The 71,874-nt window shown below is 44.2% G+C and overlaps 3 protein-coding genes across 10 annotated transcripts; 1 reads left to right on the top strand and 2 right to left on the bottom strand.

The window, feature by feature from the left end:
• Positions 1-793: 793 nt before the first annotated feature.
• Positions 794-5,813, bottom strand: LOC120679182 (inositol 2-dehydrogenase 2-like). 5 transcript variants are annotated; one of them, XM_039960688.1, is made up of 7 exons: positions 5,453-5,813; positions 5,085-5,245; positions 4,659-4,823; positions 4,417-4,581; positions 3,988-4,122; positions 1,500-1,641; positions 794-1,288 (listed from the first exon to the last, which is right to left on the bottom strand). In XM_039960688.1, the coding sequence occupies exons 1-7, from the start codon at positions 5,796-5,798 to the stop codon at positions 1,227-1,229; spliced, it is 1,176 nt and encodes a 391-aa protein (XP_039816622.1). In that variant the 5' UTR covers positions 5,799-5,813; the 3' UTR covers positions 794-1,226. The 5 variants fall into 5 exon arrangements, with proteins under 5 accessions (XP_039816622.1, XP_039816623.1, XP_039816621.1 ...); XM_039960689.1 differs by having other exon boundaries at positions 1,544-1,641; positions 5,085-5,255; positions 5,453-5,764; XM_039960687.1 differs by having other exon boundaries at positions 1,544-1,641; positions 5,453-5,756.
• Positions 5,814-15,086: 9,273 nt separating this feature from the next.
• On the top strand, positions 15,087-23,259 carry LOC120679573 (leucine-rich repeat receptor-like protein kinase TDR). The gene is made up of 3 exons (XM_039961186.1): positions 15,087-18,112; positions 18,212-18,612; positions 23,176-23,259. Exons 1-2 carry the CDS (start codon positions 15,424-15,426, stop codon positions 18,592-18,594), a joined length of 3,072 nt encoding a protein of 1,023 aa, XP_039817120.1. The 5' UTR covers positions 15,087-15,423; the 3' UTR covers positions 18,595-18,612; positions 23,176-23,259.
• LOC120679574 lies at positions 18,916-23,159 on the bottom strand. Of its 4 annotated transcripts, none has more exons than XM_039961189.1 (4): positions 21,607-23,159; positions 21,278-21,534; positions 19,253-21,198; positions 18,916-19,168 (listed from the first exon to the last, which is right to left on the bottom strand). In XM_039961189.1, exons 1-3 carry the CDS (start codon positions 22,286-22,288, stop codon positions 19,261-19,263), a joined length of 2,877 nt encoding a protein of 958 aa, XP_039817123.1. In that variant the 5' UTR covers positions 22,289-23,159; the 3' UTR covers positions 18,916-19,168; positions 19,253-19,260. The 4 variants fall into 4 exon arrangements, with proteins under 4 accessions (XP_039817123.1, XP_039817122.1, XP_039817124.1 ...); XM_039961188.1 differs by having other exon boundaries at positions 19,245-21,198; positions 21,607-23,032; XM_039961190.1 differs by having other exon boundaries at positions 19,249-21,198; positions 21,607-23,032.
• Positions 23,260-71,874: the final 48,615 nt, after the last annotated feature.

The following is a 71,874-nucleotide window of genomic DNA, read 5'->3' as shown; positions in this document are numbered from 1 at the left end:
ACATTATAGATCAAGTATTGTTTTGATATTATATATCAGTATTATTCAACAGTAGAAAGGATAAAGTAAGTAGCAGACAAGAGGCCCTGAAGTAAGCTAGTAGATGCTTTTGTGCTAAAAAAACAAAGGTAAAATTGGGTGCTCTGAAAAGGCCAGTGGTAGAGCTCGCCAAAGCTAAAGCTCCTGGTCATGCGGAGATTCCATTGGAAAGCCCAAAACCGACGACATGACTCAGCCCATGCTTTCCTTTCACCCTGTGCCTTATCATTTCAAGACCCTTTTCGAGCATTCAAGCAGAGCATCAATCAATGTTTTGCCTTGAACTTAACTTCCTGGTGTCTCCCATGTCCATAGCTTCATTCCTCTCAATATCAACCAATGTGCATAACTCATTAGTGGGCAGCTTTCTTTGTGGCTTTGAAGCTTTGAGATGCCAAATATGTGTACATACAACCTATGGAGAGGTAGGTGCGTATGTAACTTGATTGCATTGTACTCACAAACTGAGGTAGTCCAGGTGATGTGACAAATAAAGCAAGCTTTTAGGGTATTTAATTTGATCCCTTGGATTTATCTGGAAATTGGAAGTCCTCAATGTAAGTAGGTTTTATCAAGATTAATCTGATCAAAGTTGTGGAGCCATCATATGCCAGACCAAACCGTGTACTTTCAAAAATAAATATACCACCACACCAAAATACAGACAAGGATTTAAATGCACTCACGTCCACTTTGATAGATGAATTGATGTGGAAACAATTTCTCCTCCATGAATAATCGGCATACAATAGGCAATCCATGCTTACTAGATGCTTCATTGGAGAATGCAAGCGCATAACGTATTGAACTTCAAAAATTTGGAGGTAAACTAAGAGATACAGTGCAGATTAAAAAAACATCTCCGTATGTTCCGTTTATCGCATTGAATGGGTTGAAGAGACCTCTTTCCATGAAGAATTCAAATGCCCATTATTATAACATTGCGAAAGCTCAGGAGTTGGGAGCATTCCGAAGTCTGTGTACTGTACCTAATCTACATAGGAAGGTTTTACAATACATTGGCATGTCCACCTGTGTCTCACCTGAATTATCAGCCTAGGAACCTAAGACCTCTTCCATGGTCACAAACCGGCCTTGCTCAATTGATAATTGACCAGCCATGCCAATGGCAACAGATAGTAGACCGTCGCTTAAGTTGACGGAAGGTCCATAGGCACCTTGAGCCCTTATAGCAGATAAGAAGTTGAGGTGCTCCAAATAGCTGGATCCATGATGAAGACCTTGATACCTATTAAAAAAAAAGTTTGCTAAGATACAACCAAAACTTCCCAACTGCTAAGCTGTGCATTCTGCATCTTAACTTCAATAAACCAAACTTAAATCAATTTTCTCATTTATCAGTTCAGTTTGCCATGATCATGTAGTCACAGAGCAACAAAATAATATTACTTCAGAAACTGCCATTTAAAGTGTGTAAGTTTTCCTTAAATTGTAAGTACCCAGGAAAGCAGAATGGTGATATGGTACAGCAAAATAGATATACTTGATTCGGTCATCTTCGGCCATTATTGTTACAACTCCATCTCTGCCTTCCGTTCTCTTTCCAAACCTGACAATGCTCTCAGGAACAAAAGCTTCACCCTGTTTGAAAAGAAATATTGTATTACTCACCCTAGAATTGCACATTCAACAGAGACAGGGTAGCATACAATTGAAATTCAGGTAATCAGATTCAAGTTATAAACAAAGGAGAAGAATACGCCAATATCTTTCACATAAAAGAAAACTCAAGTGGTGCTAGTTGACGAGAGTAGGGTAGGGGTTAATAGGAAGTTAGAACTGTGGAGACGCACGTTAGAGTCGAAAGGGTTCAGACTTAGTAGGACTAAAACCGAGTACATGATGTGTGATTTCAGCGCGACTAGACATGAGGGGGGAGACGTTAGTCTAAATGGGCAAGTGGTGGTCCAGAAGGATACTTTTCGGTATTTAGGATCGGTGCTACAAAAGGATGGCGACATTTATGAAGATATTAGGCATAGAATTTCAGCTGGCTGGTTGAAATGGCGGCAAGCTTCTGGCATCCTTTGTGACAAGATGGTGCCACAAAAGCTAAAAGGCAAATTCTATAGGACAGCAATTCGTCCGGCGATGTTATACGGTGCTGAATGTTGGCCTACAAAAAGGCGACATGTCCAGCAACTGAGTGTAGCAGAGATGCGGATGTTACGGTGGTTTTGCGGGCACACAAGGAGGGATAGAGTCCGGAACGAAGTTATTCGGGATAGGGTCGGGGTAGCACCAATTGAGGAGAAACTTACCCAGCATCGGCTGAGATGGTTTGGACATGTCCAACGAAGGCCTCCTGAGGCGCCGGTGCGTAATGGGGTTCTTGAGCGGGTCGATAATGTAAAGAGGGGTAGAGGTAGACCTAAACTGATGTGGGATGAGTCGGTTAAGAGAGACCTTAAGGATTGGAATATTTCTAAAGAGATAGCTTTGGATAGGAGCGCTTGGAGACTAGCTATCAATGTGCCTGAACCTTGAACTTATTTCTTTCGGGTTTCATCTCTAGCCTACCCCAACTTGCTTGGGAAAAAAGGCTATGTTGTTGTTGTTGTAAAAGAAAACTCAAGTAGAGGGAAAGAACTAGCGCACTGTGAGCTACCAGTGATCATATGGAACAAAACAAATGATCGTAAATCTCAAAGGAGGGGGGTTTGTAGATGCTCCCTCACAGCTCACGTTTCAAATGAAAATCTAGCTCTCCCTCTCCCTCAAAACCAGAAAAGGTAACTGATAAAGAATATCATAAAAAGGACTAAATCCATTATGCCTCTTCTAGAGATAATAGATCTGCAGACTTAAACGGAAATTCAAAACAATGCAGTCCAGATACTTCCATTTCCCAATTGATTCAACTATGTATCTAGCTATACGAGAACCTACAGTATTGATCTTCATCCTGAACAATGTTTTCAATTTTCATACAACAAAATGCATGTGCATGCCTTTTATCACCAAGCCTTTCATGTACTGATACAATCATCAATGATTCACCAAGCCTTTTGTGAACTGACAGAGTCATCAATGATTCACCATCCAAATTCAGCCTTTGGAATACCTGACAGGTGGCATTTGATCATGATATCTCACCTACACTCTACAGGAGGCTTGTGGTACCACAAGGAGGTGATTATCCCAGCACTACTCATTGTAGTTGGTACAGAAACCACAGCCATTTGTCTGATTTACGAGTCACAATTTGTATGGCTAGTATGAGCCTACACAATTTATGCTTATGTTATTTATTACAGGTTTATGCATATCTACACACTATAGAACAATGCATAGTTACTGTACCTTCTAATCTTGCATAGTTATGTTCCAAAAGCTAAGTCTAGAGCCCAGTGTAGCTTTAGGTTTACGCACTTCAACAACCTACTATGTATCTCAAGATTTACCTCCAATAACAAGGACATAAAAGTAAAGAAAGGTGTCAGCAATAGTGATAATAGTAAAAGGAGAAGTATAGCTCAGGTCGTGATCCAGACACATATATTGATGATTCCCACACGCTCCTATCTAAGGATAATTTTTTTGGGTATATACATATTCCATTCTTTGATATGAGCAAAGCATCTCAACTGATGTTGGACAAGCTTTCCTTCGATTGGGGAACAAAATATTTTTGTAAACACTATTTCGAAGAAGAAAAAATGTCAGTCAGGGGAACATGTGCTTCTATAAAATGGTGATTTTTTTTCCTAGATGTTTTAGGCCTTTCTTCTGATGATAGCGTACTTGCAATCTGTAACCACACAATACTAAAACAGAGTAGAACAGACACCAAAACTGAAACTGAGTCAACCAAGTATAACTGAAGTGCCCTAGATGGCTAGATTCATATCAACGAAAGGTGACAGTTCGTCACAGCACTACATGGAAAATATAAAATCCAAAAGAATCATGTAGCTGTATTTGTACCTTCCCAGTGTCACCAACCACAGAAATTTCTTGCTCGTTTCTACTTCCTTCAGCAAACATGCAGAGATCAAGCATCCCACGAGAGCCATTATCAAATTCTACAATCACATATGCGTTATCAATTATATCCGGGACCTGCAAGGATATAATCAACTTTTAGTCACTACTAGGAAAGTTTAAAGGCTGCCTTCAGATTGTTGTTTGTTTATTGTTACAGATTAGAAGGTCCAGCTGCAACATTGCACAAATGCTAGAGAAGGGAATATGATAAGAACTCAGGGTTTTACTGTACTATAGAACGCATGTTCTTGAGTAGGAAGACAAACAGAACATTATTATTCAAAATGGCATGGACATGAGCACCATGCCACACATGAGTAAACTATGCATACAATGAAATATTTGGATTAAACAGTAAGACATCCTGACCTTTCCCTCATACATCTCATCCTTATGGTTAACATCGATGGCTCCAGAAGCCATCACACGAACTGGGTTTGCAGCTGCAAACAATCTCATCAAATCAAAGAAGTGGCAGCACTTTTCTACCAGAGTCCCCCCACTGTTGCAATTGAACCTGTTCCAGTTATTTACCTGCAGGAGTTGTAGCAGTTAGAAACAGTGAGAAATGAATCTGTAACGTATTACAAGCAATGACACCTTTTATGTACCTTAACAAGGAAAGGAAAACGGTGTTCACGTACGGCCACCATTCTGACTTGCCCTAGCGTACCGCTCTTAACGATATCTACCAGCTTTGCCACTGGTGGCATGTACCTGTACTCCAATCCAACTTGCACAATTATGTCTGGTCTCTGTTGTGCCGCTTCAATTACCTGTACGGATAGCCAATACAAACGCCATTACAGTCTGAGCTAAGCTACCAAAGACAATGCAGTACTTTTGCATACATATTGTACTATCAGAGAGTATATATGGCTGCTGATCCCTCCAGGAAGACAAAATGTCAGAGCTTATGCAAGAGGCAAACTACATCAAGGCGATACCAACGAACAAAACAGAGTAGCAGACACTAGTATGTAGCAGCGCATAAGAAGATCACGTCAGACAAAGAGACCAGACCATGGCCTCATCACCTTCTTGCAGTGCTGCACCGTGGTGCACAGGGGCTTCTCGACGAGGATGTGGTGCGGTTGGTGGTGGCTGATGATGTCCATGAGTATCTCGTAGTGGGTCATGTTCGGCGACGACACGATGACGGCGTCACAGAGCCCGCTGTCCAGCAGCTCGCGGTGGCCTGAAAAGGTCTTGCATCGAAACCTTCTGGTTGTTAAGGATTCAGCAGCTTCTCAGTATTTGCAGTTGCACTCTATGGAGAGATTTGGGTACAATTTCCATAAGCAACCTAGTGTTGTTAAGTGTAATAGCTAGCAATGCGATGGATCAAATTAATGGAGGGCAATAAGACAGGTTCATCAAGAGCATCAGACGCTAGAGGTTTTACCTGTGGAGCGGGGAGACCGAGCTCGTCGGCGAGCTGGAGGCCGAGGCGGAGGGACTCCTGGTGGGGGTCGGCGAGGCCGGTGACCCGCACCTTGACGGACTGCTCCCGCCCGACCTCGGCGGCGAGGTGGGCGAGGTTGTGGAGGTGCTCCCGCCCCATCATCCCGACCCCGACTATCCCGTACCTCACCTCCGCCGCCGCCGCCGCCATCTCCCTCTTCGCCGCCGGCCGCCGGGTCGTTCGTCGAATCCGGATGGGTTTGGACTGGAGTGGTGACTGGTGGTTGCTGCGTCGCCACACGCGAATCAGAGCGAATCGGGCTCGGCTGGTTATCCTCCCGTGTCATGGGTGTTGGGCCGTCTCTTCAAGATGGGCCTGATCTTTAAATGGGCTGACGTAAAAAATTGTGGGCTTAGAAACTTCTGAATTTTTTTGAAAAAAAAGTTTTTTTTTTTGCCTACCTCAACTTTGGTTCGAATCTGATTTTCCTTCCTAGACAACAAAACCGTCCATCCAGCCTCCTCAGACTCACAAAACCGTTCACGTAACCTCCCTGAGCGGTTTGAGGGTGACGTGGCAGCGGTTTTTTTCTTTTTCTTTTATTTTTTATTTTGACTAAATCTTTAAAAAAATCACAAAAAAAAACATAAAAGAGAAAATCCAATTTTGTTGAACTCTAAGCAGATCTACGCAATGAATATATTATATAGTATAATTTAGTATAAATGTTTTGCTGTAGATTTAGATATATATTTTTCTGTAATTAATTTATAGTTATAGTCTCCATCATTCAATTATGATGAAACTTTTATGGTGGTCTAATCATTATATGATTGAGATGTAGTAAAATTTTTATGATTATCAGATCATGTATGACTGAGTTATTGATTTACCTAGATTTTTCTATAGATTGGTCTAGATTTATCTAGATTTATATAGATAAATCTATAACTTAGTCAAAAATGATCCAATAATTATAAATTTGTATTATAGCTCAATTATATAAGGATTGTCTCACCATAAAAAATCCACCATAATTGGACAACAGAAATTGTAGATTTAATTTAATTACAGAAAATGATATATCTAAAACTACAAAAAAAATTATATTAAAGTATGTCATATAATATGTTCAATGCGTAGATCTACTTACGTGGAGTTCAAAAAAATTGGATTTTTCCCTTTTATGATTTTTTTGTGATTTACTGTGATTTTTTAAAGATTTTGTCAAAATAAAAAATAAAAGAAAATAAGAAAACCGCTGCCACCTCACCCTTAAACCGCTCAGAGAGGTTATGTGGACGGTTTTGTGAGTCTAAAGAGACTGGACGCACAGTTTTGTTGTCCAGAGAGGAAAAACAGATTTGGCCCAAAGTTGAGGGAGACAAAAAGGACTTTTTCCGATTTTTTTACATGAAAACTGCAACAACATGAATGGTTTTCAACCCTCCCAGACCTTTCTTCGTGTACTTTTCATCTGACTACTACTACGGTACACTTGCGGCACACACATATCTATAACATATACTAACGGGTCAAGATTTCGAGCACTCCCGTGAGCCGTGGCCCCACGTGCGACCCATGTACTATTCATGCAGGATCCACGTACTCTTAAGCTGGGGCCCATGTATTTTTTAGGTGGGACCCATGCCGTGACCACGTACTCTTCTAGTAGGACCCACATACTATATTCTGATGGAATCCGTGTGGGACCCACGTACTCCTATATACATGCCCGCAATATTAATTCGCTCTCAATCTACCTGCAGGGTCGCCCTTCTCCAACGCAACTAGGCCGCCATCGTCACACGATCAGCTTCCATTGCCCGAAAGATCATCAACTACCCGACTGCTTGCCACCACTAGTGGCGGTGCAAGCCCTAGCATTTAGAGGGGCTCATTCCTCTCCCTCATTTCCCTTCTCTCCTCCTCCGTTCTCTTTGCCTCCAATAGAGTTTTTAGGGGTAGGGGGGCTTGAGCCCCCCTGCCCCCACGCTGGCTCCGCCCTTGGCCACCACCCCGGGCAGTAAGCATTGCATTTGAATTTGTATTGACTCAATATACTTTTTCAATATTTTGTCGTCTTGCCATTGCCAAAACATGAGTAAGAGGTGTTAGGTTCTGAACAACATGAAGTAACCAATCCCTAGTTTTTTAAAATTTATTAAACACATCTTTATATCTACAATCGCTATCATGTTTACCTCGAATCCATATGTATTTGCAAGAGCATCTCTCCAACATCACGAGATTAGCAGCACGAACCATATATTTTACACGCAGGATGCTTGGAACAGATCAAGGAATTAGAGCTACAAGTAAAGGATAATTGCTATAAGAAAGAATGGATGAATAATCTCTCTGAGTCTATGGGTGTGTTTAGTTGAGCTGTAGTTTTTGAGAAAAGTAGTTGTGGGTTGTGGGCTATAGAAAAGTTGTTGTGAGGTATGGGTTGTGAGAAAGTCAGGAAGCTATTTGATTGAGCAGTTGTGGCTTTTGAGAAAACCACGTTTCATCCACAGCCCTCTCCACTTAACTTTCTCACTCTCTCACTGACGAGCAGACCCCACTGAGCAACCCCTTCTTCCTTTCACTAGCAAGGACACAAAGGAGCAACGGCGGCCGGGGCTCGCCTGCCTGGGCATGGCGGCGAAGGCTATGAGCCGGCACTGCCATCCACCTGTCCTTCTCCTTCTCCATATCCACCGTCGCCTCCCCTAGCCCTGGCCGCCAATGCCGAAGTGGCCGCCTTGCCTAGAGGGTAAGAGGGCCACACAAGGAGAGTGCCGACGGCGCTGGGGATGTCAGCTCCGCAGCGGGGGAGAGGCAGAGGAGCTCGCGTGGCGGCGGCTGTGGCGGCGGTGGGGACCTCGCGCAATGGCGGCGGAGGAGATCATGGCGGTGGTAGAGTGGGCGTGCGGCTGAGGATGACAGGAGCGGGGGAGCGGACACAAAAGGAGAGAAATTAATATGCTTCATAATTGACGGTAGGCGGGTAATTCTCGTCAAACTTCCCTCCAGCAGCCGGTGTAAAGCACCCTCCAATCTGCTTTTAAAGCCAAACTAAATATATTCTAAAAACTCTTGGTAACCATTGGTTGTACATATCCACGATGTGGGTATGAAAAGAGCGGATTTTATCCTTAGTATAAAGGGAAAATTCGATTCATGCCACCACAACTCCGTGAAATTGGATGTCACGTTCAAAATCATGCCACTCAATGGCATGATTTTCAACATGAGATCCAATTTCAAGAAATTGGAGTGGCATGGATCCAACTGACCCTAGTATAAAATGAGCCGCACCCACGCTCGAGGGTCTGAATGAACTGAGCTCGAAGACGACGAAAAGAAGCTTCTCTTTCGCCCGCTTTCCGCCTAAATTTCCGAGCAAACTAAAGCACACATCAGCACCGAGAGCGGCCGGCCTGGCCGGCATCGATGGATCGCCTGCCAAAAGCACCCACCCACCAGCGCTGCCGCCGGCCGGCAACCCCAACCCAATCCCGCGCGTGTCTCATGCAGGTGCGGCGCAGGAGCACCATCGATCAGCTCGACGCACGCGCCCATCCTCCACCGTCTTCCTCCTCCTCCCCGGCCGGCCGCTTTAGCCACGCCGGCGGGCTCCCTACTCGATTCGTCGGGCTCCCACCGCGCGCGTCGTCCAAAGGCTGCCAAAGTCTCATCATTCCATGCCCGGCCCTCCTCTGAAGATCGGCAGGCAGGCAGGCAGGCCCCGTTGAAAAGTTGCGGCGCCTATCATCCAGATGCAGCGGCCTTGCAGTAGTCTTGCATTGCAGCTGCAGTTAGGCTCTGAAACACACGCGAGCAAGAGGAACATGAACAGTCCGGCACTAGTGATCGAGATTCAGGAATCAGGAATAGCATGCATCGACGCTCGACGGATCGCCTAGCCCCAGTAATGGCACGCTCTCGATTACTCCCAGATCTCCATCGCCTGCCTCAGCCGCCCGCCCGCCCCTACCATGTTGGCATGTTGCATTACATCATGCTTACTCACTGATGATGGCCGATCTTTCGATGAACAGATGATGATGATGGACGATCTTTGCACGCCTTGGGAATGAGAACTACTACTACTCTTACTGATGCGCATTTAGCACCGCCTTTTCGATTTGTTTACTCTTGACGCTCACGGAAAGGGGTCGGCAAAAAGGCTGGTGCTGCATGACCTGCTAATCATCACGCTGTCTTAATTAGGATTTAGGAGCTAGGCCTCCCTTGTTCCAGCAATTTTAATAATCCATTCTTCAGAATTCTTCAGAGAAAACTACTACTTTACTTCTGCAAAGAGGCACATGATTGCACAACTACTTCTATTGCCCTAATGCAGTGCACATGCAGTGCAGCAAAAAGGCAAAAAGAGTTGCAACAAAGGTCAAGGGAATAAGAAAATAGGTTCACGGTGGTGCATCCCAAAGAAAGGAGAAGGCGGCCGGGCAGCCGGGCAGGGGGACCGATGATTCTGAACCCTGAAGAAAAATCCTGTGCACCATACATGTGCTTTGAAGCTCCTCTGTCTTTGATCCACGGTGCCAGTGGTTCAGTGAAAGCTTTGGTCTCTGAAATCCATGTGCGTCCGCATGCTCCATGTCATCTATGATGCTTACAGTACAGGTGTTGCTATGAGAATGATGAGACTTGAGGTAGAGCTAGTATCAAGTACTGCTTGCTTCAAGCGGATTCTATCTAATACATCTCTGCCTTCAGTGAAGAATGGTGTGGTCCATCAAAACTGAAGTTCTCAGTTCATTGTTAATACAAATCTGTACGTACTAGCAGTCATTGTCATCGACACAGATAAGACAAACTGGATTGAAATATCATCTTGATTATGAGCACCACTGACTAATTATTTTAAGTTCAATCATTGCATAATTCATCATATACGTTCGATCCAAAACATCCAAATAAAAAAAAATCTACTCTGCTTTGACCTACTACTATTCAGTTCAAAGGGTGCGCAAGGGCAACTCTTCTAGGTGCTAGCTGTTGTGCTTTCAGATCACCAAAGCTTTGGCTTGCCGTGTCATGTCGCCATGAAGACTTTCTTCTTCCTTTGGTGCTCTCTGAGAGACTGCCTCACTCGGCTTTGTTGTCTCTGCTGCTCCTGCCGCATCCATTTTGCCGGGCATCTTGCAGACATCTGGTAAGCTCAAAACCTGCAGTTGGCAATGCTTAGTTTACGCAGTACAAGATGAGTGTTCGTACACGATGTGCTTGGGCCATGTTTAGTTCTAAAAAATTTTCAAGATTCCCCGTCACATCGATTTTTTGGACACATGCATAAAGCATTAAATATAATTTTAAAAAATAACCAATTACACAGTTTAGCTGTAAATGATGAGATGAATCTTTTGAGTCTAATTAGTCCATGATTGGACAATGATTACCAAATAAAAACGAAAGTGCTACAATAGCCGAACCAAAAAAATTTCGCGAACTAAACACACCCTTGGTTTTTCCTTGGATCATCACCTAAGCAGTGGCCCATAGATCTATTTCAAGACATGATTTGCCTTGATTTCTTCACCCAGACTCCTTCGAGAGCCAAGGACAGTTGACAGTTAGTAGATATGATCGTTCTCATGCACGTCAAACTTCATTCATGCAAAACAAACATGGATGAAGATGAGTTGTGACAGCTCCCTCAAGTAATGCAATGATGCTATGTTAACCAAAAGTGCAGCAGAAAAAGAAGGCAATAACACTTCAGGTTCTCAGTGTGAAATTTGATCCCTTTACTAGGGAGATGAGCTTAGCAATTCATTGTTTTTACCAAGTAACCACTAAGGCCAGTCGCAGTGCACAGTTTCATGACACAGTTATCTAGACTGGAAACTAGATAACTGTTTTAGATGGATTTCATGGTGATGAAACTCCTCATATCTCATGAAACTCCATCCTTATCTCTCCTTACCATGTCAGCAAAATTGATGATATTTAATACCATGAAACCCTCCAAGAAACACACGCGATAAAAAAGGTGCAGAACCAGAATTGAAATATCTGTACAAGAAGCTGTTAATGATCGAGTAGCAATGATAAGTCTTTGCAAACTGCACATTGCTAGTATGATTAACAATAATGCAATTGACCATTAAAATCACATTAACCCTATTCTAGGGTGATTAATTCTTGACCTAGCTTGTTAATTTGCCACAAAAGCTTTGCCCTCCTTCTTTCAGAGCAGAATTGTTTGCATGGTTTGCCTCTGGTTGCTGCCGCGCACCATGCAGACAATGAGCATAAAGAATAAGCTCAAGTCTGTAGTTCCTAGTGCTTAGTTTACTCGGTTCAAGAAAACAAGGTAATGTTTGTACAGCAGAAAGATGGTGATGATAGATCTTGGTAAAACTTGGAACAGCAGTGGCCGATCAGATCTGTTGCAAGACATGATTTGCCTTGATTTCTTCACCCAAAATGCATCGAGAGGCAGGGGTCCATGACAGTTTGGTACACTCGAGTGCTCCATCTGGTGCTACTGGTATCTGGTGAGATGAGTAACTTTTACTTCAACTTAGGATATGATCATTGTTAACGTTGTGTGCTACATCTTTCCCTATGCAGCACAGTGCTTGAACTTGATAAGAAATCAAGATATATGCGACATGATTAAGGCATGATGTGCATACTTCTTGTGCCGGCCTAATGTAGATTAGCATCACCAAATGATCTTATACTTACAGAGAACAAGTACCGAGGGACCGAAACTGGCGACCAGAGGAGGAGGGGTGCGAATGGGAGCCGATCAAAATTTCTTTCGAAATCGATCCGTCGGCCTATATCCCGAAAATCATCACAAACCCTCAAGTCCTAGAAGGAGTGTGGAGTAGCTATAGAAGAGCTAAACCAACACAAATCAGCCCTAAGAACGAGCGAGAGAAAATAAGGAAGCGATCGAGAAAAACTGCCGATCTAGCAGTTAGGGACCGGTCAGACCGCTTGCTCTGGGCGGTCAGACCGGTTGGGCTGGATTTGAAATTCCAGACCGGTCAGACCGGTTGCTCCGACCGGTCAGACCGCTTCTGCTCAGAACAGAATTGCAGCCCGCGAACTCGAGGAGATTTCAAGATTACTCGTTCAAATCATCACCAAATGGTTTCAAAATTTGCAGGGAGGTTCCTGGGATAGAGACGAACCTCTCCACAAAAGGAATCAATCCAAAACGCAAAGGATCACAAGAATTTCGTGGGGGGAAGAGGTAAAAGAGGGTTTTCCAAAAACTCCAAAAATCTCAATCCGAGGGACTGGTGATTCTCGGGGGTTTAGCTCTAGGCTAGATGGTCGAGAAGCAAATCACGGAGTCCCTAAACCCACCAAGAGAAAGGCTTAATCTCAAAAACCACCAAAAGAGAGGAAATCAATCCATGAACAAAAGATGAACGGGAACACAAGAGAGTTGCTCAAAAGGTTCCTCGATTACATTCAAATTCATCGCGATTTACAGAGGAATTCACCTATACAAGAGCTAGACCTCCACCCATTCATCCACCCTCTCAAATTTGTGGACCTAGCTATAATCTAGACCACGTTTACCATGGAGACCTCGGCCTAACCCTAGAACAGAGAGAGGAGCAAGGAAAAACAGAAAATGACTCGTGGCTTGGAGGCTCACCTGTCCAAAGGGGGCAGGTGAGATGTATTTATACGATCTCGGGGGTGACCGGTCAGACCGGTCTCACAGACCGGTCAGACCGGTCCCTTCCCAGAAATGACCTCCACCCTGACTCGTACACTAAAACGCCCGTAGGGGCAAAACCAGAAAGGGTACAAGATCTCATACGACGACGGAGTTTCTTTCTTCGACTCGAAGCCTTCTCCGCGATGCCGCCACGTCGATGCAGATCTGATCCGCGGTTTTGAGGGGTCCGCGAAACCCGGTGAGGTGGCCAGTTTTGAGAATACCGCCAAAACTCCACGCGTGGGAAGATTCCTGCCTCCACGCCATGGCCCTGGACGCCGTTCCCGCCTCGGCCTCCTGACGGCCCTAGACACTGCCCACGCCCGTCACCTCCTCGCCCGCAGCGAGGCCCTAGACGCCGTCGACGCCCGTTCCTCCGCCAGTCCCGAGACCGACGCCCGTGCCTCCACGACTTGGCGTCTTCAACTGCCGTCCGCCAGCTTGGTTTTGTGGCGCAAACCAAGAAACCCGCCATCCACCGGTGCTTGCGCCCTTGATCCAGGAGTGGACGCCACAGCTGCCGCCCGGCCCGAGCTCCGGTCCCGGCTGCCCTTTACCGCCGTCCACCGCACGGTCCATCGGCCACAGCACCTCCACGGCAGCTCACCGTCGACACTCGACGCCCGTGTACCTGCAACCAAAGACCAAGCACATGATCACACCGCACGGTTGACAATTCACTCATCACAGCCAGGAGTAAGTGCTGCTCATTCCTCAAGTACTTAATTAGCTGCCATCAGAGAAGTCAATGCAAACTTCTGGACAACAAACAAAGTAACAAACTGTGCAGGATTCAGAGAGGCTAGCATCAGAAAAGAGCTTTGAAGGAACACAGGTTGCCCCCACTTGAGCTGGGAATCTGGACGAACAATTGAGCATGAGCTGACACGGTCACTCAACCGAGTTGGTGGCTTGGTGCACTATCCATCAGCCTCCTCCATGCCTCAAAGTTACAAAAAGAGCACGGCAGCATGAGGATCCTGGAGGAGGAAAGGAAGAAGGAAGGATCAGCACCTTGGCAGCAAGCTACTCGAGTGCACAGCACTCCCCCCATGCCTCCCCCAAAAGCAATCAGAGCGGCATCATCTCCCTCACTGACGCCGTGGGCCCGTGCACTTGTGCCACACCACACCGTTCTCCAGCAGCCCTCGAGGTGTAGGAGGAGGAGCTCTTTGAGAAAGCGAAGAAAGGGGGAAAAGGGCAGCAAATCTATCGATGAATTGGAAAAGCGAAAGGGACAATGCCGGGCAAAAAGTGGTTGTGGATGTTGCCTTGTTGTCGCATACAGCAGCATGAACTGTTCATTCAACTTCAACATCAAAGCCGGCTAAAGGCCCTGATCCTCACTCTTGGTCTCTTGCTGCTGCTTCAAACAGGTCATTTTCCAATGGAATCTTGCTAGCTATTATTTAAGTTTCTGTGAATTTTGAAGCTTATTTTTTATGAAGAGAACCGTCATTTAATTTGAAGCTTCAAACTTCAGGATGTTCTCTTAGTTTTTTTTTCTAAAAAAGAGAGTGTTTCGAAAACTATCTCATGCAGGACGAGAGAGACAGAGGCCCCGTTTAGTTCCCAAAAATTTTCACCCAAAAATTTTCACCTCCCATTTGAACACATGTATGAAGCACTAAATGTAATTAAATAACAAAACTAATTACACAGTTTGGATGTACACGACGAGACGAATCTTTTGAGCCTAATTAGTGCATGATTAGCCATAAGTACTACAGTAACCCACATGTGCTAATGATGTGGTCAAAGGCCTCAAAAGATTCATCTCGTGGTTTCCAAGTGAGTTCTGAAATTAGTTTTTTAATTAGTGTCCGAAAAGCCCTCTCGACATCTAGTCAAAGTGCTGACGTGACATCCAAAAAATTTTGGGAGAAGAACTAAACGCGCCCAGAACTAGTGCTAGTTGTGATGAGAGGCAATAGGCATGTTCATGCACGGTACAACGAAAAAGCGTAAGCTTCCATTGCCGCAATGGTGAGAAAGCAGAGCCCGGCCCGACCAGACCGCCGCCATCATCACCACCTCCACCACCACCATCCCTTCCTCTCCCTCCTCGAGCTCCAGTCTCCACTCCGCGCTTCCACAGCCCACTCCTCATGTCGTCCACCACCACCTCCTCCGCCTCCATCTCCAAGCCTCTCATCATGACCTTCACCAGTGCGCCACCACTACCTTTCCCGCCTCCATTTTACGCCCCCCTCGCTCCCCCTGGCACCACCACCGGCACCTTCTCCCACACGGCTACTCCCCCGCCATGGCCGCCGCCACGGGCACCTCCTCCCCGTCGCCGCTCCCGCTCCACGGCGGCCTCCTGCTCCTGCTACCCCTGCTGGCCATCACGACCGCCGCGTCGTCGGCCCCGCTGCCCCTCCTCGCGCTGCTGTCCCTCAAGTCGTCGCTGCGGGACCCGGCCGGCGCGCTCCGGCCGTGGACGTACGCCGCCGCGGCGTCCGCGGGGGCCACGCGGTCGCTGGCCCCGCCGTGGTGCGCGTGGCCGGGCGTCTCCTGCGATGCCGCCACGGGGGACATAGTCGGGATCGACCTCTCCCGGCGCAACCTCTCGGGAACGGTCTCGGCCACGGCGGCGCGGCTGCTGGCGCCGACGCTCACGGCGCTCAACCTCAGCGCGAACGCGTTGGCCGGGGAGTTCCCGCCGGCCGTGTTCCAGCTCCGGCGGCTCGAGGTGCTCGACGTCAGCCACAACTTCTTCAACGGCACGTTCCCCGACGGCATTGCCATGCTCGGCGCGCTCACCGCGCTCGACGCCTTCAGCAACTGCTTCGTCGGTGCGCTCCCCCGTGGCCTCGGCGAGCTCCGGCGGCTGGAAAGACTCAACCTCGGCGGCAGCTACTTCAACGGCAGCATCCCTGCTGAGGTCGGGCAGCTCAGTCGGTTGCGGTTCCTGCACCTCTCTGGGAACGCGCTCACCGGCTGGCTGCCGCCTGAGCTCGGCGAGCTCGCATCTCTCGAGCACCTGGAGATCGGGTACAATGCCTACGACAGCCACATTCCGCCGGAGCTCGGCAACCTGACGCAGCTCCGGTACCTCGACATCGCCGTCGCCAACGTCACCGGCCCGCTGCCACCGGAGCTCGGCGAGCTCGCGCGGCTTGAAGCGCTGTTTCTGTTCAAGAACCGGCTCGCCGGCGCGATACCGCCGCAGTGGTCTCGCCTCCGCGCACTGCAGGTCCTCGACCTGTCGGACAACCTGCTCGCCGGCGCCATCCCGGCCGGGCTCGGCGATCTGGCAAACCTCACCACGCTGAACCTCATGAGCAACTTCCTCTCCGGCACGGTCCCGCCGTCGATCGGCGCGCTGCCGAGCCTCGAGGTGCTGCAGCTCTGGAACAACTCGCTCACCGGCCGGCTGCCGGAGTCACTCGGCGCGAGCGGCCGGCTCGTCCGGGTCGACGTGTCGACCAACTCCCTCTCCGGCCCGATTCCCGCCGGGATGTGCTCCGGCAACCGTCTCGCCCGCCTCATCCTCTTCGACAACCGTTTCGACTCGGCGATCCCGGCGAGCCTCGCCGGCTGCTCGTCGCTCTGGCGTGTCCGGCTCGCGTCGAACCGCCTCTCCGGCACGATTCCACCAGGCTTCGGCGCCATCCGCAACCTGACGTACCTGGACCTGAGCTCCAACTCGCTCACCGGCGGCGGCATTCCTGCTGACCTCGTGACTTCTCCGAGCCTCGAGTACCTTAACATCTCCGGCAACCCGGTCGGCGGCGCGCTCCCGAACGTGTCGTGGCAGACGCCGAAGCTGCAAGTCTTCGCGGCGAGCAAGTGCGCCCTGGACGGCGAGGTCCCGGTGTTTGGCGCCACCGGGTGTTCAAACTTGTACCGGCTGGAGCTGGCAGGGAATGATCTGACCGGTGCAATCCCCGATGACATTGGCGTCTGCAAGAGGCTGGTGAGCTTGAGGCTGCAGCACAACCAGCTCACCGGCGAGATCCCGGCCGAGCTCGCCGGCCTGCCGTCGATCACCGAGGTCGACCTGTCCTGGAACGCGCTCACCGGCGCAGTCCCGCCGGGGTTCGCCAACTGCACCACGCTGGAGACCTTCGACGTGTCCTTCAACCACCTCGCGCCGGCCGACTCGCGAGGCGGCGGCGAGGGCAGCTCCGCTCGGCACAACACGGCAATGTGGGTTTCCGCCGCGGCGGTGGCGGTCGCCGGGATGACGGTGCTCGCGGTCACGGCTCGCTGGCTCCAGTGGCGGGACGACGGCGCCGCCGCGCCGGACGGCAGCGGTGGTGTGGGCGGTGCGCGGGCCAACGTCGTCGCCGGACCGTGGCGGATGACTGCGTTCCAGAAGCTCAGCTTCACCGCCGACGACGTGGCGCGGTGCGTCGAGGGGAGCGGTGGCATCGTCGGCACCGGGTCGTCGGGCACGGTGTACCGGGCGAAGATGCCCAACGGCGAGGTCATCGCGGTGAAGAAGCTGTGGCAAGCGGCGGCGCAGAAGGAGGCGGCCGCTCCGGAGCCGCCGCCGCCGCGGAAGGACCAAGTCGATGGCGACGGCGGCAAGAGGGTGCTCGCGGAGGTGGAGGTGCTGGGCCACCTCCGCCACCGCAACATCGTCCGGCTGCTCGGGTGGTGCACCAACGGCGAGGCGACGCTGCTGCTCTACGAGTACATGCCCAACGGCAGCCTGGAGGACCTACTACACGGCGCCGGCGCCGGCGCGGCCGCGGCGCGGGCCAAGCCGAAGGCGCGGCTGGGCTGGGACGCGCGGCACCGGATCGCCGTCGGCGTCGCCCAGGGCGTGAGCTACCTGCACCACGACTGCCGGCCCGCCGTCGCGCACCGCGACCTCAAGCCCAGCAACATCCTGCTCGACGCCGACATGGAGGCGCGCGTCGCCGACTTCGGCGTCGCCAAGGCCCTCCGCGGCGCCGCCCCCATGTCCGCCGTCGCCGGCTCCTGCGGCTACATCGCGCCAGGTGGGTGAGGCGGCGTGTCTCTGATCGTGCCATGACATGAACAATTTCGACCTTCGTAGAGCTAACTGAACATTTCGTCAAATATCATGAACAATTCAGAGTACACGTACACTCTCCGAGTGGACGAGAAGAGCGACGTGTACAGCTTCGGCGTGGTGCTCCTGGAGATCCTGACCGGGCGGCGGCCGGTGGAGGCGGAGTACGGCGAGGGGAGCAGCATCGTGGACTGGGTGCGGCGCAAGGTCGCCGGCGGCGGGGACGGCGGGGCGCGCGACGTGATGGACGCGGCGGCGTGGGCGGACCGGCGGCAGAGCGGCGAGGCCCGGGAGGAGATGGCGCTGGCGCTGCAGGTGGCGCTGCTGTGCACGAGCCGGAGCCCGCAGGAGCGGCCGTCGATGAGGGAGGTGTTGTCCATGCTGCAGGAGGCCAAGCGCGGCCGGAAGCTCGCGGCGAAGAAGGAAGCGCAAACAAAGATCATTTAGCTAGCGACGACCACGTGTGTGTAAACCAAGGATAAACTTACCGGCGGTAAGTCATTTACCGGACCGCACCGGTAACGGAAAAATACCGAAAACCGGCGGTTTACCGGATTTACCGGTCGGTAAACCAATTCAAATTTGAAACCACCGAATTTCGTATTTTTCGACCGGTTTCCGTTGTAATTTCGGTGGAATAGGCTGCATAATTACCGAAAAATGTTGACCACGGTAGAAAACAACAAATTGTGTTAAGAGAAGTGTAATATTTTCAGAGAATTATATCTAATTCTTATATATAATAGTTCAATATGCATAATGATTTTCTTACAAAGCAAATATTAATAGAATTGACGTAAAACATATGTATATCAATACAAACCACAATCCAAATGCAATAAAATATAGGTTCAACTTGTTAACACAATTTATAGGTTCAAATAAAATATAGGTTCAAATAATACAAGTCTCAAATAGTTAACACATAATATACTCTAAAATTTTTATTTCGGTGTTTTCCCATAGGAAAACCTTACGACCGACCGGAAATTGTTGATGACTCCCATTGTAACGTCGAATCCTATAAAAAGGAATAAATAAAATGGGTGAGAAGATGTAAAAGAAATGAATGCAAGTGAGAAAATAAGATGTGTTACCTACATACTTAGGTACTCATTCGGAGGGATCTTGCTCTGGGGGATATTCCTGATAGTACATGTGAGGATTTCCATATGGGAGATATCCTTGATAGTACATATGGGGATATCCATATAGAGGACGCGGAGGGACAGCCATCGGATGTGGTTGTGGTGGCCACACAAAGGAGGGTGCCGACGGGTAGCTGTAGGTGGAACTGACAGAGGTAGAGCTACCATCATCCTCACCGTCGTACGGGCCTAATGGACGAGTATTGCTTCTTGTGCGACGTTGAGAGCTGGGTGCTCCATGATCTTGATCTTGTGTGGCATGAGTGAAGGCAGTCTCTCCCGTAAATCTCATAGCACCAGTTGGAGCACCACTAGTAGAAGCACCACCACGATCATCCCCATCATCATCGTCATTGTCATCACCACCCTCATTGCCATCACCATCATCGTCATCGTCGTCGTCGTCATCATCATCACCACCACTACCACCATGTCCATCATCACTAGGCTCTGGTGTGGTATCGTCAGTGCCAATGCTTTCCTCCTCAACGTCACCCTTTCTTTGTTTTTTTCGTTTAGACTGATTTGGAGGAATTTTGGTCTTTCTTTTCCCTAGGTGGGTGTCACCAATATTCTCTCTGGCCCAATCATCAACATTTACTGGCTCACCCACCCTACGTGCGAGGTCAGTCAAGATCTGAGCAGGCACAGGAGGGTCGGCAAAATCAGAATCTTCATCTAAGGTTGGTGCTCTATTTGATCTACCATGCTGCATCCATTCTTCAATTGGCCTGGTCTGCCGATACAATGAGAGATCCATGAAGCTAGTAGCAGGATCGAAATCACTTGCCTCAACTGTAGCTGTTGCACGCTGAATACGAAGCCGAAGGTTGTAGTGCACATATACCAAATTATGGAGCTTCATGCTGCTTAACCTGTTGCGAAGCTTTGTGTGAATAAAGGCAAAGGAACTCCAATTCCTTTCACATCCACTTGATGATGCGCATTGAGAGAGTAGTCGCTTAGCTGCTATCTGAAGATGTGGTGTTTCTGAACCAAACATAGCCCACCAACTAGCTGGAGAAGTGCCTCTATCTTTTGCCATCCTCGCAGCAAGGTCAGATGAGAATTCTCCAAGTTTTCGACGAAAGAGCTCATACTCTTGTAGTGCACGTGCTGCTCTGTCGATGTCAAAAAGTTTCTCCAGCCCTTTCCGAAGGTCTCCAAAGACATTTTCTGATATTCCAAACGCATAACAAGCATATGGGTGTACGGCACAAGCAGTGTGCGCATACGTACCTTCGAACACACTAGCCAACCTTCTGTCAACAATTTCCATGATCCTGTCACACCTTGCCATATCTGAATGGAACCGGGTATGATATGTACGCTTGAGGCTGCCGTACTCCATAAGAACTTCACCCAAAGTTGGAGTCTTGTCTTGATCAGCAAATCGCAAAAAAGAATAGAGAGGCTCCACATCATTAATAACATACTGCATGTTTGCCCACCATTGAACAGAGGTCATGCATTCGAATGCATACTTGCCTGCTTCAGTCTTGTAGTGGCGTGATGATCTATATTCAGTTGACATCATCCATATCATAAATTGATCTTTCTTCTTCATAAAACTCTCCAGAAACATATAGTTAGTGCCAAATCTTGTTGCATTCCATTTAACTAGCTCCCCACCAGTGGCACTCTTAAACATGGAGTGCACACTATTAGAATTGTATAACCATTGACAAATATATTGGGCACTCTGAATCATGGCCTTGTGATCATCCCACTTTCCAATATCTTTAAGAATGAGGTTGATCGTGTGGGCAAGACATGGCTGCCACACAATGTGAGGGTACTCCTCTGCCAACAGCTTGCAAGCCTTCTTAAAGTTGCTGCCATTATCAGTGACTATCTGAATCACATCTTCTGGCCCTATATCGTTCAGAACAATTGTTATCTCCTGCAAGTTGTTGGAATCCATTAGAAAACTACAAATTCTTACAAATGTCATGATCCATTAGAAAAATACAAATGATTACCTTAAGTATGAGATGATGATCTTGTATTTTTCCAGTTACATCAATAGACTTCCAGAAGTACATCATTCCATTGCAATATACCAAGAAGTTGATTACGCTATTGCGAGAAATACCGGTCCATGAATCACATATGATAGTGGCACCATACTCAGGGAACTCTTGCTTCCACTTGTTGATCTCCTTCTTTATCTCCTCCACGTTCTCTGAAAGATATTTTCCATCAATGTCCCTCCCAGTTGGGATCGTGACCCCAGTACCTGCATGCAATAATCACATATGATCCGGGATGTACAATACAAATTGGCATGCAATAATAAATGATTATTTACCTTGTTTCTGTGTCTCTATGATGGCCGCCCTAAAGTAAGGGTCATCTACCTTCCGTCCAGGAATACCAACGGAGTGGCAAGCCTTTGACCACGCCCTACCCAGCAACTCTCTCGCAGTCCTCCCCTTAGACGTCCAAGGCCCCGTATCAATCCTCTGCTGCCTCGGTCCGGAAGCAGTAGCAAGGTTATAGTCCCTTGCCCGCTCGGGGATATGTGACCGACTCCTAGAAAACATCCTCCCAATTGGTCTAGAGCCACCACCTGGATCCCGTGCCTGGCCTGATCCAGAACCACCACCCCTCTCATACCTTGGACCAGCCCTTTGCCTAAACTCATACTCTTCCCGTGAATGTCTCAAAGCTTGCTGCAACTCATCATCCTGCTCTTCTTCTTCTTCTTCCTCACCTTCAAAGTCAACATATTGAGTACTTCGAGCTGCAGCATCTCTCCTACGTCTATCTTGCTGTCTTTCATACTTCTTCGCCTTTATCTTGTCCAACTCACTAATGAAAAAGTTCTTCACCGCGGGGGGAACCGAAGGGCAATCAATAACATCATGACCTCTATGTGCCAAGTGGTCCTTGAACCGTGTTGCCCCTCCACCGCTCTTTGATGTGCCACAATACTTGCACTTGAAACCCGATCCCCTTTTTTCTCCATGCTCCCAAACAGGGTCAACCATTTACCTGCAACGGTGCAACATTCATACACATGCACATGCATATTCACATACCAAAAAAACATGCACATTCTCAATTTGTCATAACACATGCATATTAATTTTCACATTTGTACTCATACACATACATAACAAAACATGAATAACAAATACATGCACATTCTCGTTTTCTAATCCATAAAAACATTGTATACTTCTACTAATACTTATATTACACTACTTGCTACCATAAAAAAATTCAAACAAAAAAAACCTTACCCACAGCAGCCGGATCCGGTCGGTAGGGAGAAAAACCGGTCGGAATCAAAGATTTACCGGCCGGAACTTCCGAAAACCGCAAAACCCGGAGCAAGCGGAAGCTACGCGCGACCGGCGACGAAATCCGGCCGAAACACCCCGATTTCCGCTCGGGAAATGACGGGAGCGGCCGGCAGCGGCACCGGCGCCCGCGCCCGCCCGGAAACCTCTTCTTGCCGGTCGGAAACCGCCTCCACGAGCGCGGAAACCGGTGGGATCCGGTCGGAAATCGCCGGGAGCCAAGGAGGGAGCAGCTCGGGTGTCGGAGGACTGGAGGAGGAGAAATGGGGAGGGTGGACGGCTGCTCGGGGCGTGCGAATGGATAAGGTGAGTCGTTCAACAGTAAAAGCTCATTTTCTTTTTTTTTTACACAACATATGAGGTTACATTTCAACAAAAAATATTAGTCCAAAATGCTCATAAAAATGTCTAGTTTTTTATCAGATTTTTACCCTATTTTATATAATTTTTTTGAAATTTTCAAATTTGAAAACGGTAAATGCGAAATATCACCGAAATCCATTTCTCGGACACTACCGGTAACGGTAAATTTTCCGGTAAACCGGATTTACCGGTCGAAATTTTTTTCCATGGTGTAAACTACCTACTTTGTCATGTAAAATGTCTCCATTATATGACGAGTACCAAACCTTCTTTGAGTTCACAAGGTTTTTTAAGTTTAACTTGTCACATTTCAAATTCATTAGTCTAAACTATATCATATTTAATTTCTTAAAATTTTGCAGAATGATATATGTTCCTTATGACGGAACGTGTCCACCTGGAGTATATGTGGCTTAAAATATTATCTTTCAGACTTAAGGAACCATCTAAGATATAGGTTTGAACCTTGGGGTTAGTTTACATGTGTTTTTCTCTCTGTTCTTACTTTAGAACCGCCAAAGATAATGCAGCTATCAGCATGGTTCTTAATCGGAACCATCTCTTATGGATCTTATTTAGAACCCTAGGCATATAAGATCTCGCTGGGGCTAGCTATCGCTCACGCTGCAAAAACCTCATCCATCGCCAGAAGGAATCCACATCAGTTGGTGGACTGTTTTCCGTTAATTCATTTAGCCCAATAACAATTACTATAACTTTTGAGGCCGTACAGTATCAGATGTGCATGCATGCAGCAGACTAAATAACGTGCTTTGTTTTTTCCTGTAGGAAGACACACCACATGACTTTTACATGACATCATCCAGAGCAATAAATGATCCAGCCCCTTTTTGTTCTTATTGTTTCCTTCTTTTTTCTTGTCGTGTGTATTGTTTCCTATTTTCGTATTCTTTTTGTTTTCTTTTTTCTACTTCTATCATTTCAAAATAGGAAAACATTTCATTATTTCATTTTGTTCTTTCTATTTCTATTCTTTCCTGTTTTATTCATTATAAACATATTTTTACCTTTTGTATTTATTATTTTCTCTCAAATTACTATTTTTTGTCCAACACTTTCTTTCATATTTTTCTTTCATTATTCCGTTTTCTCACTTTTAACATGTTTTTCCTTCTGTTTCTTTTTCCCTTTTCACTTTCATTTCACCTTTCTTGTATTTGACGGTGATTTTTCTCAATTATAGAATTATGTAAGTTATATACGTGTCTTGTAGAGTTTTTAAATAATTTATTTTCTTTATATACTTATACAATTCATATAGGCAGGAGCCAAAAACAAGCTTGTATTAGCATGTGTATATGTAACTATAAGAATATTTTTACCGATGTAGATGTGTTTGTTCTTCATGTACAATTATTTATCTGCATATAACTAATTTGTTCACAATTTCAAATTATTTGTTTGCTGTGTAAATCAAATTGTTCCGAAATGTTGACTCACTTGTTCGTGATATTTGTTTTCCATATTTAGCCTATACAATCAAATGTTCACAATGATTAATATTTTGTTCATTGTACATTGTTCATTGTTCATTATGTTTAATTTCTTTGTTTGTAAAAATAATTATTTGTTCGTGTTGTTTAAATATTTGTTTCTAATATACTAAATTAATTATTGTGTATTTAAAAAATGTTTTTAAATAGTCTCATACAAATATAGTCAAGTGCAGTCTTGTGGTCTTGTTTTGAAGAACTTGTCGTAAGAAATACAATATTACGATCGAAATATAACTTGACCCTATTGCACATGGGTGATATCATCAATTTTATCCCCACCTGCACTGCATGCGTGGATCTGTTCTCGTGATAGTACTAATCGGATTCTACTTCTCCCAGTCAAATCTATGCATTTGATTAAAATAAATGGGCTTGAGATACTACCCAAAACCCCGTTCATATTGGTTGGGAAAATTAATTGCTCCTGCTTTTCATGTGATAGTTAACGCAACTATCACCTCAAGCGATGAATAACCGCACCCATAAGACCTATCTCCCATTATTCCAACCTTGAGCAACTCCAATCGTTTAGCAAATCTCACTTGGTAAAAGTTGAGATTTGCCAACTCTTCAATATTTTTGCCAAGTACAATTAAAACACATCTTCAATCGTTTGACAAATCTCACTTGCCAAAACCCAAAGAAGTGGGCCCAACTTAACTAACACCTGATTTTTTTTGGGGGAAAAAGAACCGCATGCGCCGGAGAAGTGCCGCGGGGGAGGATGCGCCGGGGTAGACCGCACGCAAATATACGCTCGCGGGGGAAGAATTTACCAACTCTACCAAATTTGCCAACCGGGATGCCAAACGATTGGAGACTACTTTTTAGAGTTTTTGGCAAATTTCTAGGATGCCAAATCCTTTTGCCAAACGATTGGAGTTGCTCTTTGTCAAATTTGAAAGACAACACAATCTTTAACGGTGCGAGGTTGCAATGAACGATGAGACATGACAGTTCTTGTAGTAGCAGTGAATTATTGAAATCTCAAACAAGGTTACAAAAACATTTTGTCACACCCTAAAATTATTGAATTTCAGGTTGTGATTATAAGTAAAAATAAAACAACATTTTTCACATAATTTTAAAATTTCCCCAACCTTTATTCTCTTTACAGGAAATTTAGTATAAGAAAAATAAATAATAATTGGTTGTTTTTTAAAGTAAATAAAGTTGTTCTTGTCTTGCATCCATGTTGCAATGCTTTGTTTTTTTGTTTGAGTTCAGTTGAATTCAAAATCAAATTTGAATTTAAATGGATGTTATCTAAATTAAAAAAAGTGCTTTTCCTTTTTCTTCTCTCCCCTTTCCTCTCTTCTGGCCCGGAATAGTTTTCTTCTCTCTTCTTCTTCCCGAGCAGCCCAACCCACCGGCCCAGCTACCTCTCCCGGCCTGCTCCGCCCCTCACCCCTCTTCTCTCTCTGCCACGCGGGCGCCGCCTGTTGGGCTTTCCATGCTCGACCGGGACTCGTTCGAGTCCGGCTGCACCACACCGCGCCGTCGTGTCGGCTTGGCGCGCACGCCAAGACCTCGCCCTTGGCCTCATAAATAGCACTACAGCTCCCCCTCTGGACTCCCTTCGACCCGCGTCGCCTCCGTTCCGCGCAAGCCCTAACCGCCACCGCCATTGTTTGAGCTCGGCCGCCGCACGTGTCTCACCAGTCCGCCGCCTCCTCTTCGACGACCAGGCACTACAGGAGTTTCGATTTGGGGGTAAAGACCCTCACAAGCCTCTTTTCCCTCTTTTCTTCCCTTTGCCCCACGCGTAATCGCTCGCCGGATCTCTTGCTCCGCCCCTCACCGTTGCGCGCCCCACCCCGATCTCCAACTCGCCTTCCAGAGCCGTAGATAGTTCGCGGACTCATTCTCGTCCTCCCAGGCCAACCCGCGCTCGAAACCGTGCCCGGACGGCCGATTTTGGCCAATGGCCTAGATCCGATCCAGCCGAGTCAAATAAATTTCATACCGGTCAACCTTGGCCTTTTTACAAAAGAGACCCTCAGTTTTTTAGAAATCAAGCCTCAGCACACATCAGTTAAAAACTATTTACAAAATAGCCCTATTATTTTCTCTTTAGCCCCTGTCTTTTTACAAAATCAAACCTGCCGTCCAAGGACCCTAGTTTTGCAGATCTTATGCCAAGCTTTAACCTTTTTGCAAGCACTTTTGCCTGTGTCCTGCAAATCTTCTTTACTAGCCCCTGAAATCTATAGTTAATCACAAATAGGTCCCTACAACCTTGTTTCTTCCATAGTTTTCACGTCTTAGCTCCGTTTTAGTCTGTTCTTGTTGTGTTAGTTTCCTTTTCGCATAAGCTATCGTTTAGTAGTGTCATTGTTCCATAGTTCCTGTTTTGAAACTAAATATAAATTTAATTTGATTAATAATCTCTCAACTAGTTTTTCTGATTAAAAACTAATTAGATGTTTACTTTGCTTTTTCATAATTAATATTAACTTGATTAATATCAACTCAAATGTGTTTATAATTTAATTTGTTAGTTCCACAATGATCATATGAAGCTATTCGTTTAGATGCTCTCACATATTTATTCCCTAATTAATTGTTTAATTAGTGTAATTTCTACATAGACAATTAAATAAAGTTTGACTAAGTTTTACTTTGATTTCATAAACGCAAATATAATTGAGTTAATCATAATCAAGGGTATTTCTTTTAAATGTCCTTCAAATGTGGTTTCTAATTAAAAATAAATAAAGATTGTTTCTTTGATAACACAAATCTTCCGCTAGCAGTTTCTTTTCAACCGTAACTTCGTTTTCTGTGTTTCTTGCACTTTTGTAACCGTAGCAACGAGCCCTATCCTTCCGTATGCACTTTTAAAGTCTTTCTTTTGTTTTTGTGTATTGTTCTTAGTTGTACTTGTTGTTTGCTTTGTATGGTTGCCCGATGTTTGCTTCGAGTAGACGGATCGTTGTTTGAAGCTTGAAGAATCAAGATGCTATGTTTGAGCAAGAGCTGAAGAGCAGTAAGAGTAGCTTTTCATTGGTGAAAGGCAAGTGACCCTAACCATACTTCTATCTATACTTTATTTACAAGAATACTTTGTTTAATTGGAACATGGATAACCACCCAGGAAAACAGTGCAACCACAATACTATATGGCTCTTGTCTTGGCTAAGTAATTAGATGAACTATATGTGGTGTTGGGGTGGCTAGCTTGGTGGTGTTTGGGTTTTGTGTGGTGGAGTAGTGAAGGAAGCTGTGTCTTCTAAGGTATTGCAAATATAGGGACCAACACTTACATATAGGAATTCTTTGGAAAGGCCTCGTAGCATCCCTATGCAATCACACCTCGGAAGTGTAGTATTGTACCTAGCTAGCACATGCGTGGTTGGGTTCGAAGTTCTTCGGAACTTTTACGCGAATTATGGTGAAAGTGTACAACCTCTGAAGAGTTAAAACTAACCGGTTAGCCGTGCTCACGGTCATGAGCGGCTTGGACCCTCACATGATTAATTTAACTTAAAGGTAGATATAAATCACATTCTGGTTATTTCTTGTGGTCTTGCTGAGTACACTGAGTACCAACCATAAGTGTACTCACCCTTGCTTACTGCTGCTTAGAAGAGAAAGTTGCTATAAAGTCTTCTAAAGATGATGCTGAGTTCTAGGCGTACGCAACCCCCAGTCGATTGCCTGTGAGGTTGAAGCCTTCGTTTCCAGGATAAGCTGTATGACTCTGATAGTCTTTTAGTTGCTTTTATTCTCTTTTAGGTGATACGTTTACTGATTATTCACTTATAATATCTCTATATGTATGAAACTTGATCCTGGCATACATATAACTATGCATTCGGTTTTGTCCTTAAAACCGGGTGTGACACATTTACATTACCTACGTATACGCCACCATCGGCCCACACACACATTACACAATAAGCCTTTATTCATCAATCAATAGTCGAACAAAACAAAAGAAGGCAAAGCCAAGACCTATTCACATTAGGCGGCAACAGTTGTATAGTAAAACTCAAGCACTCAAGACCACGATACTAGTTGACGAGGCAATTTAGTTATACGTCAACAATAACAATCTCATGGAAAGCTGATGGCTGAGTGGCAGCAGCATTTTTTTCTCCAAACACACGGAACATGACAGCAGGTTGGTTACCTGCAGCTTCTTCTTCGATCATCTGCTTTGCGATGAGCACCCTCTGCTCTTTCGGAAGGCGAAGCTTCACCCTCTGCTGCTTGTCTGGAAAGATCTCTAACCCCACATGCGACATCAGGAGAGACACAAAAGGTAAGGTACTCCCCGCCGTCACAGAGGCTCTTGGCGTGCAAGTAACTCCTGCATCTACCTGCAGGAAAGCAGAGCATCTCAACCCACACACCTCTGATTACTTTCCACATCTTGTCATCATCATCATTTAATTGCATCAGAGCTTGAGCAAGCAGCCAAGCGTCACGAAGAAAACCCTCCGCATCAGCATTCTCTGCCTTACTTATTATCTTTTCCACAAGTTGATTCTCGTCGGAGGATAACATGATCCTAGGCCATACACGATCCTAGGCATCAGTAACCGTACAAAAATAGGTACCATAAATATCGCCTAGCTTTATTTTGCTATTGTACAAATATATTTATAAACAACAATCTACCTCTAATTAAACTAAAATATATAGATATATTTGGTATATTAAAATCACATAAATGCAAGCATTGGCCCAAGTGGGGTTGACCGAGGCCCAATAAATTAAGGTTGCCCGAACCCGAATAGTTTTTAGTGCACACCGCCTCGGAGAAAGGCCCAATCTCCCTAAAAGACTAGTCCGATAGGGGAAGCGTGGCTCTCTCTTTTAAGGTGGCTTCCTCCTCCTAAGTGGCTTCCTCCTCTCAAGCTAAGAAAGGTAGCTAAGCAAGGTGGGATTATTCAGAGGCTCACACGATCACCATCCGACTACAACTATGTCACTTGGCCTCTCTTTTTGCTGTGTCTTTGCCAGTGGGTAATAGTGGAGGATGTCCTCATCAGTTAGATTCATATACATAAAAAATAATTTAGGTTGCGTGTGAGCATATGGAAATTTGCATTTATCACTAAGGACAACACTCAACTTTCACAGATTCATGATGAGTTCGATGAACTTAATTTTGTTGATATATACAGAACTTGTTGACATATACATAACTTGCACAAATCCAATGTCCGAACTTATCATGAACTAGATCGTACTACTACCAAAACTATAGAAAAGCATACAAAACTTACAAATTAGTCTGTACTCTAAACAAGGACCGACCAATATGTAAAAGGGAACAAGGGAAACAAAACAGAAATGCTATGAAGAAGAGATGGGAGTGAAACCGGGAACAAATGACATGTTGTAAAAATATAAAACTATTATGCCCTGTTCTAAATTTTCAAGCTAGCATAAAAAAATGATTGCATACAAGAAATCATGATAGTAGTTGCAGAATTAGTTCAACCTACTAATTGACCCTCAAAATACAAAATGATATCTAGAACAGAGGAAATTGATAGAAGGAACAAATGAAAAAAGTTATAAGAAATGTTAACAAAATAGGAAATGAATTACAAGATGCTTGGGCATAATTTTAATACAAATTGTTTATAATTTTTAATTTAAACTCAATAAGCAATTAAGCATGATTGAACTAGATTATACACTTGAAACAGTCAGATTGAAAAAAAACTGTTTCAGCATAAATGAAATTAAATCAATAAACATAATATATTGAATTATAAATTAGCTAACACTAGCATATGGTTATATTGTGTTGTTATAGTCTTACCATGCATGCTGAAGCCTAGGTTACTTGCAATGGATAGAGGACAACAATGAACCACCAGGTCTTGTTTAACTCTACCTTGGCAGCTGGTGCTTAACTTTGCTACCATTACATCAAGCTCAGCACAACATGGAAACATATACAATAAAAAGAAGTTATAGACATAATTCTTGGGTTAATATGAAATTACATATACAATTGATCCTAGTTTTAGATTGAGGATAGCATGCCCTAGTAGTAAAATTGAGCAACAACATGGCCAACACATACATACAAGCTGTGGTGCACCTGCTAGTTATTTTAACATTTTTCAAATACATCCATTATACAAATACAATTGGAAACATGACATGTACAATTTTACAGCTAGAGTACGATATAAGACCATTAAAGTACATGTAGCGATAAAATGAAATGCTATAAAGATACACAAGTGGAAGAAAAGGTAAGAACATAGCTCTTCTTGAAACCTTAAAAATAATATGTCACACCCTGAAATTTTTGGATTTCAGGATGTGATTAAAATTAAAAACAAAACAACAATTTTCTCATAATTTTTAAAATTTTCCAACATTTATTCTCTTTACAAAAAAATTAGTACAAGAAAATAAAATAATTGGATGCTTTTCTAAAACTAAATGAGGTTGTTTTGTTTGTGTTGCACTCATGCAGCTTGCATCATTTTATTTGATTGAGCTTCAATTTGAATTTAAATTCTTGGAATTTAAATTTAAATTGAATTTGCTTGTTCTTAAATTAAAAGAGCTTTTCTTTTTCCCTCTTTGTTTTCAGCCCAGCCCAACTCTCCCCTTCCTTCCCTTTGTCTTTTCTTTTCCTTGCCACAGCCCAAACCGGCCCAATCTCCTTCTCCCTTCTCTTCCTCTTTTTCTTTTCCTCCGCTCCAGCCCAGCCGGCCCACTCCCTTCTTCTGGCCCAATCGGGCACCCCTCTCCCCTCTCTCTCTGCCGCGCGGGCCCTGCCCGTCAGGGCCTTCTTCCCCGCCGTGCCCGAGCAGGACTCTGCTCCGAGTCGGCGTCCGCACGCCCGCACCTTCCTTTGGCCCGCACGCCAAGGCACCCCGGTGCCCCCATAAATAGTGGCCGCGACTGCCTCCTTAGACCCCTCTGACCCGCGCCGCCTTCTCGCTCTCACCAAACCCTAGCCCCAAAACCGCCTTTAGAGCTCGGGAGCTCGGGCCGCCGCCGATCTCCCATTCCCTCGCCTTCTCGTAGACCCAGGCAGCAGCAGGAGCTCCTCCGTGTGGTGAGGACCCTCAACATCCCTTTTTCCCTCCCTCTTGTGCTCTCTCGCCGCCGCAATAGCTCGCCGCAAAGTAGATCGAAAGAGCACTACCGGGACTTGTCAATTTCTTGGCCGGTCTTTGGTAGCGTGGAGCTCTAAGAAGCAAAATTCGGTCACTTTGTCCACAGCGGAGGCTGAATATGTCGCCGCCGGTGCGTGTTGTGCACAACTCTTGTGGATGAAGCAAACTTTGAGTGACTTTGGTTGTCACTTTAGTGCGATTCCTCTCTTGTGTGACAATGAGAGTGCAATCAAACTAGCTAACAACCCAGTGCAACACTCCCGAACAAACCACATATATATAAGACATCACTTCTTACAGGATCATAAGGCTAAGAGAGATATTGCTTTACAACATGTAAGCACCGACGGGCAACTTGCCGATATCTTTACTAAGCCTCTAGATGAGCAAAGGTTTTGTGCTTTGAGGAGTGAGCTAAACATTTTCGATTCTCGTAACCTAGCTTGAACTCTTGTGCATATTTGTGTAAAACTAGTGTAGGATCCTTTAGAAAGAGATTTCATTTCAAAACAAAGCATGAAAGTTTGAATTTTGAAATGTTTGGATTTTCACTTTACTTACTTAAGACCACTGTTCTTATTGATTGATTGTTGGTTGGTCTTAAGTTAAGTAATTTTATCTCACACCATTAGATCCTTTATAAAAAATTCCATCAAATCAAGTCCTTCCTTTGCCCTCCTTGCTCAGTCTCAGGGGGAGCCGGCGTCTCCGGCCCAGGGCCCGGAAACTCCGGATTGTCCGGATACTCCGGATAGTGAAATTTGGGTATATATAACGCGGGGGTGGTCGGGGTGAACCGTTACCCATCTCTTTCTACCACCGGCGCCGTCCCTCTTCCTCTCTTCTCCTCCATGCTCGCCTTAGGGGCGATTTGCACGTTCCCACCATCAAGAACCTGTGAATCTTTGAAGGAATCTCCGGGGAGGCTTCAGATTTGAAGTTCACGCGCTTTCAACGGTCTCAAGGTACTATGAACTTCAAATTTCTCGATCTCTCAATGTCATAGGTTTCTAGGTTTGATCTTTAGGGCATCTCTTCCTAGCATGTGTAGAAACCTATGTTTCAAATTTCATTCAAATCCCATGGCCAAATCCCAGTTCTTGAATCTTAGAGCTTTGGAGTAGGGTTGTCCGGATACTCCGGATATGTGCCCCGATACTCCGGACCCTCTGGGCCGGAGTCTCGGGGCTATACCCGGCGTCTCCGGACTGAACACACCTAGACACATCTCTTTCATTCCAAAGCATATCCAATGCTGATCTTGACTGTGTTTATCATCTTTAGATATGGTGAGGCAGTGTGCTAGAGAAACTAAAGAGGAGGCTGGGCAAAGGAGGCAAAAGCATCGCCATGATCCTAGAGCTCAAGATGATGTGCCTCCTCCAAATCCACCTCGACGGGAATTGCGTCCCCGCCATCGTCCTGGCAAAGAACCCGTCGGGAGCAGCTCACAAGCTAAGGAGCCAAGGAAAGCTCCATATATCATGCAAGGCAGGCCTGTTCCCCCTCCATCTCGCGCCAATCCAACCAAGCAAGGAGTTGCTCATGCTATCTGTCCTCGCACTCCACCTCGCCTGCAAGTGGAATCCACACCTGAGCAGCGAGTATATCCAGGTTGTCCAAGACTTGCAAGACCCCAATTTGTTCAAGGATTTGCAGTTGAAATGGCTAGGAACTATTATAAGCAAGATGTCGCTCTCAGAGAAGCCCGCAAGGAACCAGTATACAAATATGAGAAGTGTGAGAGCCTTGACAGACGCTTTTGGTGCAAACTACATTCAGATTTCTATGCCACGGTTGCGATGAGAAAGTCTGATACACCCATTGTGCCATGCAAGTACGTGGATTGGAAGTACTATGAAGACATGAATGATCCGTTCTTCAATGAAGCCATAGCCAAGTGCAAGGAAATGGGATTGTATGACATCATGGGATTCAGGTATAATTGGAATGAGGAAATATTGGCCCAATTTCATTCTTCTCTATACTATGATGAACGAGAGATAGCTTTCTACTGGACCACTGAGGGAGAGAAGTATTGTGTGGATTACATGACCTTCTCTAGGATCCTTGGTCTAGGGTCAAAGGATGAGAAGCGTGATCCTATTCATGTTGAGCAGCAACTCAAGCCATATCAGGTGCCACAACTGTTCTTCAATCCTTATTGGGCAGAAAAAGGAAATGCAAGCACTCTTTTGCCCGTCTACTACACGATGAATCAATTCTTTAGGGCCACTATTGATGCAAAGGAAGGAGATCCAGCGACCCTCAGGTACTATGCAGTCAATCTTCTAGCTCACACCATGCCGGGTGGTAGACCCTTTTGCATCATGGATTTCATTTGGAATGAGCTGAGAAGGACCATGGTTGAAGCAAAGAAGTCTCTCCCAACTGCACCATACATTATGTATATGATTGAGAGAGTCACAGAAGTCACTTTTTAGAAGACTTGCAAGCATGAGCCACTTCACCTTCGTGCTCGTTCTGGTGATGCACCTCCACTTCCTCCACTTCATGTTGGTGCCACAAGGAACCCAAGACTTGATCCCACACCATCTTCCTCTAGGGGTACCTCCTCCTCTCGCCATGGTCATCATGATTTGTTTATGAAGAGGGCCCTTCGCAGCTTGTTTGGGATGTGCAGGAACATCACTCATGATGTTCATGAGAACACTAGATCCATCAATGAGATTAGAGGCCATCTTGGACTTCCTTTGACTGAGCACCGTGACTTACCGGAGTTTGATGATCCTTTTGCTGAGTGGGACGCCGCCGATGAGGCTGTTGTTGTTGCTGCTCATGCTCCACTTCCTCATGCTCATCGTCAGGCTCGTTCTCCTCGTCGTCATGCTACTACTTCCTCCTCTCGTGCACCCCCTAGTGGCCAAGAGATATTTGATGAAGACGAGGAGACCGAAGAAGAAGAACCCCAAAGCTACCATGAGCACCGTGACTCGGATGAGGATGAGGACACTTTCGAGGACACCGCCCAAGATGATGATGAGTAGAAGACTTTTGTGTTGCTTTTCATTCCCTTTTTGGCACTTGATGACAAAGGGGAAGTGAAAATGCCATTTATGTACTCATTTAGGCATGTATCACACTTAATGGTCGTGTCATTTCATTTCGAACTCTTTTCATTCCGTTATTGAACCCTTGTGATCGAATCGAACTCTTGTGATCATTTGTAAGGACCATGTGGTGTGGGACCTTATGTAATGAGTGCTACTCTGTGCTTAGTTGTTGTCTTTAATTATGTTCTAAGGAAACTTGTGTTAGTGTGAGCTATATTCACTTGCTGTGATGGCTTTTTTTGTGATCTATGCAGAGGGCCGGATACTCCGGGCTACAGGCCGGATACTCCGGACTTCATGGTCCGGAGTCTCCGGGCACCTGGCCAGAGTCTCCGGGTCCTGCTGCAAATTCACGTTTCTTTTGTGTGGATATCATGTCATATGCATCACACTTGATTTCTTTTGCACTCACATGTTCACCCCACTGTAAAACATAGAAGAGTTGCTTGTTTTCTTGATACGTATGCCAATTGTTGACATGTTAAGTCAAATTTGAAATTCAAAGTTTATGGCATACGTTAAGGGGGAGCTCTTATATGCTAGATGTTTACAGTTTTTTAATTATCAAATGAGCTACATGTGGGTTGTCATCAATCACCAAAAAAGGGGAGATTGAAAGTGATCTAGGCCCCTACGTGGGTTTTGGTGATAAATGACAAAACACATGTATATTTAATGGTGTAATTGAGCATGTGTGTAGGTGATGAGTTTGAACAGGTAAATCAAATGACGATGCATGACCCCTCGAAGAAGGAATGAAAAGGCGGTGCTCAAACTTACACAAGAAAATAGTTTTTATATTTGAAATTTGAATTTAGGAACGCCGTACTCTAAAGAGGGACTTGATTCAAAGGTTTTGATCTAGAACTAGTGCTCAAGAGAACTTAGGAAAACACATGTGAGCCATAGAGACCACTCGAAAGAACAAAATTAGAACTTTTGTCCTGCCATACCCGGATACTCCGGGTATAGGGCCGGATACTCCGGACCCTGTTGCCCGGAGTCTTCCGGAACCCTGTTCAGTGTACGAAATCAAGCTAGCCCGGAGTTTTCGAGATTATACCCGGACTCTCCGGGTAACCCTGATCCCAATGGCTCTTTTTCAGGTGGAGAGGTATAAATACCCCTCCATACCCCTTCAGCCAACTCTCTTGCCAAAACATCGAGCTGAACACACACCCAAGCTAAAAGAGAGCTCTCACACTCCCCTTTCTCCATTCTCAAGTGATTCCTTTGGGAGATTTGAGTGAGAGTCAAGCAAGAGCAAGGATTCGTGCTAGTGAGCCTCATTTCCATCTCTTGAGCACTTGGTTTTGGTCAAGCCTGCGGATTTCAAGTTTGTTACTCTTGGAGCCTTGTGCTCCTAGACGGCTAGACGTGCTTGTGATTGCTGAACCGAGATTGTGAGCAACTCAAGAAGTTTGTAAGCTTCATTCCTCGCCGAGGAATCCATAGTAAGTGACCTTGGGCTTGAGAGGTGATCTCGCCCTTAGGAGAGGAGTTAAGGGGTTCTTGAGTATCATCTCTTGAATCCTTCCTCAACGGAGACGTAGCACCTTTGGGTGTGAACTTTGGGAAACAAATTGTTGTCTCTCTTATGATGTTTACTTAATTTCTTTACTACTTGCTTGTGAGAACATTTTTCTAGGGTTTGAGCTCGATCTACTCCTTTACAAGTTTCTAGCGCGAACCAACTTGTGGAACTTCACCTATAGGAATCCCTGGTACTTGTATCTTTGCTCGATCTACTTTTCCCATTCAGATTCTAGTTGTTTACCTTCAGTAATTTCATACCCGGAGTCTCTGGGATTGAGCTCCGGAAACTTCGAACACAAAACTCGGAGTTTCCGGGCTTATACCCGGAGTCTCCGGGCAGACTCTGTGACTAACAGTTTTTAAGTGTTGTTTTAGTTACAGATTGCCTATTCACCCCCCTTTAGGCATCTTAAGGTCCTTTCATGAACCACCCAGAAAAATAGTACAACAACAATATGGTTTTGGCTGATTAATTAGATGAACTATATGTGGTGTTGGGGTGGCTCGTTTGGTTGTGTTTGGGCTTGTGTGGTGGAGCAGGTGAAGGAAACTGTGTCTTCTGAGGGACTGCAATTGTAGGGACCAACACTTACATATAGGAATTCTTTGCAAAGGCATCGTAACGTCCCTATGCAATCACACCTCGGAAGTGTGGTATTGTGCCTAGCTAGCACATGCGTGGTTGGGTTCAAAGTTCTTTGAAACTTTTACGTGAATTGTGGTGAAAGTGTACAACCCCTGCAGAGTTAAAACTAACCGGTTAGTCGTGCTCACGGTCAAGAGCAGCTTGGACCCTCACATGATTAATAAACTTAAAGATGGATATAAATCACATTCTGGTTATTCCTTGTGGCCTTGCTGAGTACCAACCATAAGTGTACTCACCCTTGCTTACTGCTGCTCAGAAGAGAAAGTTGCTGTGAAGTCTTTCAAAGATGATGCTGAGTTCTAGGCGTATGCAACCCCCGGTCGATTGCCTGTGAAGTTTGAAGCCTTCATTTTCAGGATAAGCTGTATAACTCTAATAGTCTTTTAATTGTTTAATTTATCTTTTTTGTGATACTGTCACTGATTATTCACTTATAATGTCTCTATATATATGAAACTTCATCCTGGCATACATATAGTCATGCATTCGGTTTTGTCGTTAAAATCGGGTGTGACAGAAGTGGTATCAGAGCTGTATCGACTGTAGGATGTAAGCCTAGTTAGTAATGGTCATTTTCTATGGTTTCTTTGATATAAAATAATATATTCCTTCTTTTTTCTTTGAATCTATTCCTGCTTATTCCTTACCCCCTCCATTAAAATTCCTCCTACTTGACCATTTTTTTAATCCCTCCTCATCTGCACCATTATTGTTTCACAAATGTTAGACCCTCAATCTTGGTCTATTTATTTCCCTCTCCTTGACCACTTTTTAATTTTGATCATACCTCCCCCTTGATGTATGATTTTCTAATTTCATCCAGCTCACCTCCTTTTGATATGCTAGCAAAATTGCTCCTTGATTTTATTTTTAACTTACCTTTTTGGACCTACCTTCCCTTTGCTTCATTTACAATGTGCTCAGTTTCTCCATTGTGCCTCTTCTGTCTTTCCAAAAAAAATGCCACTTTGGATTCATCCCTTGATTTTTGTTTCCAAAGTATCTCTCCTGATTCAAAAATACTTAGATGATCCGTGCTACATATCCTAATGCCTGTACAAGTCATTTGAAGATCCAAGTCATCTGAAGAACAGAGCTGCTAATTCATCATGAGGAGTCAAGTCAAAGCAATTGGAGACTATACCACCTGCTCACATTTATGCTCATGTTGGATGAAGAATTCAGAGCACTACCAAAGGATCAAGCATGAGCAAGATTGTGACACTCTCACTACTACAACAATGGGAAGATGGAGTTAATGCTGGACAAGCTGAAGGAGGCACATCTCACCAAAGTTGAAGCTGGAAGATATAACCATGCTTAGGATGACCCCTTCTAACTCTATTAATAACGTGTAGCATCGTTTCTTAACTGTGTTAACTGGTGAAATTCAGTGTTTGCGTGATGATGTTTGTCCTTATGACCTTGTCTAATTTGCTTCTTTGTATTGATTGTTGGTGTATTGTGGGTCTTCTACCTACAAGTCATCAGTTTCTTAGCTGGGTTCTTCTTTTGTACCTACCACCTCCTTGTTATCCCCCGTCCTTCTACTCAATCTTTTAGAAGATGCCAAGACGGAAGTTCAAGGCAACACTGACAGTAATAGTAAAGATCTCCAAGCATCTGCAACGGTCGACAAATGAAAGCAAGCTGAAGTCAAGAATACTCTTTCCTTTTGCTACCCCCATGTCCTTCGCTTCACCTTGATTCATTTAACAACCATGACCACTACAAGTTGGTGAAGATGTATCATGGACTTTACCTTGGTATTCAATCTTTGTTATCATTTATTCTCTCTACTAACCTTGTCCTTACCACCCAACCAGATGGCGGGTCCCAACAGAAATCAAGAAGATAGAGCCAATGAAGGTGACCTCAACATTTCAGCACAAACTCAGAGGCTACAAGCAATGGCTCCAATCATGGCAAATATCCAGTAGCATATTCCAGAGCAAGCCTTATTCCCTCAAAACTGCAACACAACCACCGGTGATAACCATTCGGTCTCATCTGCTCTGTTGCCGCCACCGTTTGATAAAGAGAAGCTATTAGCCATGCAAGCTCAAGTCTTACAAGGAAGGATGCAGTCCAATACAGTATCACCTCATAGCATGAAGTTGACCAAACCAGAGATCCCCACCGGACCTGTGAAGAGGCAAGTTGCCGAAGCATGGAACCGCCGAAGGAATAAGAGAAGGCGTGGAACACCAGAGCTGGAAAGGGAAAGACAACATAAAGATATTAAGACTCTAGGAATATGTCAATGCTGTGAGCATTATGGTCGTCCATGTCTCCAGGAAGAAGATAGTTTAATGACAGCAGAAGCAAGGCAATGTTACCATTTAGATATTAATAAGAAGTTATCTATGCAAGATCCAAACCTAGAAGGAGTTGCTCAAGCTGAAGATAGTAATCAAACTATAAATCTCGAGGATTGGACTATCACTTTCAAAGAGTTTCAGCCTAAAAGGCGCAAGCAGTCCAAGAAACCAATTAGTAAAACAAGACAAGAGAAGATGAAGTTACTACAACCATTGGCAGATAACGGTACTCAACTCAGTTCCAACAAACCGCAGCCTAAAGATGTTCAACCTCCATATGACAACTCTATCAAGAAGAATCCGGATGCACAAGTCGTTCCACCAAGAGTTGAGGTGGAGCAGAAAGGAGTTCGGGATGGACATGTTAAAGGAGTGTGCTTCAAATGTGGTAAAGAAGGCCACTATGCCAATAAATGTCCAATGAAGAGTAAGAGAACTAGATCCCGTGATGCGAGATTATATTGCCTCAAGTGTGAAGAAGACGGACATCTTGCTAGTTGGTGTGAAAAAGATGATGATAATCAAATGCATGGCCAAAGTCCCAGTAGCCCTGCACTCGGTCAGACATCGTCAGTTGGCTTCCTTGCCAGGGTAGATGATCAGGGTACCTTAGCCAGACATGGATGCCATTAATCTTCAATGCCCAATTTCTGTACCATATCGAGTGGCCATGATATCAAAGCCAGAAAGAAGCAATCAAGCTCTATTCAAATCACTTTACTGAGGTACAAAGAAACTTCTTCAACAGAGACGAGCCAACGAAGTTGAGAAAAAGAATGGATAGTTAAAGGTGGAATTAGACTGAGTATTCCTAAAGTGTTTGACATGAGTTGTGGAGAATAAAGAAGTATGTTTGAGGAAATATTGTAAGATGGAATGATCGGGAAGATAGTTAATATATATTGGATGCTACCCACCTAAACCTCTTTCTCGTGCTAGCCTTGTGAATCTCGGGACGAGATTCCTTTTAAGGGGGTAGTTCTGTCACACCCTGAAATTTTTGGATTTTAGGATGTGATTAAAATTAAAAACAAAACAACAATTTTCTTATAATTTTAAAAATTTCCCAACATTTATTCTCTTTACAGAAAATTTAGTACAAGAAAATAAAATAATTGGATGCTTTTCTAAAACTAAATGAGGTTGTTTTGTTTGTGTTGCACTCATGTAGCTTGCATCATTTTATTTGATTGAGCTTCAATTTGAATTTAAATTCTTGGAATTTAAATTTGAATTGAATTTGCTTGTTCTTAAATTAAAAGAGCTTTTCTTTTTCCCTCTTTGTTTTCAGCCCAGCCCAACTCTCCCCTTCCTTCCCTTTGTCTTTTCTTTTCCTTGCCACAGCCCAAACCGGCCCAATCTCCTTCTCCCTTCTCTTCCACTTTTTCTTTTCCTCTGCTGTAGCCCAGCCGGCCCACTCCCTTCTTCCGGCCCAATCCGGCACCCCTCTACCCTCTCTCTCTGCCGCGCGGGCCCTGCCATCAGGGCCTTCTTCCCCGCCGTGCCCGAGCAGGACTCTGCTCCGAGTCCGGCGCCCGCACGCCCGCACCTTCCTTTGGCCCGCACGCCAAGGCACCCAGGTGACCCCATAAATAGTGGCCGCGACCGCCCCCTTAGACCCCTCTGACTCACGCCGCCTTCTCGCTCTCACCAAACCGTAGCCCAAAAACAGCTTTTAGAGCTCGGGAGCTCGGGCCGCCGCCAATCTCCCGTTCCCTCGCCTTCTAGCCGACCCAGGCCGCCGCAGGAGCTCCTCCATGTGGTGAGGACCCTCAACATCCCTTTTTCCCTTCCTCTTGTGCTCTCTCGCCACCGCAATAGGTCCGCGCACCGCCACAGAACGCTCTCTCCCGCTCACCGTAGCCCCAACCGAGCCCCAAATCGCGTTCCCCATCGTCTCCTCTTTCTCCCCGTCCAAGCCCGAGCCGAATCGAGCCCCGGAGCATCGAAAGTCGTGAAGTCCGGCGACCCCCGCCACCGCTCACCGTCGCACATCGTCGTCGGCTCCGCTCAGTGTTGAGCCGAGCCGTTGCTCCGCTCCTCGAGCCATGTTTCCGTCTGTAGCCGAGCCGCAAGTCGACTCTCGAGCCGACCCGACCTACCTACGCGACATCAGTTCAAGATCCAACGGACTAGATTAGATCTTCCCCTGTCAAACAAGCCAGGTACCGATCAATCGAGGAAACTTTGCAAAAGAGCCCCTTAGTTTTGTTGAAATCAACCCGCGGTCCAACCCTATTCAAAAATATTTACAAAACAGCCCTGATATTTTTGTTTTAACCCCTGCCTTTTTACAAAATCCAACCCGCACTCCAAGGGCTCCAGTTTTTCAAGCTAGCAAATGTAGTTTAGGTTTAATCTTGTTTTAGTCCCTGGTTTCTTTAGAGCTAGCCTCTGGAAGTTTAAATCTATTGCAACCCAGTCCTTGGAACCTTGTTTTAGCCATAGTTTTTCCCGTTTTAACTCCGTTTTCATCGATTCTTGCGCTCACGTGATCCTTGCAATGTGTGCAATAGCTTTATCATCCTGTCATCGTATGTGAGCACATTTTGCTGTGTCTTGCAAGTCTTTTCTGTTAGCCTTTCATGTTTATAGTTAGTCGCGACTTTGCAACCTTGTTTCTACCGTAGTCTCCACATTCTAAGTCCATTTTAGTCCGTTCTCGTTGCGTTAGTTTTATTTTAGTGTAAGCTATCGTTTAGTTGTACCATTGTTTCTATTTTGAAAATTAATTATAGATTTAATTTGATTAATATTCTCTCATGTAGTTTTTCCTAATTAAAAGCAAATTAGATGTTTACTTCGGTTTTCATAAATAATGTTAATTTGATTAAATATCAACTTAAATGTGTTTTTCTTATATAACTTGTTTAGTCCAAAACCACATATCATAAAGTTTTACACTTAGTTGTTCTCACATGTCTTTTATTTGCTAGTTAAATAGTTAAGTAGTTTCATTTATATTGAAACTTTATAAATAAAACTTGATTAAGTTCAACTTTGTTTTTTTGATATAAATTAATGTGACTTAGTTCTGATCTAGGATAATTCTTATAAATAATATTTACATGTGGTTTCTAATTAAAATAAATAAAGTCGATAGTTCTTTTGTTTTCCTTTATAATACAAATCTTTCGATAGCTATATCTTTTCAACCTTAGTTCTGTTTTCTACGTTTCTTGCGCTCTCATAACCGTAGCAGCGAGCCTTGTTCTTTAGTACGCTCTTTTAAAGTCTGTCTTTTATTTTGGTGTATTGTTCTTAGTTGTACCTATTGTTTGCTTTGTATGTTGCCCGATGAATGCTTCGAGTAGAAGGATCGTTGTTTGAAGCTTGAAGAATCAAGAATTCCAAGTGAGCAAGAGCTGAAGAGCAGTGAAGAGTAGTAAGTGTAGCTTATCGTTGGAAAAAGGCAAGTGACCTAACCATCTTTCTATCTATGCTTTATTTACAAGAATACTTTGATTAATTGGAACATGGAGAACCATCCAGGAAAACAGTACAACCACAATATGGTCTTGGCTGATTAATTAGATGAACTATATGTGGTGTTGGGGTGGCTCGTTTGGTGGTGTTTGGGCTTGTGTGGTGGAGTAGGTGAAGGAAGCTGTGTCTTCTGAGGGACTGCAATTATAGGGACCAACACTTACATATAGGAATTCTTTGTAAAGGCCTCGTAGCGTCCCTATGCAATCACACCTCGGAAGTGTGGTATTGTGCCTAGCTAGCACATGCGTGGTGGGGTTCAAAGTTCTTCGGAACTTTTATGAGAATTGTGGTGAAAGTGTACAACCTCTGCAGAGTTAAAACTAACCGATTAGCCATACTCACGGTCAAGAGCGGATTGGACCCTCACATTATTAATAAACTTAAAGATGGATATAAATCACATTCTGGTTATTCCTTGTGGCATTGCTGAGTACCAACCATAAGTGTACTCACCCTTGCTTACTGCTGCTCAGAAGAGAAAGTTGCTGTAAAGTCTTTCGAAGATGATGCTGAGTTCTAGGCGTACACAACCCCCGGTCGATTGCCTGTGAAGTTTGAAGTCTTCGTTTCCAGGATAAGCTGTATAACTCTGATAGTCTTTTAATTATTTAATTTATCTTTTTTGTGATACTGTTACTGATTATTCACTTATAATGTCTCTATATGTATGAAACTTGATCCTGGCATACATATAGTCATGCATTCGGTTTTGTCCTTAAAACCGGGTGTGACATAATAACTCAAACCTAAAAATTTCACGAACTAAGAAGTTATAGAGTCAAAATATCCAGTCCAGGGAAAAATAGAGCTGAATCTCTGTACACTCGAACAAATTACCTAAAAACAAATCTACTTGATCAGGGCTTCTTTTGAGTTTCAACCATTAAGAATGCACATGCATATAGTCATATAATAAAAATTTGCTACAGTAACACAAATGATATATAATAAGATTTTGTTTGTATGGTAGGGCATGTGAAAATTTTGCTTCTTCGAAAAAAATTACACAACTCATTCTAATATACACACCTAGATAGGTTCAGTGAGAAGTTATTCAAGTTAAGCTACACTACTCTCATTCTAATGTACACTCCTAAATAGCAAGCAATGATAGCTACTGTAATAAAAAAGGTAACAAATGTGAAATGTTCAATGTAACTAACATAAAGTTTAGTTAAACACAACTTCATTACCCCAGACTTCAGTATAAAAATATGCTTCAATATAACAACTCACAAAATATATTATATTTATAGTACATACGTATACGCCACCATCGGCCCATAGACATTACACAAAATGCCTTTATTCATCAATCAATAGTACAACAAGACAAAAGAAGGCAAAACCAAGACCTGTTCACATTAGGCGGCAACAGTTGTATAGTAAAACTGAACCACTCAAGACCACATTACTAGTTGACGAGGCAATTCGGTTATACATCAACCATAACAATCTCATGGGAAGCTGATGGCTGTGTGGCAGCAGCATTTTGTTCTCCAAACACATGAACCATGGCAGCAGGTTGGTTACCTGCAGCTTCTTCTTCGATCATCTGCTTTGCGATGTGCACCCTCTGCTCTTTCGGAAGGCGAAGCTTCACCCTCTGCTGCTTGTCCGGAAAGATCTCCAACCCCGCGTGCGACATCAGGAGAGACACAAAGGTAAGGTACTCCCCGCCGTCACAGAGGCTCTTGGCATGCAAGTAACCCCTGCATCTACCTGCAGAAAAGCAGAGCATCTCAACCCACACACCTCTGATTACTTTCCACATCTTGTCATCATCATCTAATTGCATCAGAGCTTGAGCAAGCAGCCAAGCGTTACGGAGAAAACCCTCTGCATCAGCATTCTCTGCCTTACTTATTATCTTTTCCACAAGTTGATTCTCGTCGGAGGCTGATACACCACCGTCACCTCGGAGGATTCCATTGAGTTTCTTATTGGCAATATGGAATAGAGTGACTCTACTTCCAGGCAACATCATCTCAGGTTTAGCAGACAACAGATACATCATGTAGTTGGAGATCTTTGTAGACAACTTGGAAGCATATATAGAATCAATAGGTGTGGCCTTCGCCCTACGATGGATGCAAATATCTGTGGCCAGATGCCAGAGCAGGACGCTCTCATCAAATGGCTTCTCGATACTCCATCCAAGGTTATCTTCACATCCATTATGCTCAAGCGTCTGATGGCCCCTGAAATCACTGAACTCCCAATAACTCTCAACATCACTTATATGATTTATCCATCCATTTTTGACGTGAGCATGAATCAACCTTGTAATGTCCAAGGCCTCGTGATGTGAGTACGTCAGCCCAAAGAAATGGTAAAGCAAATCCTGGCACTTGAAGCTTTTTCCAATGCACAATAGAATTAAGCTCAGTTTTTCATTACCCTTCAAGATTCCTCCTATAAGGCTATGTTGGGCAACCACAATTGGCGAGGAGTAACCAAATGATCTTGCAATCCAGCGATAAAGAACGCGTTCCCATTTAAGAGATAATCTTCCAGGCACGGAGAGAATCTCTGAAAAGTATGTGATGTACAACAACAAATATGTAACCTTGATGTCGCTTCCACTGTAACCTTCTTTTATGGCTGATGTGGAAGAGGACTATGCAAGCAATTGGAAATGTCAAGGTAATATTCCACAAAAGGATTGAAAATAAGGTAGCCAAATAATCTGTATCTCTATTTTCATCAGGGTCATGTCAATGCTTTGTATAAATAAGATTGAATGTGTTGTAGAGCCCACGGTGTAGCACCTCAAAAGCTGTTTCGACGTCCAGCAGCCACAAGGATTCCAGTTTCTCAAGACGGACATCATAGGCATCCGCAAAGTCCACAAACATCTTGTCAGGCTTAGAGACTGGGCCAAAGTAGCGTTTCTGTTTTGCAGCCTTGTCCAATGTTGGAGGATCTTGGTTGCGTTGGACAAAATCAGCTGCTTGTTGTATGTACTTTTCAAGCACAACTTCTCTGTTGGTGCTCCCAGTCATCGGGGCTGAATGGAAAGAGGTGACCAAGCTATTAAAGCTAGCCCTCCTAAGAGCAAATGGCTTCTCAAAGCATCTGAATACCCCAAGGAGGAAAAGCAGAATTGCTGCAGCTAATAACCTGTTGTCAGCTGAGGGCGACCACGATTTACTAAACACGTAGACAGATACTGCGACCTGAGAAATAAATGTTGGTTCCAATCGACTTGATCGTGTAGTTCCTCACCCGATGATCGCCTGGTGAGTTCAAAACAACGGACTTGACGATGCCTAGAACAGTGACCGTGATCACCACGTGAAACACAAACTCGATGCTATCGAAACAGCGAGATAAAATAGTTGAAAACAGCAAGAGCGATTTTCCAACACACGCACACATTTTATTGATACTTTCGTTTTCTTATATAGACCTGGGGCCTTGACCTCCTCCCCTCGTTGCTATGCTGTCCCCATGGCAATCCTAATCGAATTCACCATGGAACATGCAGACCAAACACGCAACGGAGAAGGACTTTGACTCGGACACGGTTCAGGCACGTCTGTGCACATCTCCAGAACCTCCTAGACTCTTTGTGTCCTAAACACACTAGGACTTCTAATAAAAAGGACTCTAACAGGATTACACTACGGAAATAGAAAAATTGATAGGACTTGGCTACGCCTAACATTTCACCCCCCCTAATCCTGTTACACTGGAACGACGCCAAGCTTAAGTCTGAACTCCACGAATTTGATTCTTCCAAGAGGCTTTGTCAGAATGTCAGCAACTTGCTCGTCAGTCCTGATATGATTGACTTCGACCATGCCCTTCTCAATGCAGTCCCTGATGTAGTGAAAACGTGTATCTATGTGCTTACTTCTATCATGGAACACGGGATTCTTGGCAAGCTCAATAGCTGATTGGTTGTCAATCAAAAGCTTAAACTTCTGAACTTCTTCACCCAACATCTCTGCTATCAGCCGACTTAGCCACACACCTTGACATGCTCCCATCGCAGCTGCAATGTATTCGGCTTCACAAGATGATAAGGCCACTACCTTCTGCTTTTGTGAAGCCCAAGTCACCAAGTTTGATCCAAGATAGAAGATGATCCCCGAGGTGCTCTTTCTCTGAATCAAGTCACCCGAGCAATCACTGTCGGTGAAACCCAACAGCTTAAGATCCATCTTCTTCCCTTTCTGAAACCTACAACCATAATCAAGAGTGCCTGCTATATATCTAACAATCCTCTTGACTGCTGCCCAATGTTCCTTCCCTGGTGCCTCCATGAATCTGCTTACAATGCCAACTGAATAAGCTATGTCAGGCCTTGTGTTTACTAAATACCTCAAACTCCCGATTATGCTCCTGTAGCGTGAAATGTCAATTTCAGCACCTGGCTTTGTTGCAGAAAGCTTGATTCGTTGTTCCATTGGAGTATCAACCGTGTTGCATCCTGTCAGACCGCATGTTTCAACAATCTTTTCTGCATACGCCTTTTGACAGATGGTGATTTGTGACTCTTCTTGCTTCACCTCCATGCCTAAATAATAGCTGAGTAAACCAAGGTCGCTCATACTGAAAGTCTCTTTCATTTGGTTTTTGAACTCAGCAATCTTCAGACTGTTTGGACCACAAACAATAAGGTCATCCACATATACTCCGACAAGCAACAAAGCATCACCTGTGCCTCTTTTGTACACTGCATGCTCAACCTTGCTCCTCTGAAATCCTAGAGCTTTTAGCTCTTGATCCAGCTTGAAATTCCATGCCCTTGGTGCCTGTTTGAGACCATACAGCGCCTTGTGCAACTTGAACACCTTGCCTGCATGTTTAGGATCTACAAAACCAGGGGGTTGATGGACATACACCTGCTCTTGGAGATCTCCATTTAAGAAAGCCGACTTCACATCCATGTGATGGACCTGCCAATCTCCATGAGCTGCAAGCGCTAATAAAACTCTGATGGTTTCTAACCTTGCGACTGGTGCAAACACTTCATCATAATCCACTCCTTGCTTCTGTGCATAACCCTTGGCCACCAAGCGTGCTTTATGTTTCACAATATTCCCAGCAGCATCCCTCTTAACCATGAACACCCACTTCACGCCGATTGCTTTATGTCCCTTCGGCAGGTTTGACAAAAACCAAGTTTGATTTTCCTTGATGGACTGCAGCTCGGCTTCCATGGCATCCCTCCAACACTTTTCCTCCAAAGCTTGTTCAAAGTTCACTGGCTCGTCTGCAGCAAGTAGACATACACCACTGTACTCATAATCCTCGATCACATCAGTATGGTCATATAGATCAACAAGTGTTCTGAAATGTTGAGGAACTCCTTCTGAATCTGCTGACTGCCCTTGAATTGGTGTGACCCAATCATTGCTTGATGCATCAGATGAGGTAGCTTGTGGTGTATGCGGGGAATTAGATCCCAAAGACCCTTGCGACGTTGCTTGAGGGGAACCCGGCTCAGGAGAACCCGCAGGCGGACTGCCCGGTTCTGAATTTGCTTCATTCCCTATTGTCGGATCTTCTACAGTGGCTGGGAGCTCAACTTCGAAATATTTAGGTATGTTATGGACTGCTGTCGGGCCAGTCCAGTCCCATCCCTGATCTTCTTCGAATATTACATCCCGACTAATATGTAGAGTCCTTGACACTGGATTCAGCATCCTGTAGCCCTTTGTACCCTCTTCATAGCCAATCATCACCATCTTTACCGATCTGTCAGAGAGTTTGGTGATGCCAGCCCCAATTTGCTTCACATGGCCAATACAACCGAAAACTTTGAAGTGATCAACTCTTGGCTTCTTACCATACCAAGCCTCATATGGTGTGACACCATTTAGGCTTCTTGTTGGAGATCTATTCAAGATATATACTGCTGTTGCTACTGCTTCTCCCCAGTAACACGAAGGAATTTTCTTGCTCTTCATCATGCACCTGGCCATCTCAACCACAGTCTGATTTCGACGCTCTACTACTCCATTTTGCTGAGGGGTATACGGTGTAGTAGTGTAGTGCTTGATGCCTGTCTCATTGTAGAAGATACTGAACTGAGTTGAATTGAATTCACCACCTCTGTCAGTTCTTATGCCTTTCAACTTGCCTTCCAGTTCAGTTTCAGCCTTTGCCTTGACTATCTTCAAATATGATAGTGCTTCACTCTTGGACTTGAGCATCTCTACCCACATGAACCTGCTGTGATCATCAACAACCAGTAGAAAATATGACTTGCCTCCTGGAGTTGGTGGACTGATCTGACCACATAGATCAGCATGGAAGAGCTCGAGACCCTTTGAAGCACGGTATGAACTAACACTTGGAAACGGGGTCCTGTGCTGTTTGCCAATGGCACAACCATCACAAACCTGCTCAACCCTGTCAACAATTGGCATACCTGTCACCATGTTCTTCCTGCCCAAATCCCTGAGAGCTCTGAAATTTAGGTGACCGAAGCGTGCATGCCACTTCCAAGCATCTTCATCCATCTTCGATAGCAAGCAAACTGGAGAAATTGAATTGAGCTTGATGGTATAAAGACGATTAGCTGTTCTTGGAGCCGAGACCAGCAAGGTATCTTGGTGATTGAACACCCTAAGCCTTCCTTGTTTCAAAGACACTTCCCAGCCTTTCTCTTCAAGTTGGCCTAGACTGATAATATTACTTTTTAGCTTTAGAATAAAGTAAATATCGGTTAATACCTTGTGCTCCTGCTGTCGTCCTTGAATCACCATTGAGCCACGGCCTTGAATGTCAACGGTAGACCCATCACCAAATCGTATTGTTCCACGGATATCTTCGTCAATGTGGGAGAGAGCTGACCGGCAGCCAGTCATATGATTGCTTGCTCCCGTATCCAACACCCAAATCCCATTTGGACAATCAACCGGCACGACATTTTCTGTCAGATGCACCACCTGATTTGTCGGACGGGCAACAGTGCCCTTGGTGGCCATCAACAGAGCTGGGTGTGGGTAATCTCCTGCTCCAACCGCGACATTGGCCTCTTCGCGCTTCTCTTCTTTCTTCTGCTTCTTCGAACGCTTGCAGTCTTGTGCCCAGTGGCCGTAGATCCCGCAATTCTTGCATCTGCCTTTACGCCGCGGGGTGCCCTCCGAAGTAAGCTTCACGCCACCAGAGTTGCTTGAGCCACCACTTTCAGAACGATGAGGTGCTTTGCCTTTACCCTGATGGTTGTTACCTCCTTCTCGGTGCTGATTAGATTGGAAGCGGTGCTTGTGCTTCTCAAGCCAATCTTCTTCCGCAAGTAACAGGCGTCCTGCCTTGTCAGTGATCTGCTCCACCTTGTCACCTATTCTTTCTTCTGCAGCCCGAAGCCGGCCCACCAAGTCCTCGACGTTGAGTACTTTCAGATCACAGAACATCTCTATTGAAACGGCAATCTGATTGAAACGAGGTGGCACAACTCGCAGAAACTTCTTGACAACTCGAGATTCTTCGATTATCTCTCCTAGTGACTTGAGGGTGGTGACAAGATTGGTGATCCGCATGCCGAAGTCCTCTACTCCTTCTCCCTCCTTGAACTCGATATTCTCGAACTCTTGAAGTAGCTTCTGAGCACTGACCTCTTTCACGCGATCAGCTCCAATCCTCATCTTCTTGACTGCCTCCCACGCCTCTTTCACTGACTTCTTCACACCGAGAGTGGACCACATCTCCTTGGGCACCGACCGCATCAGTGCTCCCATGGCCTGGCGATCCTCAAGTCGCTTGACATTGGTCCCGGGGTCAATTGTCTCCCAGATCTCCAATGCCTCATAGTTGATTTGCATCAACATTGCCCACTCGACGTAATTCGTCCGAGTTAGCATTGGCCACATGAGATTACTCTCCTTGACGTGCTTCTGGTTGCTTGTGCTTGCATCGTCTCCCAGCATGTCTGATCTTCTTCTCTTGACCTTCTAGCTGTCGCCTCCGCCTTGATCTTCACCAGTACGGCTCTGATACCATGTGTTGGTTCCGATCGACTTGATCGTGTAGTTCCTCACCCGATGATCGCCTGGCGAGTTCAAAACAACGGACTTGACGATGCCTAGAACAGTGACCGTGATCACCACGTGAAACACAAACTCGATGCTATCGAAACAGCGAGATAAAATAGTTGAAAACAGCAAGAGCGATTTTCCAACACACGCACACATTTTATTGATACTTTCATTTTCTTATATAGACCTGGGGCCTTGACCTCCTCCCCCCGTTGCTATGCTGTCCCCATGGCAATCCTAATCGAATTCACCATGGAACATGCAGACCAAACACGCAACGGAGAAGGACTTTGACTCGGACACGGTTCAGGCACGTCTGTGCACATCTCCAGAACCTCCTGGACTCTTTGTGTCCTAAACACACTAGGACTTCTAATAAAAAGGACTCTAACAGGATTACACTATGGAAATAGAAAAATTGATAGGACTTGGCTACGCCTAACAATAAAGTGACCAAAAATATTAGCATCGGTACCTAAGGTAGTGCCAAACATGCAAATATATGAGGCTACAACGGTATTGCTCCCTCTATTCCAAATACACCTCGAGATATGTTGTGTCTAGATACATATACATAGTATAATTTGGAAGGGATGGAGTACATATGATACATAATACAAGTCTATGAGCGTGTGCGTCTACACACACATATTAAGTTTTTCTCTGGAACACTAAAATCATATCTCCCTCCAACTAACAACCATATAAAAATTTTATGTTCCGAGCTATTTCAATTTTTATTCATCTAACTTACCATGTTATTTGTCATAGAAAAAGACGATCATCTGTAGGCTATAATGAAACCATGTAGCTAACCTCAAAGTCAGGTTGCAGATTTATGTGGTGCACCTAACGGTTTGGGGATAACCAGAATCAAAGCTAAATTATTCTATTTATAAGTAGACTAGCAAGTATGCCTGCGTGTTGCTACGGGCTAAAACTCTATATTCGGGATGTATGGTGAATCCTTCTATCATCTTATATGCTTTCTTCCATTAATTTCACATGTGACACTTGAAAATCACCGATTTCTGAATGTGGCCCAAAATAGGTTAAATTTGAGGGTTTAGATATATAGCACAGTCCTATGACATCTTCAGTGGACTTCTAGTCACCAGTGTCATTTACGTGTGCAATGGTGCCCTTCCCAATCCTAGTTGTACCTACAGCGTCCGGATGCTCCTAGATCAATAGCTCATCAAACCTTAGCTGATAAAATGATTTATGATCTATCTAAATTATCTCTAAAATAGACTTCAAATTTAATTATATGTAAATTGGGCTCGTTAATTTTAACAATAATCATCAAAATAGTAGTAGTACACTTACTGCGTATATGTACATGCAAAACATTCTAATGAATTAATGAATGCTCATCAGAGGAGACAACACTTGTAAATGTGCATATACTCAAAATAAAACATATACTTCCTGTATTAAAACACCTGTCAGGTTTGAGAAATTTAAAGCAAGTTAGATAATTAAATTTGTAAGTGAAACAAGGGCTAATAAACTGAGTTTTATCACATAGCTAGCCCTCATATATCGTCTCAAAATTTGTGTGCTATGACCAACTCGCCGACCGGAGCAGGATTGCAGATGAACTCCTCCCTCCCCTCACGGCCACATCCTTCCAGTGCAATGCATCTCTCTCTCTCTCTCTCTCTCTCTCTCTCTCTCTCTCTCTCTCTCAACAATAGTAAGCAGAGGCTATGTTTGCCTCATCTCCATTGTTCGTACTGCTGCCTCTGCCAGAAAATCTATGATGATGATCATGCATCCGTTGCCCCGCTGAATCTACCACGGCAAGGAGGCTCGCACGTGCTCTCCCCCTCCGACCACTTCGTTTTCCTATAGCAAATAAAATTGCTCCGTTGTAGTTCTCAAGAAGAAAAAAAAATGCTCCGTCATCCTCCTTTAGCCTGGCGTGGAGGCGTGGAGCATATGCTATGCCTCTCCACCAAATCAACAAGTCGCGTTCAGCCGAACTCCTATTCTCTAGCTAGCTTATTCGACCTCTTGTGTATCAAGTCATGTTACCAATGAAGGGGTGGAAAAAAATATATGCATATACTAATTTACATATAATATTAGAACTCCAAGGAAACGCAATTCGAATCATTAGCGGCAGAGATGCAAACTTCACAAGTAACTTAGTTCTTCCCTGACAAACTATATGTGTAAACATATTTCATTACTGGAAAAAAGCTTGGTAATGGCCGGAGATAGTCATTGGTAACAGGCATGGCCAACGTTACCTTTATTACGTTACTAATAACTCATCATCGGTAGTGGGTGTAAACACGTTACCAGTAACAGTCATTGGTAGGATGTCCATTACCACTGAGCCCGTTACCAATAACCAACATTGGTAATAGGCATTGTTGATGTCCGTTACCAATGGCAATCATTTGTAACAAACATTATGTTGATGCCCATTACTGATAATATATTGAAAATCATATTTTTAAAATACCAAATGGTAGCAAAAAAAATTATATACCCAAGAGCAACACACTCGCTTGACCAGCGTTCTTTTCCATCGAGAGACAATTTTTACCTCACTTGAGCGATTTTTGACTCCTCTAGGATTGGAACTCAGACTTCTTGGTTCGGGCAAGCCTAATATAACCACTACACCACACAGTCATGTGAGGTTGAAACAGGATGCAGTCCTTTATCTTAATATTTTTAAATCTTTTTGAATTTCTATAGGTCACACCTTAAGTCCTATTGGTCCATTTTTTTATGGTGGTCACTTATGCACTCATAGTTTAAGGAAAAGCATCAGAAAATAATATATAGAAAAATAAAAAAAATTATGCACCACATCGGTAACGGGTATAAATAAAGTATATATTAACTACTAGAAGTAGATATATATATATATATATATATATATATATATATATATATATATATATATATATATATATATATATATATATATATATATATATATATATATATATATATATATATATATATACCTGAGAGAATGCGACCCAACGTGCCGCAGCCAGAGCTCATTATCTTCGATGTTGTAGGCAGATATGGCCATCCGTCCACCCAAATGTATCAGCAATATATATAGGGGCCCATAACACCTCTAGATCGTGCGGGCTACCAGCGTCCGGATAAGAAGAACTGCACTGTAGCTTTTTCTGACGGTTGAAGAGTGTGGCTAGGGCGTATATCGCAAGGGCATCGCCACCGAGATAGGACAGCCAGATAAGAAATCTTTTCAAGTAATGGAGGTTTGACCGCTTGCGAGTGGGGGCATACATTGCTAGGTACAACTGGATGGTGAGGCTGCCTAACACAAGGACGCGCAGCTGCCACTCTTCCCACCATTGCACCGCACTAGAGAGGCTCATTGTTGTATTGAGGGTTTAGCTAGTGACATTGCTAATAACAACAGCTGCGTACACATGTATATATAGAGCTCCGCATGCGTGTTGGGAGTTAATTAACAAGCAAAGATACCATCAGTCCAAAGTTATAGTGCTCTGGCGCTGGCATGGTCCCTTGCTCCCTTTCCTGTAACTAAAGAACCAAGCAAGGAATTAAAATATAGGACCAGCAGGGAATACTATCGCTATCACGCAAAGGGCATGAATGGGGGCCAATAAAAGCTAGAGCTTCTCCTGTATCCTTCTTTCTTCCCCAAGCTTCTATGGAGTGCCTCTAATACATACATATGTAAACTTACATCGCTGGACCAAAAGGAGGCCTCCGGAGGCCTTTGCGTCCTCCAGCCACTCACGGTGCTTCGCGTGTCAGTTGCCCTGTTCGTCTATGCATTGGCGGACGCATCCACCGCTCTTGCTTTGTGTTGGCTTCGTAACTGGGCTGGTGACCCCTGCGTCGTCCATGTCTGCACATTATTTCGGCCTTCATCGTCATCTCCTGGCCTATTGTTCCTGCCGATGCACCGCGGCTCAGTTGGTGGACTGCGTACCTCTTACGCGAGATTGGCTGCTCTGGACCTTGCTTCTGCACGATCTTGTATGTACATGCCATGCATGCAGCTGATCCAATGTCTCTTACACTAGCTACCAATACTAGAAAACAGACCATAGATCCGGGCCAAAAGTGCTGCTGCTGTTGCAGACGGTACTCTTGGTACCAGCTGCAACAGTAGCTGGTACTTTTAGTCCATCCGGCGCCCAGAGAGCCTTTGGTACTAGGTCTTGGCACCACCCGGTACCGAGGCTACAACATTGATGAGCACCGGGTAATGCCATGACCCAGTACCATAGGTTTCTACAGCCATAGGCACCGGGTTGTGGCTGATCCGGTGCTAAGAGCAGATATTGGCACCAGGTTGTGCCACAGTACGGAGCTAATACCCCTCAATCAATAGCACTGGGTTGTGGCATGATCCGGTGCAAATGGTTGACCATTAGCACCGGGTCATACCACGATCCGGTGATAATGCCACCACCTATATATACAAACCCCACCCCCCTCCTGGAGCTGCCATGAACTCAGCACTGTTCATGGCAGCCGAGCAAGGGAAGGAGAGGAAAATTTTAATTTTGCAATTCTTTTACTCAAAAATATTAGTAATTTTTATATGGTAGATAACCTACCAACAGGGCCGGCTCATAGTTTTCAAGGGCCCCGGGACGAGCCGGATACTATGGGCCTTTTAGCCCAATAATTTGTTATTTGTGATAGTAATTTAAAAAATAGAAATTAATCAATAATACTAATATTACAAACTAAAATGGAAGAATATAAAATTAGAAATACCTGCAACCTGCTAAAGCGCTAGTGCTAGCGCCAAGGTAGCAAATGCTCGCGCAGGCCATGGTGCCGCAACATCAGTCGGCCTGTGTGTGAGTGCGTCGGGCTCCGGTCTCCAATGTCGGTGTTTGGTGGAGAAGAAGAACACCTGATGCCGGCCCCGGGCAAAAGCAGATGAAAACGAAACGGCGAACTTCGAGTTGCGATCGCGGTGCGGAAGGGCGGAAGTTCAAAAGACCGGGTGGATGTTAGTCAATATGGGCCAAAAGTAGGAAGTTAGGTTGGTCTAATATATCAATCCATGGCAAATATAAGAAAACTGAAATATTTTTTAACATGGAACAAATTTTATATTGCTGGAACAACAAATCATTTCAGCATAAAAAATTATTCCATTATGTGTGGTAGTTTGACTGCCAGTCACACATGTAACTCCTAATATTTGTCGGAAGATCTGTGTGCTTAGCTACTTATCTGACTGCTTGCTCGTATACTCCGAATTTGACTAAATAATACTATCTACAACATACTAGATGTTGGGCCCCGAGGGCCCCGGGCCGTCGCCCCGGCTGCCCTCCCCCATGAGCCGGCTCTGCCTACCAAACATGTCCCGGACACCGGACCCAAATGGTATCCGTCCTTAGAAATAAGTCACCTATGATTTGTAAAAGATTATATCCATCACCTATACCATTCCTTCCAAATTCAAGTCAGGAGTAATATGTGTGTGCCATGTCACAAATACAATATAACACTGTGTTTTCGGGCTCCTCTAATCAGCGTGCGCCACCGCTTGATCTCGAACAACATGTGATTTTCCTTTTTGGGAAGGTTTATTTCTCCACCGCTTCATATTTTTAGAAAGTTAAAACTTATGTGCATGTATACTTTCCTTCAAAAAATAACTATCATCAGATGATATTTTTCTGCATATATAACTATCAGATGATAATTTGTCGGCACATATTTTACGATACATATAACTTTTAAGCATAAGTTTTTCCAATCAACCTTTTATAAGACAATTTTTTTAACACAACTTTCACAACATGTACATTTTTTACGCATAACTTTTTTCAACCTACTTACTAAAGAGTAATTTTGAACATAACTTCCATGAGAATGTTATCAGGGAAACTTGCCACATAACTTTAATCCATAAGTTCGCCATACAGTTTGTAAAAAAATACATAAGATAATTGTTTATTAGCATACTTTGTATGGATTATTTGTCAAAAGAACATCTTGGAAACCCAACATAAAGATGGTAAACAAAAAGACGGGAAAAAGAAATAAGTGCATTTTCCCTGAACATTTGGATTTTTTACATTTGAAGGGTTTCATACATTTGAAGGGTTTCAAACAAGAAAACATTGAGACAAATAGCACGGGGACCTAGTTTTTTCCCTGAACATTTGGATTTTTTACTTCAGAAGAAATAAATGCAAATAGTTTTGTTTAGTTGTATCTTTGTAATTATTTTGTCCTAATGGTCCAGTCACGGGTGCAATCATTTTATATTTTTCTTTGTTATATTTGTGGTGCATTTGAGATAATAATTTATGAGAAACGTGATTGCATTTTATAGGAACACATCTTTTAAGTATTTACTGTAAGTAACTAAATATTTATGTATTTATATATATTTAAAACAAACTTGCAATGTATAATTTTTCTTCAATATTATAGTTACCGCTCATGATAAATTAATTATCCCCAGACTTGCATAAGAAGATTTAGGTAAGTGATTTCTTTTCATTATCCTCCAACCATTGTCTTAGGCATAGCTATCTCCATTGTGCTCCCAAAGATCTATATAGCCCCGTAATGCATCCTCTCAAATATCTTGGGCATAGCTATCACCATTGTGCTCCCAAAGATCTTACTTTGCCCGCTACCACATGCATGTCGTTACTTTCTGTTGAACACAACTCATGCCTTGCAATGGACGGGTGTGCATGTCAAACATTAATTTTGAAGTTGCCGGCCATCATCACTCCACAATGGTTGTATCAGGTATCGTTTCTTCACTTCTAAAATTGTTTAGCTCTCGGTCATCAACAAATAACAATGTTATAGAATTGTTTCATGTAAGTTGTTTCTTCTCCATTGCCGGCCTAGCAATGTTGTCATGCCTCCAAATATTTTTTCTTCATAATTCACTTTGCCCAACTTGGCAAATATTTTCTTCCATTGCGCGTCCACAATTCAATGAGTTTGCTAATGTGCAAGGGCAGATGACCTAGTTTACTCCAGTGTTACTAAATCATTTTGAAAATTTTAATTTCAAGTTATGCAAGTCAACAAATTTTCACCATGTTTAACCTTTAATTCTAAAATTTAGCTGTCCTTAATGAGGTGTGCCCCCTCTAAAGTTTTACCCTAGGCCATTGCTGCTGCTGTTTTTGTTCGTAACAACACCTATTAATTATATAAGAAACTAGCCAACTCTGTTAAATGATAAATAGCAGGCAGGTTATCTAATTAAATTCGGATACTACTGGTCCTTCAAGGTTTTTGTTAAATTTCGGATTCAATGCTCAGAACATCTTCATTAATCCTTCTTCAGTAATAGTCTAGTACTAGTATTTTGGTTTACACTGAAAGAAATTCCATTTACTATTCACCTTGATTATATTTGAAATGTAAATTATATATTGTTCAAGTAGTATTAATTAAATGATTTTAGTTTTCACAATTATATGCATTGATTAGTTGTCACAATTTATATGCATTTATTATTTTTTGCAATCAATCAATTCATTATTCACATCATAACTGTCCTATGGTAACAGGATGGACCTTCTTATATTCTCCTTCTAATGACCAAGACCGGAACTGATCTTCCTAATGCTACAAAGAGCTTGTGGTACAGAAGCATGCAGAAGCATATCATCTAGACAAATGTTTGGTTAGTAAGATGAGTTGGATACTTGTAATATGCGTGTTTGCTAACTTGTGGCTACGACACAATATTTGTAATTTTTTTTTGAGATCCAATATTTGTAATTGTGATACTGTATGTTGCTACTTGAGATTTTGTTTAGTCTATGATAATTGAGCATTAAGGCCCAAATGAGTGGGCTTTGAAAAAATATTGGACTTTGTTAACAATTAATCTCAGCCAATTAAATAATAAGATTAAAAAAAGGCTGAATTTAATAATTTAAATAATTTATGATGAATCAAATCATCATAATGGAGATACCACATCATATCCTAGTCATTGCCACACCACATGGAACAAAATTTATACTCATAAATCAGTTTATACTCATAAATCCAACAACCTATATTTTATACTCAGTTTATACTCAGAAATCAGTTTATACTCACAAAGTATATACTCATAAATCAGTTTATACTCAGCCAATAGAACAACCTATATTTGCTAGACTTTTTTTTTATTTGCATATGATATAGACTTTTTGAATCAGTTTATACTCATAAATCCAACAACCTATATTTTTTCTTCTTTTTTGTTATTATGGTAATTTGTAGACCTCTCAGTGAATGTGGTGGCTTCTTTTAATATTTTGTTCAAAATTCATATACAAATTAACTACTGATTTTATTAATTTTAAATCTAGATTTAGCTATTTGTTACCTATATTTGACATGTGTGGCAGCCCCGCCTAAATTAATCCGGCTTAAGTGCGCTAACCATCATCAAAACGACAATCAGGGTTAATACGCACTTAAAACGGAGTAATCCGGCAGTGCTGTCGGGTAAAATCCCGATTAAACCACTTGAAACAGGATCGACAAAACAGTTCAGAGAGTACAACATTCCACAAATTTTACAGCACAGAGTATGAAATTGAATTATTATTACAAACCAAGTTTGAATTCATAAAAGTATAACAGAGTTCAAGTTTGACGAAAAACAAACGATAGTCTAGCGACGAAACCAGACGTCATGATGAAGCCCGTACATGACGTCAATCACATCCTCAGATGTACCACATGAAAAACAAAGCCACAAGCAAGGCTGAGTATACTAATACTCAGCAAGGCTTACCCGACTAAGGGTATACTTAGCCCTTTATCTAGACATGCAAGGCTTTTGGCTTGAGGGGTTTGTTTGCCGAAAAGCAGTAAAGAGTAGATCCTTAATTTCATGTTTTAGCTTTCAGGTTCTAGTTCAATTAACCATTCTAGGTAAGCATCTATCCAATAGCATACATGGTGGAAACAATTATCTTTCATCATCCAACCAACCATATTCATCATCATCATCTTTCACTTCTTACTCTATATGGCAAAAGGGTTAAGCAGTCCCAAACCGTGAGAAGCGGACGATTCGAATCGAATTTGTTAACCTGGCCAGGCAGACCTAACACACACGCATGGGGATCGATGTCTCGCTTCGCCCACGCGACTTTTCCCTTCAATTCCCGCTGCACGGAACAGGCCCACCGCCCTCGACTACAAGAATCCACGCCACGGTACGACGCCGGGTCGTGAGCCTTCTTGCACCCGCATGTGGCCGCATGAGAACAACGTTCAAAGACGGTGGGGAGTATGTTCCGGCCTCGGTGCAATCCAGTACTTAAGCTTACCGATTACCATATTTCTCGACATGTGGTTAGTATGTTCAAACACTTAACCACCACTACCACACACTGCGACCTTATCAATTTTTCACTAAACAGACGGGGTCTCATCCAGAAATATAGTGCCCTGACCCCGCCCGTGGGCCTTATAGTTACAACATGTAGTAAACATTCAACTCCTATAATTCTCACGAGTGACAGGAAATCACTCGACTTCTACCGAACCATTAGCCTAGCCAACTAGCGACCTACACATACTAGTGTTCAAGCATAGGTATCTAGGATCATGCAGTTAAGGTTCCAAGTAACTCCTGTAAACTTAAATGCACAAGTAGATAGGAATAATAATAAGTTGCATAAATTTAAAATATATAGGACATGCTCCGGGGCTTGCCTGGGAATAACACTAGGTCAGTGTTAGTTAGAGAACAACTGCTCGGCGAGCATCTTCCTTCGGTCAAGCACATCGGGATCCATCCATCCATCTTCTAGATGTGTCCACCATTCACCGTCTTCTGGCTCGGCTCCAACGTCACATCCTTCACGTGGTTCATCTATCGTATCTAAATGAAATGCAACAATGCATATGTATGAATGCAAAGTTCCGAGTTGTTTAGCGATTTAGGTGTTATTATTTTTCCTTCACGATAAAGTTGTAGTCCAACATGATGTGAGTTTGGATGTGAAACTTCTTAATTAACATCTCCTGGGCAGTCATTTATAGAGTAGTAATTTTATCTATACTAACTCATAAAAGAGCTGGGTGTATTGCTTTTCTTTTATATTAGTACAGAAAAAGCATTTCTACCCAAAAATAATTCTCCGGGCTAGGGAATGTAAGTGCTGCTAATGAAATTTGACCAGTAGGTTAGATTCCTTAAGATGAGCTTGTGGTAAAGTTTTCATAATTTATGGAGCTATACAGCAAGCATAGGAATTTAGATTCATTTCCTAGGCATTTATCTAACTACAAAACTACAGAGTAAACTACTTAGTTTCAGTGGCTAAAATTTTACAGGCATGATCATGTTCTGAAAACCAAGCTCTAGTAAAATATGAGATTTTTCTAATGAAGGAAACTAGGGTTTTTTATTTACAAAGTTTATTTATTAATAAATCAAAAGGACTAGTTATATATTAGTAAAAATTTCCAAAATGTTTCTATAGCATCTAGAACACAAAGGTAAGGCTGCTGTAAAAATTTCAGCTCAAGAAAACTAATATAGAACCCTGTGTATTTAATTCTATTTAGCATCCAATGAAACCTATAGCTAGAGTACTAAAAAATTCCTCAAATTTTTACAGTAATCTACTCATCTAGGGTGTAGCACACTGTCCGAAAATCAGCTAAAGATCGTGGGTGGAACTTGAGATACATACAAATGTGGATAAAACTAATATTTAATATAGAGATAAAACTGTTGGTCAAATGCAAAAGTGGATGTAACAAAAGTTGTAGATATAGGTGCATGGATATCAGAACAGTTGAGTTTGTATTTTTCTGATTTTTCTACGATTTTCTACGAATTTTCAAAGTTTGCTGTTTGAAGTCCATGTACATTTTGCAAACTAGCCCCTGGAATTTTTCGTTTCTTTTAACTGGAGGTCCCTGGTTGGACCAGGAACAGAGGAGCGGTGGCCGGTCCTTTTTCGGCGAGCAGAGTCACCGGCGGTGGGGGCTAGGTTGGGTAAAATGGAGAGGAGTTCGAGCCGCACCTGTAGATGGTATCGGTAGGGGCTGGGGTGGCCTGTGGCGGGCTGTCCTCGGGCGCCAGCGGCGGCCCTGTGCCGCGGCGGCGCCACTCCGGCGAGAGGGAGGCAGTTTGGCTGGGCTGAGAAGCTTCACGGAGAGGCTAGGAAGGTATTGGGGTACTCGATTTGGGCCATGGGTGAGCGGATGGGTGGCGCCATGGCGAGCAGGGGCTCGCCGGCGTTCATGGAGGCGGGCGGTGGCACTCCGGTGTGGCTGGGCGGTGGTGAAGGGGTCGGGGAGGACCAGTGAAGCCCGGGGAGCTCGATAGAGGGTCGGTTTTGGGGGAGGAGGGGCGTAGGAGGGGGGCTCCACGGCGAGCTGCTAAGGGGCGGCGACCATGGCTCGCGGCGGCGGCGTTCCTGAGTGCCGGAAAGAGCTCGATTCGGCTCGGGGATGGGAAGGGAGTGGAGAGGGAGGTCGGGAACGCGTGCTTCGCGAGCCAGAGGGAAAGGAGAGGAGCGAGGGCGCAGGTGAGATGGAGAAGGGGCGCACGGCACGTCGTGTTGTCGCCGTGGCGCTTCGAGTGGCCGTCTCGGCGTGCGCGCAGGAAGACGGCGCCGCGTGGCGAGGTCGAGAAGCGTCGGGGAGGATCCGGGAGCGAGGAGGCGAGTTTGGCCAGAAAGAGTTGCGCGTGGCCGGCGGCGAGACGGCGACGAACGGCGAGGCGACGGCGTTGCGACAGGGAAGGAGGAGATGGTGGCGAGGGCAGTTCTGTAAATAACTCGAAGTTCCAAAGTCCAGTTCGTAAACTCAGCTTTTCTCCTTTTTCATGGCCTCAAACGAAAAACTTTTAAATACCAAACTTGCTCAAAATTTCGAGATCTACAACTTTCGTTTTAGGCAAAAGTTCTTTTGAGGCTTCGTTTGAAAGATAAAATTTGAAACTTGAGTGCATTTGAAAATGTCCTCTACACTTCGAAATTCAAATTTTTCTCCCATTTTTGTGTGGCAACTCGAGAAACTTTAAACATGAAAGTTGTTCGTCATTCCGAAACCTACAACATTAGTTTTGGGCAAAAGTCCATTTAAGCAATGGTTTAAAATTTATTTTGAAAACCTGTTTGTTACAATTGGAAAGATAATTTAAACATTTCGAAATTGTAATTTGAAGAACTCGTCATTTCATGTACAAAATTTTATTTTCTCACTTTGACTTCAACTAGACTTTGGTTTATCGTGACATTAGTGACATGCCAACTCAACGTCTTATGCATGATGATAGGTTTAATTTCTCCTGCTTAATATTTTAAAAACCTGGGCCGTCACAACATGAAACTCAAATTTGGGTTTTTACTATTTATATTTTGTATATACTATTTACTTAGCTATTTTTCTTATTAATTTTTTTCTTAATCACGATACAAATCAACTACAAATATTTTTATTTTGGTTCTTGCATTTATCTATTTATTAGTCATACTCGATATGGATTCTTTGGTCTACTACTAATTTTTTTACACTTTTAGTTTTGAATTTAGCTATTTTTTTGGTATTATTTTTTCTGTCAAGTGCTAATCCTAATTTTCTTGGTTTTATAATTCCAAATTTACTTTTTAATAATTGTATTCAACATTGACTCTTTGGTTAAGTCCTAATTTTCTTATTTTTTGTAATTTGAATTTAGCTATTTACTAATCATATCCGGCACAAACTTTTTGTCTATCCTATTTTTTCTTATTGTTGAACCCATAATTAGCTATTTATTAATCATATTTGATATAAATTCTTGAGTTAGTTTGGACCGTTAGATTTTTATAAAATCCAATGATGGTAATCCTTTTTTTCAGATTAATGTGGAAATTGTTAGACCCTGTCCGTGAATTTGGTGGCTTATTTTAACAGTTCCTTATGGATATATACTGGCTCAATAGTGTTTGTTCTTCTAAGGTAAGAACCCAGATCTTAGTGGTGTAGCTACTAGCTTTATGTCTGTCTACTTGGTTGACTAAAAATAAATCTGACATTGAGAGTTTATTTTGTTCTATTTAAAAAGGAAGAGAGAGATGCTCTGACATTGAGAGCAGGAAGTTGGAGATCATTACCGTCATGGAACTCTTCAACAAATTTGTTTGGAAGTGACATGTATATAGTTTAGTTTTCACAACTAATAGTTTTGTCCAAAAGTAATTTTGAACTCAACAATCTTCAACAAAAATAAGACTATTTATTGTTTAGAAAAATCATAAAAGGCTTTTATGTACCAAAGTCGGCTGGTGGGCCAACAACCACTGAACGTCTAAGTGGGCTGGCTGGGCTGACTAATCTTCTGTTCAGCCCGTGAGCCCTCCAGCCCCTGTTGGCCGGCCCGGCATGCTCCATCCCGAAGAACTCGTACAGAAAACAGACTCGACCCCGCCGACATGGTCCTCCTCAAAAAAAAAAAAAATCGATCGAGTCAGAAGGCACGGCGTTTTGTTCATCTATCACTACCGGATACAGGCCGTTTGCCATGTGCCAGGGGCACACGGCAAAGGCTATTTTTCCCATGGCAAAATATTTGCCGTGTGTTGCTCACGGCAAACTACACACGACAAACAAACGTCGGCAAAGGGCATCTTTGCCGAGTGTTTTTCTTCGCGCACTCGGTAAAAGTTTTGCCGTGTGTTAAAACTAGCACTCGCAAACATTTTTCGAAAAAAAATCCATCGGCCCCACCAGTCCGCTGCCGCATGCCGGCACCAGCTCGTCGCCGCAGTCGGAGCGGCCACTGCGCTGCCGACCGGGCGCGTTGGAAGGGCACCGCAACAACAACTCGCCGTCGAGGCCGCCGGAGGAAGGAGGCCGCCGAAGGAAGGAGGCTCGAGGAGGAAGAAGCTCGCGCGGGGAGAGAGCCGCCGGAGAGGGAGAGGAAGAGGGCCTCGCCGCCGGAGAAGGAGAGGAAGAGGGCCTCGACGCCGGGCGCCGGCCGCGACTCCGCGCACGGGCCACCGGGGGGAGCGAGGAGGGAGGACCGCGCGGATCCGGCCGCCGCCGCGCGAGAGGGCAAGCAGGCCGCGCCGGATCTTGGCGGAGAGGCGGGAGGGGCCCGTGCGCGAGCTCTAGAGGGCATGGCCGGCGAGGCCGCCTCAGGACGGCAGGAGCTCTAGGGGGCGAGGCCGGCGCCACCGCATCCAGATGCCGCGTCCCCGCACCGCCCCCACGCTCGTGCCCCATCGCTGTCGCGTGGCCGGCGGAGCCCAGCTCCCTGTCGAGGCCGCCGACGGCCACCTCCGCCGGGAGCCAGGGTCCGGATCTCGTCTGCACTGGACGGAGATCGAGTGGGAGGGAGGAGGAGGGAGCAGGAGGGGGCGGCGCGCCGCGGGGCGAGGAAGGGAGGGGATGGGGGCGGCGTCGGGACAGGGAGGGGAGGGGGCGGCGCCGGGGGAGGGAGGGGATGGGGCGGCGTCGGGAGAGTCGAGGCGGAGGAGACTTTATGAAGGAGGGGGGTGCGGCGGCTGTTTGCCGTGTGCCCTAGATCTGGGCACACGGCAAAGGTTTTTTGCCATGTGTCCAGATCTGGGGCACACGGCAAACCTCTTTTTTACTGTGTGTTTCTTTTTTTACCGTATATTTTGTACTTTGGCACACGGTAAATGTTGTATTTGCCGTATGTCTAGTATTTGTCGTGTGTTTTTTGGTAGACACATATTTGCCGTGTGCCCGAAATATTGCACACGGCAAACAAAAAGGCACACGGCAAACAAGCGTTTCCGGTAGTGTATAAATCATCATCACCGTGAGCCAGGGTTTTCCTTACCGGTAAGGGAAAAAAACCGGAGGTCAGCGAGAAACGCGTTTATCGGATTTCTCGGAAAATTATCGGATTTGCCATTTTGATTTCGGATGAAATTTAGAAAAAAATTCTCAATTTATGCAGGAAGTAACCTAGATTATTTCCAAACAATCTAATAGTATAAACAAGATACAACAATGCATATAAATATGACTTTCTTGCCACAACAAACAGTCTGTTTAATATGGCCACCGCTATCGCCTTGGCTTCCTATGAAGTCGTGGAGGAACCGAGAGAGATGGGGAATGAAATATGAATAAGATTTAGTGTTAGGAGGCAGCGGGGTGGCCTGATATTTGGCTGCACCAATTTGGTTTGGGCGGATATTCAAAAGGGCCGAAAATTTCGGGCGATAAGTAAAAAAACCGGACCCCGCCGAGAAACAGGATTTTCGGTTTTCTCGGAAAATTCTCGCCGAGAAATTTTTCCTTGCCGTGAGCGCGCGGCTTGGATCAATCCCTCTGACGGCCGATCGCCGGTCTGGTGGTCGGATGCGTCGCGCACCATGCAGCAGCAGCCGGTGACGGACGTGGAGCTCGTGGACGCCCTCGCCCGGCGGCGCCGGGGCCTGCCGCCGCCGCCGTCGCAGCCCTTCACCGTCCACGACGTCTTCATCTTCGACCACGATCCATCCTACCTCTACAGTACGCCCAAAATCAAACAACCTCCCTCTGAATTGAAACTCGCTCTCTAGCTAGATGATCATGATCAATTCGTATTCGTTAATTGTTGCGTTTGTTGGATGCTGCCTCGGCAATGAAGCTACCTATGCGGGCGGGGCGGGCTCGTCGGGCGGCTGTGTCTACTTCTTCTCCGACCAGTTCACCTACCAAGACGGCTGGAAGGTGGCCGCCGGGACTCAGCGGATCTTGGACGCCGGCGGCGCCGTCGTCGGCTCCAAGGACACGCTGGTGTTCCACGAGGGGCGGTGGCTCCCGAGGACGCGCTGGGCCATGGACGAGTTCGATGCCATGTACCAGGAGGGGTTCAAGTACTCATACAACGACCTGCGCCTCTAACGCCTCCGCCGCCTTGTTGGCTGATGAGTCGTCGGAAGGTAGGCTTGCCGCCTGGCGCGGCAGCAGGAACCCATCGCCCGCCTCCGGAGTCCGGAGCTGATCGTGGATGGAACGCATGCCGAGTTCTTGCATGATGGGGAAATTTACTGTAAGGACTGCCTATAACTATCTATTGTTTATTGCTTGGGCCCAAGGCCGTGTAAGAACTGGGCCGAGCCCATTTAGGCTACCATGTTAGCCTGTGGCATGCATAAGAACCCAGGTCTATCGCTGAGGATGAGCTACTTGCGTTAAAAAAAGAATCTTATATGCATGGAGTACTAAATAAAATTTATTTTTAAAAAAAATTTACAGATGGATATAACTTTTCGAGACAAAAAATAGAAACGATATCCAAGCCAACCGGCCACCACCACAAGCCCTCTATTACCGAGGTGCAATTTTTTTTGACAAAATATGCATACGTAGGTTCGAACCGATTATCTCAAGTCTCGTGCTGCACAGTCACTGGTGACTCTATAAAATATACTATTCTTTTATATTAATAATGAAATCGATTTGTTCTATAGGGGTGGTGACACCATCACCTGCCCCTTAAGATATTTTTCTATTTTTAAAAAAATTATTTAAATCTTTAAATATAGAAGAATGGAACTTCTACGATATGGTTATTGTGAACTATAGATATAGAAAAATATGCCAAATATATTTCAGTGTATATAAAAGTTAAGATCGTGGAAATTCAAAAATATAACTTGAGTTGTATGAGATAGTATATAGTCATAGCAATATATAGGGCACAACTAGTAAATAATCTTTTGATCCTAAACATTCTTAAATAAATAATGTATAAACTATGAAATTTTTAGATCCCACCACTACAACTTTTATATGGAATTACTCCCTCGGTTTCAAATTATATGTCATTTGACTTTTTTGGCTCCAAATTCGACCACTCGTCTTATTCAAAAATTTGTTCAAAATATCACTTATTTTATTGTGGCTTGCTTTATCAATACAAGTTCTTCAAGAATTGCTTAAATTTGAAAATATTTGCACAAATTTTTTGAATAAGAAAAGTGGTCAAACTTGAGATTAAAAAGGTCAAATGACCTATAATTTGGAACGGATGGAGTACTCTACATCCGAAGTTGCTTGAAAACAAATCAAAATTTGTAGATTTTAACATTACAAAAAAATTCTAATGATTTTTAAACTATTAGATGATCTTAAATGCAAAAGTTAACATCTATAAAATTTTAGATCTCGTCAAACTCTAAAATATTGATATAAAGTTTGTCTTCATTTGAGATTATATAAAAAAGTTATGATTTTTTAAGTGAGACCATTTGTAGGGGCAGATCATGCCATCACCTGCCTTTAAAAATTGCATTTGTAGGGATGTATGAGGGCATCACCCACTCCTAGAAATAGTGCTTATTTGGGAGCAGGTGATGGCGCCACCCGCCGCTAAAAATCGTCTTTCAGGAGCGGGTGATAGCATCAACCGCTTCTAAAAACGGTGGCCATTTCTAAGGACGGATAATGCCATCACCCGCCCCTAGAAATATATATTCTGGAACGGGTCAACTACTACAGTAGCCACCCTTCCTTTGTAGGAGCGGGTTACATCTTGACCCGCCTTTGAAAAAAATAAATTGTTCCTATAAATCGTTTTTGTAGTAGTATATTATTCCAATACTAATAACCCTTGTGCACTAACGAACCGAAGAAAGGCCGGTCACAAAAAAAAAACCGAAGAAAGGCAAATGCTGCTATGGTATAGTAGTAATCTACTTGAGCAACTGATCACTAATTTGTTTTCAAGGTTTCCTTTACAATAAAATTAAATATAACTGAAGATCAATGGTGGTCATCCTTGGATGATGAGTTATTGATAATATTGAGTTGATTGATGTATCTCTTGGCTCGTGATGTTCAGGTGTAGGATGCGGCGTGACGATCGACGGCATTGTGGTGAAGGGCGAGCTCCAGCTTGGGTGTGATAAACCATGTGGTGATGATGGGCAAGCAAGAGGCTTGGCGCCAATGCATTATGCTATGGTGAAGTACAAGTGGAGGCTTGACAGCGAGGGATCCGAGGAGTCTGGGCCGAGTCATGGGGTACACTTGGTGCACTGAAGAGCAAGAGTACATGGCGATGAAGACGGCGTCGGCCAAGTTAAGGAGTAAGGCGATGGCAAGCTCGAGTAGGCTGCCCATGCGGCAGGAGCATGAAAGACTTGAAGGCATCAAAACTTGGCGGGAGGTCAGACACGCGTCAACATCAGAGTTGGCAGGTTTACCGGTATGGGTCTCAAAACCGGGCAGAGGTAGATTTACCGGTTTGCACCTCAAAACTGAGGGCGCGTCTATTGCGGCCGGACGACGGTTGCGGAGGGCATATGGTGTCACCGCGAAACTTGCGTCGAGGCATAACAAAATCGTGAAGGTTGTCTTTCCGTGGCTTCTATAAAAAGCTGGATGGTTTTATCCCTAAGGGTATATATTTGGGTTGTGTGCCTTATTTGAGGGTGTTTTGGTCTTTTGGCCAGGCGATTATATATACGTGGAGGGGTTGTTGGGGCAGTTTGCATCTTTCATTTGGAGGTCCTCTCATTTGGTTGTGAGAGTTAGAGTTAGGGAGAGAGAGTGTATCTTTGATTTGAGTTTTTTGTCATTCTAGTTTTGATTGTTGCTAGAAGTGGCCTGTAATTGGACCTTATGGTGTAATCAAAAATCAAATTCGTGTTCAATCTTGTACTCCCTAGCTTTTTTCTTTTTTTCCTATTTTTAGAGCTATTTTTGGGTGATTTTCAATTCTTCACTTTGGTTGCGATTTTGGTCGGATTTCTTGAGGGGATTTATTGCGAGGACACTAGTGAACATCTTTGAATCAATCCTCTTCCAAATCCCTCACAAATTGGCTCGGATTTTAAGTTTCCCCAAATTTGTGTTTCGCAAACTTCTTTTAGGATCTATTAGACGTTATTGCTGTGAATCTATGGTTCAAGTTTGGTTCAGATTCATGAAATTTTGAGAGAGTAATTTGCATTTGAAGATTTGGAGTACGAGCGATCAGAGCTCAGCTTCAGTGCTCGGTGAGCAGTAGGCAACGGGGACGCGTGGCCGGTAGGTCTGGGCAAATATAACCGAGAATCGAATAAAAAAAAATCAAGAATTGGGACCGAACAAATCGAAATCAAGAATTTTGGTTCCTCTTCGGTTCCTGTATCTTAGAAACCGAAACCAAAGTACTCGGTTCGGTTCCGGTTCCTAAGTCGATTAACCGAGGAACCGACCCATTGTACATTCAGTCTATCAACTTATTAGTTTGTAGTCTGCTGTGAGTGTGACTCGCTGAATTGTTTGTGATTGTTGCTTGTTTTTCTTTGAATTCTTTGTAGTCTGTTGTACATTCAACCCATTGTACATTGTTTTCCTTTAAATGAGACGAAATATTGTCAAAATTTACTATTAAATGAGCTATTTTTTTGGTGCATCTTGAAAGTTGGGTTCTATAGTTATAATCGAAACCGAACCGAAAGGAATCAAAACCAAAATTACTCGATTCCTAGTTCAGAACTTCCTATTTTTCAGAAATCGGATTTCTCCAAACATCAAGGAACCGAACGCCCAGGCCTGGCTGGCGGAAGCGCACGCGACCAGCAGCAGGCGCGCGTAGCCAACGGGGCGAGGCGGCGAGCAGACGCTCCAGCAGTCTAGCGGCGGCGGCCCGATCGTAACTAGTGCGTGCGGGGGCGCGGCTCTTGGTGTTTTTTCATTTTTATATTTTTCAAAAAAAAAAATTACAGAAATATATTTTTGGTTTTACAATTTACAGGTTTGTACCTCTACCGCCCGGCAGGGGGCCTGCCGCCCCGCAGATGGGCGGTAGGGGCCTATATGCAATTAAATATTCTATTTTATCGCATGGAGGCTCCTACCGCCCGGCAGGGGGTGGTAGGCTCCCACCCCCAATATAAAAGCCGAGATCCTCCAATCTAAAACCGATGAACATCATATGTTATAGATCATGTCATGAAATCATCTAGGTCGTCATCCCAGTTGACAGATGGTGGTGCTGCAGGTGTTGTAGCATGACTTGACGAACCTCTCGACTTTCCCTTTCTCTCTTTTCTGGTTCTAGATTCATGTGTTGGAGGCCATGGTTTTGGGGGCATGAAGTCATCCATATCGTCATCCCAGTTAACACAAGTTGGTGCTTGAGGTGGTGCAGCATTACTTGACGAACCTCTTGCCTTTTCCTTTCTCTCTTTTCTGGTTCTAGGTTCGTGTACAGGGGGAGGAACATCATGTGTTGGAGGGCATGATTTGGGGGGCATGAAGTCATCCATATCGTCATCCCAGTTAACACAAGTTGGTGCTTGAGGTGGTGCAGCATGACTTGACGAATCTCCGGTCATCTGTTCTTGCGGAGGCCAAGAACTATCACCCGAAGATCTTTTTCACCTCCTTCGTCTAGTTTGCGGCATAACTCCACCGAAGATACATACCAATTTATGGAAATTTGGTATCGATTTGTTAATCAACTCCGTGTCCTCGGGGTAATCCTAGCATATAATTACACAATAATTTTACTATTTCGTAAATATGGATTACGAATAACGGACGGGATTAGAACTGAATAAGAGTTACCTTAATGTGCATCTCATACACCTCTGACTGCATCCATATCTTACAAGTACTTTGTAAGAATCCAATAACATTAGGATGATTCGCTAGTTCACATACCCTCATGTATATCTTCCGACGTTCTAGCAGGTGTTCCTTTACATCTTGCGTTGTAATATCTCGAAACAATGTGAAATCTTTAAACTGAACTAATTTTGACAACACCATCTCTATCGTACCATCCGCTAATACATCCAACTTCTTAATGATTACAAGATGTGTCATGATCTCAAGTATCATACTAGATTTTTCTTCGGTCCGTGAAAATCCTCCAAAATTGGAGGCAGCCATTGCCTTATGCTGTAATATTTAGAAACAAATTTAATACTATATTTCACTATCCAAAACTTAATTCTATTTTAATTTATAATTCATTTAGAAACAAGTCTGTAATAAACTTAAATTTTAATACTGAACTGAAATTTTAATACTATAGCATTAATGTAATTAAATTGCTTTACAATATTAATGGATTCATACGTAACTTACCTGCAGATCACAAGTGCGGAATCCAGCAAGGTTTCGCTGTTGTAACTCCCTCCCTCACCCCACGTCTCTCCTGGATGTTGTTTGCTGCAAATGCAGGTGTGGGGGGACCTCGGCTTTTATATTGGGGGTTGGAGCCTGCCGCCCCCCTGCCGGGTGGTAGGGGCCTGCATGCGATAAAACAGAAATTTT

This window comes from Panicum virgatum, chromosome 6N, assembly GCF_016808335.1.
Source record: "Panicum virgatum strain AP13 chromosome 6N, P.virgatum_v5, whole genome shotgun sequence".
Lineage (NCBI taxonomy): Eukaryota > Viridiplantae > Streptophyta > Magnoliopsida > Poales > Poaceae > Panicum > Panicum virgatum.
Note: the sequence above shows the minus strand (reverse complement) of the source record. Positions and strands in the feature narration are given on the sequence as shown.

Excerpts from the sequence above, each read along its gene's own strand:
- LOC120679573 (XM_039961186.1), top strand. The coding sequence starts at position 15,424 with ATGGCCGCCGCCACGGGCACCTCCTCCCCGTCGCCGCTCCCGCTCCAC. Across the intron at positions 18,113-18,211 it reads CTGCGGCTACATCGCGCCAG|AGTACACGTACACTCTCCGA; the intron begins GTGGGTGAGGCG and ends TGAACAATTCAG.
- LOC120679574 (XM_039961189.1), bottom strand. The coding sequence starts at position 22,288 with ATGGTTGACCCTGTTTGGGAGCATGGAGAAAAAAGGGGATCGGGTTTC. Across the intron at positions 21,535-21,606 it reads CATAGAGACACAGAAACAAG|GTACTGGGGTCACGATCCCA; the intron begins GTAAATAATCAT and ends TATTGCATGCAG. Across the intron at positions 21,199-21,277 it reads ATCATCATCTCATACTTAAG|GAGATAACAATTGTTCTGAA; the intron begins GTAATCATTTGT and ends AACAACTTGCAG.
- LOC120679182 (XM_039960688.1), bottom strand. The coding sequence starts at position 5,798 with ATGACACGGGAGGATAACCAGCCGAGCCCGATTCGCTCTGATTCGCGT. Across the intron at positions 4,824-5,084 it reads CGGTGCAGCACTGCAAGAAG|GTAATTGAAGCGGCACAACA; the intron begins GTGATGAGGCCA and ends CTATCCGTACAG. Across the intron at positions 4,582-4,658 it reads GTTTTCCTTTCCTTGTTAAG|GTAAATAACTGGAACAGGTT; the intron begins GTACATAAAAGG and ends CAACTCCTGCAG.